At 39.0% G+C, this 56,313-nt stretch overlaps 4 protein-coding genes across 4 annotated transcripts; all 4 read right to left on the reverse strand.

Moving 5' to 3' along the window:
• Positions 1-408: 408 nt before the first annotated feature.
• Positions 409-4,823, reverse strand: dr1 (down-regulator of transcription 1). The gene is made up of 4 exons (XM_072438908.1): positions 4,045-4,823; positions 2,726-2,889; positions 2,156-2,221; positions 409-1,446 (listed from the first exon to the last, which is right to left on the reverse strand). Exons 1-4 carry the CDS (start codon positions 4,262-4,264, stop codon positions 1,366-1,368), a joined length of 531 nt encoding a protein of 176 aa, XP_072295009.1. The 5' UTR covers positions 4,265-4,823; the 3' UTR covers positions 409-1,365.
• Positions 4,824-5,324: 501 nt separating this feature from the next.
• On the reverse strand, positions 5,325-11,398 carry LOC140354463 (retinol dehydrogenase 8). The gene is made up of 6 exons (XM_072439510.1): positions 11,153-11,398; positions 9,968-10,129; positions 9,450-9,629; positions 7,945-8,038; positions 6,864-7,047; positions 5,325-5,935 (listed from the first exon to the last, which is right to left on the reverse strand). Exons 1-6 carry the CDS (start codon positions 11,247-11,249, stop codon positions 5,699-5,701), a joined length of 954 nt encoding a protein of 317 aa, XP_072295611.1. The 5' UTR covers positions 11,250-11,398; the 3' UTR covers positions 5,325-5,698.
• Positions 11,399-11,579: 181 nt separating this feature from the next.
• scinla (scinderin like a) lies at positions 11,580-25,201 on the reverse strand. The gene is made up of 17 exons (XM_072439509.1): positions 25,033-25,201; positions 22,685-22,874; positions 21,651-21,805; positions 21,057-21,218; positions 20,205-20,354; positions 19,609-19,701; positions 18,900-19,032; positions 18,635-18,723; positions 16,285-16,500; positions 15,841-15,974; positions 14,609-14,699; positions 14,112-14,282; positions 13,546-13,720; positions 13,139-13,254; positions 12,964-13,041; positions 12,818-12,878; positions 11,580-12,152 (listed from the first exon to the last, which is right to left on the reverse strand). Exons 2-17 carry the CDS (start codon positions 22,860-22,862, stop codon positions 11,995-11,997), a joined length of 2,160 nt encoding a protein of 719 aa, XP_072295610.1. The 5' UTR covers positions 22,863-22,874; positions 25,033-25,201; the 3' UTR covers positions 11,580-11,994.
• A 14,026-nt stretch (positions 25,202-39,227) lies between these two features.
• LOC140353954 (uncharacterized) lies at positions 39,228-40,361 on the reverse strand. The gene is made up of 2 exons (XM_072438750.1): positions 40,124-40,361; positions 39,228-40,050 (listed from the first exon to the last, which is right to left on the reverse strand). The coding sequence occupies exons 1-2, from the start codon at positions 40,302-40,304 to the stop codon at positions 39,836-39,838; spliced, it is 396 nt and encodes a 131-aa protein (XP_072294851.1). The 5' UTR covers positions 40,305-40,361; the 3' UTR covers positions 39,228-39,835.
• Between the last annotated feature and the right edge of the window lie 15,952 nt (positions 40,362-56,313).

Below are 56,313 nucleotides of genomic sequence, written 5' to 3' on the forward strand. Positions count from 1 at the left end.
AAAACAAAAAAATAACCCAATATAAACAAATACATGATTATAATAAATTAACCCTGATGCTCTGTATTTGTCTGCAAGTTACGAAAACACAAGAGGCTTTCTGTAGACTAGAAAAGTTCTTGCTTGGCATATTGTCTCTAATCATATCTCATCTGATCTAATTAAAATGATGCTTGCTAAAGCATACATTTGTTTACTGCTTGATGAACCCTGGAAGAAGAAAATAGTGTTAAAAGTGAATAAATCTCAAAAATAAATAGCTTAATCCGGTTAATGGTGTCCCTGTGTAAGAAACCTAATTTTTTAAAACATTAAAAAAAAAAAAACACTATTGAAGTGGTACAGACGTGTAACGCGCCGATTCCCACGACATAATGAACAGTATCACATTTAGAACCATAGAAACACTTTCTAATAAAACAGGTGTTCCTTTATTGCTTAAAGAATACATTTCTGTTGCAGAGTGAAGGTTTTCCACAACTAGAGTTACCTGACCACACTCACAATGCCACGATCTGATACTGCACCCAAGAAGAGGAAAATAACAAATTCCATCAGGATATCAAAGCATTTTACAAAGTGAGAAGATTATCCTCATCACGGTCAACACTGTCCTGAAGTTTGAGCCTCTGCTTAGTTTAAATGGGAGTTCTTAAAAAGGTCCTGTCTTTGGTACTGTCTGATTAATGCAATCCTGAACCGTGAAGTTGAATACTGTATGTGGTTTCTAAGCAAAGAAAAGCACAACATAGAAATATTTGAAAAAGGGACAAAATATTGAACAAAAGATTCATTTGTTTTGCTACTTAACAAAAGTATTTGGGTATTCACAAGCCTTCAAAGTGCTCTCCAAAGAAACAAACGATAAGCAACATTGTAAAAAGGAAAAAGAAAAAAAAAGACCTCTAAAGAACAAACGGTATTTGCTCGGATGTTTTTTCAAAAGAGCGATGTCCTACACCCAATACCAAACCTGGACCCACTTGTCCTGAGCGTTACGTGCCACCAATGTGTCCAATTCACAACCACAAATCACTTAGAGCCAAATCAACAAAAGCAATGAGTAAAGAGGTGTTCCAATGTCAAAAACCTTTCCGAATGGTCAATTCATAGTCCCCTCTCCATCGATGAGTCCAAATCACGACCGTAAACCGACAAATTACAAAAGCAGCAGTTTGAAGTTTTGAGAGGAGAGTTGCCTCGCTCTTTCTCCACCAGGTAAATGTCCCACCAAGTCACCTTTGGCTCGAGTTCGTCCCATGTGCGAAGTTCAGCAGCTCGTGTTCTGTCCCTGGATAGCACCGGGAGGACAGACGAGTAACTGGACCGGAGCGGACAAATGCAAAGTGTCTGTTTTGGGGGAAATCACATGTCGTCATCGTCATCTTCGTCCTGGGAGGAGCTGGCCTGTTGTGCGGCGCTGGCGGAGGCTGCGGCCATCTGCGCCTGTGTGAGGGACAAAACGTTCTTCCATAAGGCATTGTGGAGTATTTTCCTTCTAAACCTTTTAAACAAGCTCAGGAGCTTTTAGCACGTTTCTGAATATACTGAATATGCCCCCGCCCTGTAATAAAGTAAAATGTGTTTTGCCGTAGTACAGATATATTACAAGCACAAATGTCACGTGATGGAATGGGCTGTAATAAAAACAAATACACGAGGAGTGAGCTGCTTTTACATGTGCGCTTATTTAAAAGCCAAAAAAGGCAAATCAGACTTAAAATGCTCTTAGTGTACAGACGGATTATGGTCAAAATGAAACCCATGTGTTCTGTCGGCGTCTAATTATTGTGTTTTATTGTCCACAAAGTAGGAAGTGCTCTGCTAGTATGCAAGTTGACGTTAGCTTTACTGTGACGGCAAAACTCACTCCCTCTGAAAGTAGTGAAAAACTCATTGCGGTGAATAATTAGGATGCTGGGAATGCATTATGTAAGTGAGTAACACATGTGGACCGCTGCAGGGTTTAAAAAGAAACTGTTCAGTTTCTTCTCGTTTTAATACAGTAAGAAAAATTATATTAACAATATAATTATAATTTGAGTTGTTTGCTTTTTAACATCTTAACTTGCATTTTTATATTAAAATGTGTCTTTTTTTAATACATGTTCTCTTCTCGTCTTCATCTTGTTCTATGTAAAATGTCACACGTCACCTGTTGCGCTGCCTGCTGCATCTGAAGCCATTCTTGCTGAGCGAGCTCTGCCTGCTGCTGTCGAGCCTGTGGACAAGAGGAAAGACATCAGGTGAGGTGGGAAAGGGGTACGACTGGTTTCTATACTCACATGAAACATTTAGCATGATTGGAAACATTAACATCAACGACAGCTAAAACGTGCTGTGAAAATGCTTCTCTGCTAAGGGCAACATTTGTACAAAGATAATGCAGACAGTTCATACACACTTAAAATGCATCCAAAATTATTACAGCGAACAAAACAGCTGTCTATTGGACCGTTAACATTTTAATTCTGTAAGAAGCACCAGTCAGACAGTATAGGATAGGAACATGCAAATACAACCTGCAATAAGTAAATAACAAGATATTCCTTTATTGTCCACACATGGCGAAATTTTCATATAAATAAGGTGTGCAATCATTAATATGATGCAACACAATGGAACTCGTTGTTTGTTTTTATGGCTTAATTTCGAGATGTCAGCTGAGGTTATCCATGCAGGTGAAGCCTTCCCTTTTTAAATGAACTGTTTTCTTTAGTCTCACCTTGGCAAAAAGCTCCTGCTGCTGTCGGAGCAGCTCCTCCTCTGGGATGCCCAGGTTCTCCAGGCGAGAGCTGGCCTTCCTCCTCTTCAGGGCCACAGTCTTACACTCCTGCAGCACATCTTTCACCTCCGTGATGTAGGAACCGAAACCCAGGCTTTCGAGGGCTGTGGTTTCAAAGAGAAAGTGTCAGTGTCAATGAAGCTTATCAGTTTCCTTGTTATTACTACCAGTACATATTTAGGCTAGAGGAGACTCAACTCTTGTGCAAAGACTGACATTTTGAAATGTTACTTAGAACAATGGCAAGGCAAGTTTATTTGTAGAGCACATTTCATACACAAGGCAATTCAAAGTGCTTCACACAGCAGGAAAAATGCATTCAAATCACAAAGAAATTACAGAAACAGAAATACAATAAAATGAACTAAATTAAAAATTATCAATCCAACTGATTGTCTAAGCTAATAAAATCACAAACAAAAGAGAAGAGTGCAAAGAAAAAATCATTTCAGTCATATGCAGCTAAACAAAACTGTTTTTAGCTTAGATTTGAACATTGTCAGAGTAGAAGCCTGTCTCACATCTTCAGGAAGAATGTTCCAGATTTTAGCTGCATAAAACTGAAACGCAGATTCCCCATGTTTTGTCCTGACTCTGGGCACCTGCAGGAGGCCGGTCCCTGAGGTCCTCAGAGTCCGAGATGGTTCATATGGCACTAACATGCCCAAGATGTACTTTGGTGCTAGGCCATGGAGAGACTTGTACACAAGCAGAGCTGCTTTAAAGTCTATTCTCTGAGCCACAGGGAGCCAGTGCAGAGACCTGAGAACAGGACTAATGTGATGGTACTTCCTGGTTCTAGTCAGGACCCGAGCAGCAGCGTTCTGGATGTACTGCAGCTGTTTTACAGCTCGTTTGGAGAGGCCAGTGAGCAGGCCGTTACAGTAGTCTAATCTACTGGAGACAAACGCATGGATAAGTCTCTCTAAATCTGGTTTTGACACTATATTTTTGATTTTGGCAATGTTTTTTAGATGGTAAAAAGCTGCTGATGTTATTGATTTGACGTGGCTATTAAAGTTCAAGTCTGAGTCCATTATTACCCCCAGATTTCTAATTTGGTTTGTAGGTTTTATATATCAAAACCACATTGTTTGTATAAAATATGTAGGACACATTATCTATTTGAGGTCATCTCTATTGTAGCAATACTTTACGTTTTAAAAAGGTTAGAGGATAAAAGATTCCCAGGGACAAGCACTTGATGTGTCCGTGTGACTGATTCAATAGAAATGGCAAGTGCAGTAGTGCAGTCTCACCATTGATGACATGCTCTGGAGATATGGTCTTCTTGTCGGACTTGTTGCAGATCTCGTTGGCCTCAGAGGAGATGAGGTGGATGAACTCCGTGCAGCAGTTGACCACCAGCTCCCGGGCGTCGTTGGCCACTCGCACATTTGGAAGAGTTTCTTTGATCATTTTGTTGATTGCTGCTCGGGGAATGGTCAGGTCATCGTCGTTACCCGAGGAAGAAGCCATCGTCGGGAATTAAGTCCACAAGACAACACAACAGTCGTCAAGGGCTTGTGATGGCAAGTTGGACAGGATGCAAATAAATAAACAAATGATCCCAGAGTCTTCCTTCACTTCCTTCTGTTGAGGCTCGTTAGCTTAGCAGCGTAGGCGGCTACAGTTACTTCCAATATTTAGCAGAGCTCCTTTTCGTAATTTGGAATGTGACGAATGCACGACCAACCTGCAAAAATAATAATGTTCTCCTTGCTCTCAAACAAAGTCGAACTATTAGACGTCCCAGCCCGAGACGCAAGTGAAAGCGGAGCCGGAGAGCATGGCTAAACTACTGTACGCTTAACAATGAACCGCTCTTTTCTTTTCTGTCTAAATATACTCAGGCCGATGAGACACAAAGGATCACACAAAGGCCGCTAGCTTATGGTTTCACGGCTCAGCTGAAAAAGCAAGTCATGTTGAATCACAATAAACAGATTTGAAGTCATTTATAAATGTGTTGCAGGACCAGGCGGCGTTAGCATTAGACGTTAGCTTAGCTCAGCCGGATGTTGCGTCAACAAAAACGGATGATTTGGCACGGAAAGAAACTCTTCCGCCACCTAGTGTTTATATATTTATACTACAATGTTATCTCCGATTTGTTGGAAAGTTTTGATAAATCCAACAAATTGATGGACTCCAATGGCTTATAAAACAATTGAACTGTACTGCAGCCTGTGGTCTTAAAAAGGCACTGCAATCACACTTGAACCTGTGTGGCCAATGCCCGGGGGCCAATGCCACTGCAGATATATGTGCTTGCAACATGCTTATCTCATTCTCAGAGTCTCATGTTCAGATCAGAAGCTCCAGAATTCACTGTCTGAGCTGCAGAGGCTGCACTAGCACAGACTTATGATTGGCTGTAGATCCTGCAGTTTTGGGTAGGAGAATAGAACCAAAACACCAAATTACACGATCAACAACTTGTCCATCATGTAATTAGGAATAAATCAACATTTCAATTTATTTATTTCATTATTTTATTTGAACACTGCACACAACGTTGTATTTAGGGAGACCTCCCTATGAATTAATTAATTTCACTATAGTTAATTCTATAATCATGGTTACAAAGCTAATATTGAATATTCTTACCCACAATAACAATGTGTAAGGCTTAGATATTGTGTAATAATCTAAGAGGCTTAGTACAGTGCAACTTGGTATTAAAGGAGATCTTGCTGTCAATTCATTCACACGTCAAGTAGCCTACATATTTCAAAAGCTTATTTCATTCATTTTGTTTCAGCAGTTTATTTTTCATAAATATTACAAATGCTTTAATAATGCCATTCCTTGAAATAACACGTGTAGTCTCCTACTCTTAAGTTAACACAGATCTACATTTAAACCTTATGAAAAGACGATATTACAAACAATATGTATGGGGCAGCCCATTTACGAGGCTTTGTCTTTGTCTAGTGTGAAGCTCTTGCGGCTCCTCCAGCGCAGCATCTTGAGGAAGTTGAGGCTGGCATTGAAAACTTTGTCATGTTCAAACACCATTTTGTAGAAGGTGTCTATGGGAAGGTCTCCATTGGGGTCAGCATATTTCAGAGTGGTCATGGGAGTGTACAGCGTGTTTGTCTGGTGACGAAACGGAGGGTTGTCCATCGTGATGATCTTCAGAGTGTGCTGAAAGACAGAGTCTAGAAGCTCTAGCAGGCAATAACAACATCTAACTACATACAATGCAACACTGTAGGCCTACTTTGTTTCAGATTAGTTTTAGTTTAGTACTTTTAGGACAATTTCTAATTTAATTTAGACAAAAATAGAACAATAGTATTATGTATAGTAGGCCGTCTATCCGGCTGAAGTTAAAACCTATTGTCTAACCTTGTTACCAAGTCCACCAACAAATAGAACCACAAAATAAAAAAAAAAACATTCTTATCTTTTAAGGAAACATGTTATGTTTCTTCTCAAGTGAACGATAAGAAACATAAGTAGATCACCATTTTATATTCTGTTCATTGTAAATCACATTATTGATCTCAAACATAATGTGATTACTCAAACATGCAGAAATTAATCAAAATACAACTTTGAGTAAATGAATGATGAGCAAACACTGTAAGGTTAAAAGCTCATTAACATTGATCTGCTTGAAATGTTCACTTTAGCATTTGGTGAAGTATACATTGTATCTATGTAAATATTAGATGTATTGCAATATAAATAATCATTTGGTTTAGTCTTTATTTGAATGGACAATGTACAGAGACATTAAGCTTGTAAAAAAACAAAGATGTTCCACACCAAATTGTAGCTAAATAGCTAATTTCCATCTGCAGTCCCTGATTGACCGAAGTAAATAATACAGTACTCACAAAACCCATTCAACAATAATGCAGAACACTCAAATCCATGACAAAAGTCTGCATTCTTGCCATTATTTGTCTTATACCTTATTATAAGTAGTCTTTTTATGTGACACTTACTACTATACTACTTTTTTTAAATGTGTATTTATAAGTAAAGACCTGCTTCTCCTCTCAAAGTCACATTGGACACTACATTCAGAGAGACTCAAACCCTTATCTCACAAACACAGCATTACCTCTGCGATGTCCTCCGGCGTCTGTCCGAGCGACTCAAAGATCTGGCTGTAGTTCTTCAGGTAGATGTTTGTGAACATATCAGCGGTCACTTTATCTGCTTTACTCAGATCCACCTTCATTCCCTCGTCATAGACTTTACGTTCGAACTCTGTGATGACAGGTCCAGGCTCAATCAGGCTGATACTGATGCACAAGGGACACAAGGAATACTGTTATTATTCAGAGCCAATGGGGAAGTAATAAAAGTCTGTAAAAGAAGTGAAAATACATACTGTAAGTTTTGTTTTGGGAGATTTTACATTGGATGCACTTCCTGACACAAGCCATACACTGGAACTAGATATTTTGATATCTTTGATGTAGTATAATAATTATTTATCAAAGTAAATATTGCTTTCAGAAGCAGAGTTGGCACTAAGTATAAGTACTCCAATACAAATAATATTACTTTATTAGTGCATGCTCCAACTTGCACATAATATTCTTCTATTCTTATTCTTCTTGCATTATTTCAACTTGTTTGATGAAAGAGAATAGACAAATGGATAACAAATTAAAATTTCATTTTATTTTGAATAATATTTAGAAAACATCTGTATCTCAAAAATTGATTGAAACATCAAATAACTTTTATCTGGTTTGAAAAGAATATGAAACTTTTAGTTTACAATTTGCAGGGATAGAGTACTGGAATTTCAGCATTTGGGGAAAATGTATTAAAAAAAAAATAGTTGAAAGTTTTTCATTTTGCATTTCAGTTATTTGAAATATTAAAATAAAAAAAAATATATATATATATATATATATATAAGATAAGTGGTACGAAAAATGACACTACAGTGCTTGTTCTCTTGCAGGTCACAATGTGTGAGTCAGGTAAACTCCTTGAACTTGAGCATTAGTTGCAGGTATCGGAGGAGTTAAGACTTGTTTTGAAACTGGGCGTGCTGTTGACATATTTTGTCTGTGGTGAGAGTTATGTAACTGTGTGTTCTTTAGAACTATCCTCGGGTGAACTGTGTCTCTGCTCTTATACTTTTCAGATTTGGCTGGTGTTGAGTATCGTCTCTGTTGACTTACTTCAGATTAAACCTCAGGGCTTGAACGGCTAAACTTTCACAGAAGCCTTCCACTGCAAACTTAGATGCAGCGTATACGTCGTTGAAAAGGATTCCTGCACACAAACAAACACACACACACACACAAAAACACACACGCACACACACACACACGGTTACTGAGACTGTATTATTTTTTCCTATTTTAAAAAAGACATATTTTGCTAAATCAACTTCAATGAGCTTTAATCCTTGTTACAACAGTGTTTCCTCATTAGTTTACTAAGTTGCATTTTGATTGATTCCTGCATGAGGCTCGAGTGTTTTCACCAAGAGATTATGAGATTATTTTATACTCGTGGCCACATATAAAAAATAAAAAAAAAACATGTAAATGGCAGTCTGCTGTGACTGGAATGTGATATGAAGAGGCGGGGCTTATCAGCTCTGCAGTTTTGAACTGGAAGTCAACATGTTTCATTACTAAGCGATTTTAGATCAGTATTGCGGTTACAAAATGTAACATTATGATCTACTTGTGTTATCATTCAAAACTAAATGCCTGAAAAAAAGTATTCTCAAAGTAGTCTATTTTAATAAGACTCCTTTTTCTCATTTAATCTATATTATAAAAGAATGATAGCACATCAAAATGTGTGCTTTTAATTGATAAATCACAATTTGAGAGCTCATTTTTGTCAACAAACACTGAACTGCTGAACAACTTTTGCACACTCACAATTGTATTTAAGATTTTACTGATTAAAATAGTCGTGTAGTCGTGTTAAGGGAAATAAGTGATTCATGTCTCATTTCAAATTATCCAAAGCATGTCTTCTTCTCATGCACTGAGGACTGAAGATGTTTGATTAAACAATGCTAAATACAGTACAATACAAGTTGAGATACATCACATAACATGGTTGAGAGATAAAAATGTACTTCTGCCATTTCACATTATTGTATTTGGTATAAACTGTATGGGTGAATGGTATTGTTGGAAATTAGTGGAAAAAAGGAAAATTTTGGGCTTATACCATCTTAAAACCACTGTCCACATAAAGCTGCCCAAAATAAAGTTTACTCAATTGAATCGACCCTCAAAATACCACTTAAATATTATAGAATGGAGGCGACTGGTGGCAAGTCGACCATAACATTTTTAATAATTAACTGACATTAGATCTAAATTGTAATAAATATAAGGAGAAAAGCAGCAATTTAAAAAAATGTATGGTAGAAATATCAGTGTTTGATTTTCTGTTACAAAATATGATACTATTTTCACAAAAAATATGATTATGGTAATGTATGTGAATGCATGAAAAGCTATTGTGCGGTCAACATTTTTGTAATGGTTTATCCAATCAAATCTAAAAATCTGGATTTTGGCTTCTTCAAAAATTGTAAATGTCATAATCTCCTGTATAAATAAATTATGCAAAATACTGTTGTGAATTTTTAAACTAGACTTTGAAATCACATTCTGTTCCAAGTGATTTAAAGGGTCTATACAGATGGCCTGACCTTGGATGCCCATGACGCTGCTGATGACCACGATGTGCCCCTTCTTCCTCCTCTTCATGTCGGGCAGCAGCTCCTGCAGCAGACGCACCAGGCCAAAGAAGTTTGTGTCCATCACAGTCTTCATCTCCTCAATGGTTTGGCACTCGATTGGTCCGATCAGACCCATGCCTGCGTTACTTACTGCCAAATACAAATATAATATATCTTAGTATGTTTAAGCATTTGTAAAGTGGGACACTACAAATACCTGCTTGCACTTCACTGGAAACATCCTTTTTCACATTTCAGAAAATCCTCTTATACCCCCAAAGCTTAATCTTTTTTATTCTGCACTTGTCAATGATTATCAAGTGAATTGTGCCACTTTGAGCCAAACGGACACACTGCGGGAATGGGAAAGTACAAAGACATGAGGATTAATGGACAGAAATACCCAGTTTGGGCCTAGAATGAAACCCTGGTCCTGTAAATGAGACTCTAAACCACAATGCCACCTGCTTCTGCCCTCTAAAACTCACTGAGGATGTCCACTCTCCGCTCCGGCAGGCTGTCCACGCAGGCCTTGATAGATTTCTCATCACAGACGTCGAGTTTTTTGATCTCCAGAGTCCGGCCCAGTGTCTTCCCCGCCGCCTCCACCAGGGCCTCGCCTTTGGACACGTTCCTCATGGTCGCATACACTGGCAGAAAAGAATCAAAAATGTAACGTAAACTTCATTGTCCCTGTTTCAAATGTGCAACATGACGTTTGACCCATAAACTGGAGGCTTAAGTGTTGGCCTTTCTGTGTGGATTTTGCATGTTCTCCCAGTGTCTGCGTATGTTTCCTCAGTGTGCCCCGGTTTACCCTACCACTAAAAAGAGTATGAATGAAAGTGAATGAGATCAGTGAATGTGGGACAACGGATGAAAATGAATCCGGCGTGTTTACAGCATGTGTTTCATGTATATTCAACAACATGCACTGTCCCGAACAAATAAATATATGAAACCAATTATTTGGGACTTTAATTTGATTTGTATTTTTGAGTTACCGGTACATGCAGTCTAACTCTGTATTCTACAATAACTAAATTATTATGATATTAAAGGGGACATACTGTATCATGCAAAATTAACTTGTGTTTCCTCATCATAAGTTGACTCAAAGTTGTATTTTGATTGATTCATGCATCTTTGAACATTCCTGTTTTCACCTACCCCCTATCTCCGCCCACATCCCTCTACTTAGTTGTGATTTATTTTTATTTCTATTAACTCTCCAAATGTATGATTGAAATATGTCATGTAGACACTTCTCAAAAATAAAAACTGTCACTATGAAGAGCTCATCAGTTTTGCAGTTTTCAACAGGATGTCAATAAATCTGTTTCTCTTATGAGGTAGTTTTAAATCAACATTGCGGTTTGCAGTGAACAAAATGTAAAATGATGATCTACTTAAGTTATAGTTCAAGCTCCTCATAGTTCAGTCTACTTTCAAATCAATAGACCAACAATACATTCATTATTGAGTTTAGAAATACCACTGATTTACAGACATTTTAAAGAGGAACGTGTCTGCTTAATGGTATACAAAGAGAAATTTAGCTAAACAACACTCATGTTTAACTTATCAAAACCATTTAATATATATTATCAATGAGTAAGCATGTCTATTGATAACCGACATAAACAATAACAACATTAAAGTTGTAGATTTACCCATAAACCTCTTCTTCTCATCTTTGGCAATGTGTACGGCCAAAGCCAGACCGATCCCCGAGGAGCAACCGGTGATCAGGACCACCTTCTGAGCCATAGTTTCAGGGTTGAAAAGATACAGAGAGAACAGATACAGGCAGAAGTAATAATTGTCCTTTAGCTCCGGCGTAGTTTAATAGAGCTATCACCGCGGCGACACATAACCAGCCTCTAATCCGCAGCCCATCGACTCAGCAGTAAAACAGCACATGTCAGATTAACACTACGTGGATCCATTCTAAGCCTCATTTACAAGTCGACCAAGTTGTTTCTTTTGATTTGCATTGATCAAACAACATTATCATTATTACGTTTGGTTTATTAAATATATTTTGTGCACCACAGCAAGTAGATTGAGTAACAGTTGAGTATTACAAACCGACACCAGTTTTAAGTTTGGAAGGTTTATTGGAGTGAGAACTTGTTTAGCGGCTATTACAGGTGTGGTTTGGCAAAGCATTTCAGGTCGTACAGCAATAATATCTGAATATAATACACTGACAGTTAAAGTTACTATCCATAATATAGGTATTTCAACATATTTTTCCATAAATGTATGGTCGTCTTACTATATGATCAACTACAGACTGTAAATTAAAATAGATGACTTTCTTTTAAATTCATGTATAATACAATATTTGCTACTAGACCCGCCCACCCCTAATCTGCAACACAATTTTTGAAGTCCAGTTTAATTTGCAGTCTTTAGAGAAATGCCTGCCTGGGGGTATAATCATGCTTTTTAAACACTTTTTTTAACAGCATTACAGGAGCTAAAAAGCCATTGCTGGTTCCTTTCTTCTTTAACGCTTCTTGAACAGCTCCAATGGATCCTTGTCCCACATGTCGGGGTCCCAGGCGTGGAACCATCCGGTGAAAGAGGGCAGCTCTTCTCCCTGTTTGAAAGTGACTATGGGGGTCCCGCGCCGGCCCGCAGGGTCACTGTCAATGTAGTCTTTGGCTGGAGGAGAGAAACAGTACATTGTTATGGGAGGCTAATGTTGCTAATAAGTATTTATCCAACCGCTTTTCATAACCGCATATTCATTTAATGCATAAATCCTGTTTTTGCTCAGAAAATTGTAATTTTTTAGTTCGTTCGAATATTATTATTATAGACAAATTTATGTGTTCTGGATAATCACGATTATTGATTTACTGAATAATCTTAACATCTCTACTTGCACATATTGTAGGTTTAACATTTTTAAAGTGGAAATAAGTCCGTTGTTCCTCCTCATTAGTTTGCTCTGTTTTGCTTAATTCCTAAAGTAAATCCTGTGTTGTCCTGCAAATGAGGCTAGAGTGATTACAAAAGTCCTGTTTTCCACTGTCCCCTATCCCTGCCCACTTCCTCTTCTTAGTTTAACATTTAAACACATAGTAGAGTTCCAAATTGTCACATAGCCACGTTAAAAAAAAATATATATACAATTGGCTGCTTGTTATGCCTATCAGTTCTGAAGTTACGAAGAAGTCAATGAACCTGTTTCTGTTATCAAGCCTTTTTGGATTTGCATTATATTTCAATACTAAATACCAGTGAACAACGTAATATGACTCCTTTAAAGAATGTGCTTTTTGCATTTAATAGTTGGTTAAAGACAAGAGCCATGTTTCACTTACCAATATTCTCCACACCCGTCTTCTCTTCCTCATTTGCATCTTTTCCAACCCACACATAAATCTGAAGAAGACAAATAAAATGATCAATCGTTACTCAGCCAACCTCAAAATGAATGTGTTTACACAGAACATCTTAAAGCTCTGACCTGATCCCACGCATCCAGGATCATTATGTCATCAGTGGCCAAATCCATCTGAGTGAACTCTCCAGGCACTTCCTCAGCCTAAATATGCAGCGCACATGTTAAGTCAAGACCTCAGTTTTATTAGCAATAGAATTATATGTGAATAAAATCTGTTTGTTCCCCATAAGTCACTCACAATCAGTCTTCCAGTCTTGTTTGAGCACCCGAACAGGCGTGGAGGCTTCATGGCGTTCTGCAAAGTCTTAGAAGTTTGGTACTCTGCCTTTCCTCCCAGTGCTTCCCAGAAATCATCTAAAATCAGGAGCACAAGTGAAGAATTTAGTTATGTGTAAATAAAGCCCAAACAAAGACTTAATTCAGCACCTTTAAAAAGTATTTGCAAGATGGGAGAGTATTTTTCCTTTCTCCAGTTAGTGATTCATAGATTAATCCAGCTCAATCTCAATTAAAAATGGGTTTAATTCTTATTTTGTAGAATCTTCAAAATATTTTGTGACTGATGTTCTATTCTGATGGCATGAGAGTTTTCCCCCACTGTCCAGTTAGTCACATCTACAAAGTAAACCTGCTTTATTCAGTCACCTGGCTCTTCCTTCTCCATAACCTCAGTGGCGTCCCCTCCGAGCAGACTGTCCATGTACTTGGCCGCCTCCATCTCCTCCTCCGTCGCCCCCACGCCTTTCCACAGGTAAGCCGCATTTGGGGTTTTCAACACAAACGCATCATTGGTGTTCAAAGAGGAGGCCGTGGGCTCAACCTGCAACAAAACACACAGCCAAGTTCAAATAGATAAGTTTAATCCTGGTTTTAGTCTTGGTTTTGCCCTGATTTTTACAAAGAATTAGTCCTTTTATACGGATAAAGTTCTGGTTTGGATCAATCTTAGTCAAGTTTATTCTTTATTTTTATTCTTGATCTGCATTACTAAAACAATTGCTCTTCTTATTTAATCCTGATTTGAATAATGTTCTTATTTTGCTGGTTTATTAGTCCTTGTTCTGTCCAAACTTAGTTCTGTTTTAGCCCTGGGCCTTTTTGTGTCCTTGTTTAATCCTCATTAAGACTAATTCACTTGTGGTTTAAAACAGATGGCAACAAATCTAGAGTAAGTCGAAATGCTTCATCCAAACTGAAATAAGATGGCGGACCTCGACAGCTCTGGTGGCCTTGGTGGAGCTCAGGCGGATGTGGAAGAGTCGGGTATTTCCTGATGCAGTTTGTCCCCCATCGCGAGACGTCCCACCCAGGTACACCACCAGGGGCTTCCCTTTGAACAGGCTGACCAGGTGAGCAGGTTCATGGCCCTGAGTCACACGCACCTGAGAAAAAGGAGAGTTTACAGAACAAAATAGTTCACTTAATGAGAAGTGAAAATGCAAAAAAATAAATAATAATACAACGGAAAAGTACTGTACTAAAGTAATATCTTTAGGCATTTTGAGTTAAACAAATTTGACTCAAATACATAAATAAAAATGATTTGCTTAATTTAATCAAAAATAATTACAGTTCTTTATCACTGCTTTAATAGTTTGGGTAGATTTTAGATTTTAGTGGTGTAATATTTTGCATGTGTACTTTTACTTGTGGTGATGGGGTAACAACTTGAATATTTATTCCACAACTTATTCAGTGTCTATTGTACCTGAGTTGCTACTCCTCCCATAGAGTCGTCCAGTTGAACAGTGAGAATTGCAGAGCCTCCCAGCTCATCCTTGGAGCACTCCTTTCCCTGCCTAAACAGCAAAATACAGGGGTCTGTTGCACAAAATGTTTCGAACACATCTGAAGAATAGATAATTAGTCTCACAAGTTTTTATTTACTTTATATTTTTGTAAATTTGTAACTGCTTTATATAATTGTGGCTTCTCAAAACCTAACCAGCATGTTTTTTCTGGTCCAACCCAAATGTAAATACACATCATGAGATCATTGTGTGCGCAATCGTTTGGCAAATTTATGTTTCAAGATCTTGTGGCATGAAATCCAATCCCTTCAAGTTATGATAATATATGCAGCAAGCTCGAATCTAAGACTGGAACAATATAACACACAGTTACAGACGTCACACGTCTTCTCTTGTGTGTTTAATCATTTTTACAGTTATAGTGACATGAAGTCTGCAGGACAGGAGAGAGTACTTCATCTACCAGACACTGACAGGATCAAATACTGTAAACTTTCCTGTGGTTTTATGTACATATATGTTTGTGACCAAGTTCCAGGTAAAGCCATGTTGGCATCAATATTGTTAATAGGGTTAGCTTTAATCAATCAGCTTTAATGCTGATTGATTACAAAAGAAGAAAGCTTCAACTCTAATGCAGCCATAAACGTGCGTCTGCACTTTTACAAATGCCACATTGATTTAGGTAGTTTATCACTTTTGGAAAATTGAGTTGTGAATTTAAATTCAGTCAAGGAAATTATTGCAGTTCCTTATAATATTGAACCATAATACATAGTCCACTGTATCGCAATAAAAATATTTTATTATTTTATTTGAAACTGCCACATTGAATGTGTGCTATAGTCAAAGCTAAAAGCGGTCCTACCAAATATAAGAATATAAGAGCGTGTACCCCTTTTTTCTGTGGACTTTTTTGACAGGCAGTGTATGTGTATTGCAATATACTGAAATACATATTGAATCAGGCCAAAGTATCATGGTCGTAACACCATATTCATCTCGAGTCAGTTCTGAAATCAAATTTGATTATTGCCCACTCAACCAAAACCTGAGGGACATATTTGCCCACCCACATTATTTGTTTACCCATCCACATTCCGCAGGCTGCACTGTAATAACTTACAGTAACAATAACAAGATTCAGAGTTAAATTTCAGATAAATCCATATTAAAAGTCAGTACTCACCAGGTGTAGATGATGTGCTTGGTTCGGCCTCCAGGCTTGTAGGTGTACAGAACTATGTAACAGTCGCCTCCATAAAACTGACCGTAAGTCGAAGCATCTACGGGAACTTTATCACCGCCCTCCATGCGCCAGATCTGTCACATGACAAAATAGATACAATATTGATTAGAAATATGGCTTGGGATAGTTCCACGGGTTTCCAAATGAGTAATTCTTATCTGAATTTGCATCAACCATGCTAGCTTCACTATATAATTTAAACAGACAGAAATGGGTTAAAATGTTATCTGTCAATTGTGGCCTTAGTTTGTCATTTAAGTTAATAATGTTTGCTAAGAAAGTTTACAAGCCATATGCTTATATTGCACTAAAGTCAGTTGACTTTGATGTTTTTCTGCACCAATCTGTGACGCAAATAGGTACTGACTCTAACTCGCTGTATACCTGTACTTGGCCTGAACCGTCGTCCACCATCCCATGCTGGGCCACCATAGCATTGTTGTCATGGAGAGCGGAAGCGTTGAATGGGACTTTAGACACCCGCGCGATTTTCCCGATGGTGTAGGCCTGGGTGGGGCCCGTGGTCTCGTCTTTGTCCAGCCAGTTAAAGAAGAAGTCCTTGAAAAGAGTGCTCTCAGCTCCAGCCGGCATGATCTGGATCTGCACAGCAAAAAGAAAATCTGTCAAAAAAAGGAGCAACACAAAATACCAAAAAAGAAACGACGACAGAGCATTTTAGGTGAAGTGTATTGTATTGTCTTCCAGTATGTTTCTTCAATGCTGCTGTGGAAACCTATCAAGAGCAGAGGGAGACCACAGGGCAGCGTTATGGGACCTTCTCTCTTCTCAGCTCTCTTCTTTTTGGTTGATGGGGGAAAGCGAGTATATCCAAACATACATATCAAACAAACTATATACCCTTTGAAATGCTATGTCATCAGAATGTTCGAAATTGCAGAATAGAGGCAACTAGAGCTCCATAAAAAGCTTTCAACTGGTTCAAAATGCAGCAGCAAGATTACTAACAGGAACAAAAAGAAGAGAGCACATTATGCCAGTGCTGAAGTCTCTTCACTGGCTCCCCGTCGAGTCTAGAATCAAATTCAAAATTCTACTCTTGACCTACAAAGCCATAAATGACATGGCCCCATCCTACCTCAAAGATGCTATAGAACCATATCATCCAAACAGAGCTCTTCGCTCTCAGAATGCCGGCCTTCTGGTGGTGCCAAGAGTCTCTAAAAGTACTGTAGTACGTTTAGCTACCAAGCTCCTGTGTTATGGAATCAGCTCCCGACCCATGTTAAATATGCTGACACAGTCTCTTCATTTAAGTCCAGGCTTAAAACGTTCCTCTTCGAAATCGCTTATGGTCAGACTAGTTAGGAACAGAAACATAAACCCACAGCTTCAGCTACGCTGCCCTAGGAGTAACTATGCTGGGGGAAGTATGACAGCTTGAGCACTATCCTCTTCTTCTTCTGACTACTTATGCTATCAAACAATATTTATTTTTTGATTCCACTTGCAAACTGTTCACCGCCTTCTTTTCTTTCTCTCACTCCTGAGGACCTGTGGACCCAGATGTCCCTCTCCTGGTGAAGTGGTCCCTGCCCTGTGTGGACGGTCCCTCATCTGCCTGAAGAGTGGCTCCAGTTCGCCTCAGTCGGTCCCTCATCTGCCTGAAGAGTGGGTCCAGCTCGCCTCCGACGGTCCCTCTTCTGCCTGAAGAGTGGGTCCAGCTCGACTCAGACGGTCCCTCATCTGCCTGAAGAGTGGGTCCAGCTCGACTCAGACGGTCCCTCATCTGCCTGAAGAGTGGGTCCAGCTCGACTCAGACGGTCCCTCATCTGCCTGAAGAGTGGGTCCAGCTCGACTCAGACGGTCCCTCTTCTGCCTGAAGAGTGGGTCCAGCTCCAGTCTCCTTGTGTCCGTCTGTCCGTCTGTGAGAGTCGGATCTCTCCTTCACTGGAACTCCTCCAGGTTTCTACGCTTTTTTCCCAAAGAGGTTTTTTTTGTAGTTTTTCCTGGCCGAGAAGGAGAGTCTAAGGACAGAGGACCCTGGGACATCGTCCCTCGCCACCACAGACATTGTCTGACTTCATCGCCACCACAGACATTGTCTGACTTCATCGCCACCACAGACATTGTTGATTCATTTCTCCCTGTGGCCCTCAGAGGCAACTGTTGTTGTGATTTTGGGCCTTACAAAAATAAATTGATTTGATTGATGATAGAGGCAAACTGAAGTAGACAAAACACATATTCAAAGATTAACTGACATCACATATAAATGGTCTTATATAACAAAAGAATAAGCAACAAATTAAAGATTCCAGGATCAAGATGTCAGTTAGTTTGCTTTTCTATCTACAAGTTAGAAAAACAAATATATTCAAAGCCTCAAATTTGTATTTGAGCTTCACAAAAGTATAATCTGTGGTTGAGTATGTATGTCAAACCCAAAATTTCTCAGGGGTATTTTGTTATTCATGAACAACCAGGATCAGAATTATATTATAGTCATTCTAATATGATTCATAAACATTTGCGTTGTAGGTGAATGAACAGAAAAGAGCAAAACCAAATAGTTAGAGTCAAAGTATTCATAATTCAAACTACTGTATGAAGAACACATTTGGTTGCAGTTAGAGTACAAGGTCCTTACCTCTGCCATGTACATGCAATATATATATTGAAAATAAGTTGTTGAGTTGACGACTTGATAAACTTTACTTGACCATATGCTTATAAGTTGGCTTTTGGCACACATGTATTTGTATTGACATTGTACCTGGGTGTTGCTTGGGTAATTGTGCTCTTTGATGAACTGTTGTGCGGCTGTCAATGCTGCTTTACGCTCATCAGGATTAGCATTTGGTCCTATGAAGATGCACACAAAACAAATTATGAATAAAAGTGTATTAAAAAGCAATTTACAACCAATAATACAGCAAAACCATAAGGGTATAGAGAATGTTATATTTTACCAACTAGTAACAAAATTTGTAAGTAACACTGGAGCTATTCTTCACACAAACATTAAACTGTAGCTGTACCTTTCCAGACAAAGATCTTGCGGGCTCCTCCGTTGTCCACGATGTAGCACTCGTTCATACTGAGCATGTCCTGTTTGAATGGGTTCCTCTCAGCCACTTGAGTCGCCTTCATGGAACCGGCAGCATCAGAAATCTAAAAACAGTATTTGATCTATGTTAATATGGTAAAAAATAAATAAAAGACTATGTGTGTTAGTTAGCAACCTGTTCATACATAGTGAGTCAATAAGAAGTACTCATTGTGTTACTTGAGTAAAGGTTTTGAAGCATCAGTGTAAAAATATACACATGTTAAAGCATTTCCCACAGATTTTGAGGACAGTTAAAGCGTTCAGTGATTTTGATGAAGATTCGTGCCGTCAACAAGCAATTCAAATCAATTTATGAATTTTTCAAGTCAACTTTAATTGTATGTTTTTGTTTACTCAAATCTGGGGCTTGAAGATACCTGCTCTCACATGTAGTGAAGTAAAAGTAAAACATATTCACTGTGAAAATAAAAATAAGAAAAATAAAAAATGAAAACAACTTATTTTAATTACAGATGGTTCACTTTTTTAACTTATTTTCTTACTTTTCTCCACTGGTTTGAGAGTCTGTTGTAGGTAATATGAGCGATATCCAAAATCCATTTTGTATTTTTCCCTTAAAAAGTTCTACAAAATGTTGGCATTGATGCAGAATTCCCCAACTGCCTAAATCTTGTTACCATGTAGAGCGATGCCTCAGACTTGGCCTTCTTTGACACACGGTCTACTGTGTCCTTAGTTCCTTCTGGAAGTTCTGGCTTGGGCCCAAGTACCTGTCAACAAACAGCACAGACATTTACATTTTTCACCTATTTATTTACAGAAGAACTAGCGCAATTAACTTACCAGTAAAAATGTCACAATATCAGTTTATAGTTGTGATTTGGGGAATACAATGATATTTACAATTGTTGATAGTATGTACAAATACTATCAGTCACTCTAATCTTACTATCAAAATTTCAATTAATCTGACTCATTTACATAACAAAAACAAACGTATATGTATAAATAAAGTACAAAAAGATGGCTTCAGATCTATAAAGTGCACTGCAAAAAGTGAATATCCATCCTAAATGTATTCAATTTAGAACATTAATGAGGATTTATATAGTTTTGATGTCAAGACTATTTAGCAAAATCTGTCAGTGAAACTTTCTTGAATTCTTTGTTTGAATCACAGTTAAAACTACATTCTGTCTTAGTGTAGATCTCCAAATAGTAGCCCAGTTATAGTAATATCACAGCTCTAGTACGCAACACTGGCGACGCTCACACTGATGACTTTGTTTGGTTCGCTCCCCTCGTCGATCATCTCCACCTCCGCTCGGCCTCTGCGCTCGTTGTCGCGGATGTCAATGGCCAAAGCCGTTGTCTTCAGTCGCTCAAAACGGTTACTTTTGCTTCCGGACCAGTGGTAGATGTTCTAGTTTGGAAAAATATAAATATGAGTTGCAAAATCCATGAGTTCACACAGAGTTCTATTCTTTTATAGATCCAGATCTACAAAAGGTGACAAATACATACAATTATGTGAATTAAATGTTAAAATGTACCTAAAATGTACCTTAAATGCACAAAAAGGTACTGGACAATAAATTTAACCAGAGAATTGTCATTTCAACGAGTAATCTAAGCCCTTTTCCATTTTTATACAGTTTAAATTCTTCTCAGAATCAGAAAACGTTTTTTTGGCATTGTCAGTGAACAAAATTTACCAAGTAGGAATTGCTTTGGCGATATTCTTTCTACAATTTTGGTATTATCCATATTTACACGTCTCCCAGGGCCAAGCTTGGTCTAAAAAAAAGGACTATGTGACGCCAGTAGTTAAAATTTAGGACTAACCCAAAAGTATGAACAAAACCATGACTAAAACACGTCAAGAGAGACTTAAAAATAAAAGCATTACCATAGAAAAATATTTTAACATCCAAAACATGTCAAGTAGTACTGGATCCAAAAATATATAAATGTAAAATATTTATAAATCAATTAAAGCTCTCATAGTTATTGCTTGTTTCATTTGCGATCCTTTTCGGCGGGGGCAGGGCAAACACACTGTTTCTACTCTTACAAAACATTACATACATATATATATATTTTCCACAGTAAGACAAAGTAGTACCTTCCCCAGGTCGATGATGAAGCAGTCGCCCGTGTTGAAGGAATCCCAACACATGGGGACCTCAGAGGCTCGGATAAAATGCCGCCCCTTCACATGCAAAAGGCGCTTCACATTGACTTCATTGGAAACAACATGTTTGAAGCCTGAAGCCACCCCTCCTTCCTGGGGATAGAAAAGGAAAAATTAAGACTTACCAAAATACCTGCTGCACATTTTCCGACTTGTCCACTCTGCAACTTCATTACAGTATACTGTAAAATTGAATCTACTGAAGGCCATATCAAAATATTTCACCTTTTTCCAATCATTGTACACAAATATGATCTACTTAATGTCTGTGTGTAGACCCTCACTCGTCCAGGAAGGTTCCATGGAAAAGAACATTGCATTCTGTCAACTGAACAAAATAATGAATATGTTTCGCTGCTCATCCTAGTTTCATCAGCCACATGTCTTATATCTGTCTTATATTAAGTCCTCTTTTCAGATAGATATAAGGATTCAAGACACTCTCAGAGACATGATTCAATGTTCTTACTGTTATCTTAAAGAAATCGAGATAAAAGTCTAATTAAAAAAAACTCTAGAGCTGACCTTATACTTGATGCCTGATCTGAAGTAGCCGGTGAAGGTGACAGACTCCTCGTTCTGAAACTCGGTGAACTGACGAGGCTTCCCATTCAGATAGTCGTCCAGCTGTGTCATCAAGATGGCCGCCGCCCCACGCTCATCCTGGGACGCCTTGCTGCCTGTGGGACACAGCCACAAAGACAGATCAACATAGAGATTGGCAACACATTCCCTACAGGGCGGCTATGTGTGGACGCTTTGATGAGAGGAATGAGACTGAACTTCTTACATTACATATTTGATTGTACGTGTGATAAATTGAATCCAAAATGATTGGAGGAAATAATGGGCGGCCACGAACAATATACTGTATTAGGAAAACAGGCAAATCAATCACATGAAAAGTAAAAGATTAACAGAGAATCTGGTTGAAAGGTAGACCTATAAGCCTACTGTAATTTTTTTGTAAAATCCTTTAAAAAACGATTTCTTAACAAGTAAATGATCATTTATTCACACAAATGCAGTTCTGTTTCAGTTTTACTTTTGCAAACTGTTGGGTGGTTTGCTAAGCTTGTTTTCAACAACAATAGTCTGTATTTTATAATGGCAGTTTCTGACTCTTGTAAGAATAGAACTGCGGGGTACCTCCGGGCAGCTATTTGCCTTTGCTGTTTTCAAATTTCACCAATGAACTGCCTCTTGACTAAGATCATGCTACAGTTGTGATGTACACAGATGACACCACCATACACCTCCTTTCTTCATCTGCTGATGACCCTAACCCATTAATACTGATCTCATGCAATTAAGTAGGTGAATCCAAACAAAAGGTATTGTGAAGTAAAGGATACAAAACTACCTGATGTTGGTTCATCAAGTATATATATCATCTAGTATACAGTATGTTTGGTGTATAAAAAATATATTGTATTATTTATTTGTTTAAAAAATAGGCTGCATGACGGAAGATATATTTTGTAAACATACATCATACACCAGATTTGACTAAACATATTAACTCCGACACATTTATGCATACTATTACTGTCCCATACCTGCCCAGGAATGGACGTTGTAGGACGGGGCAGACGTGGTGAAGAGCACGACGTAGGCGTCTCCGGTGAAGAAGTTCCCATGGAGCTCCTTGGGAACCAGGTTCAGACTCATCTTCTCCACTCTCCACACCTGCAGGCCAGGCTTCTTCCCTGCATCTTGGAACAACTGGTCTGCCATGATGCTTTGGGCCTGAGGGGCAGAAGCAATTAAAACAGCACCACAGGGACATATAACAATATGTGACCTACATTAACAACACAGAGCAAACAGATATACCTGCAATGTTTACAGTATGTCAGTGAAAAATGATATAACCATATATTCCTATAGCGGTATAGCCTTTCTAGCCTTTCCATTCAATCAATTTACTAATAACAACAGTAATTCCGAACAGTAATATTATATATATATATATATATATATATATATATATATATATATATATATATATATATATATATATATATATATATATATATATATATATATATATCTCAAAGTGTATCTATTCTATCTATATCTATCTATACGTATATATATATATATATATATATATATATTTATTTTGATTTTGTGTTCGGCTCAGACAATTATCCAATCAGTACAAACCTAAACTGGTTAAAACCTACTGCATAGGTCCTCTCGCTGATCTGAATGGTAAAACCCAGTGCCTGAGGCCATTAATGTGTCAGTGCTAGTGCAGCCTCTGCAGCTCAGTGAGGGATTTCTGGAGAAACACTTTTATGTATCTCTGTCTACAGGTTAAGACACAGGTTCAGTCGTGAGTCTTTTATAAACCAACAAGAGCAGGTTCCTCTGCATTTATAATGTTGTGGATCAAGTTTGTGTTTAAATGTAACTATTCCTACAAGTTGTTTCAAATTTATAATTCAAAATAGTGTCGTACAAGTTTCTGTGGAGCCCCCTAAAGTCCCCAAATGACAACTGCGCTACATTCTTGGCATCAAACCAAATGACAAATGAGAGAAAACATATATAAACAGGGTTTGGAAGACTGGAAATGCCCCGAAAATATTCAACCATTAGAGGGACATACAAAGACGCGAAGGTCAAAATTTGACTTCGTTCTACTTTAATAGCTCTATATCTTGAACTGCTCTTATGTGTCGCAGCAGAACCTGTAGTACAGGAGTGTTGTTGTACTGGTTACATCATAAAAGGCTCTGGGAGTGTCCTGAACTATACGGTCTAAGAGGAGGTGTGCCGTAAATGTGGCTTTGACACACAAGCAAACAAACTCAGCCTAGAATGCAACTGAAAAGCAACTCGCGTGTTTTATTTCATTTACATCAAATAGCGATTGGATCAAATGCAGTAACTATGCTAATGCGACTTATTGTTAAAACTAGTGCAATTGTGTTGTGATAACAAATCTTTCAATGATCAAAACTCCCAAAGAATAATTTGAAAGTCAAATTAAAAGTTTTGGAAGTGGTCCAAGAAAGTTTTACCCAGCCACACCCAAAATAATTACATTTTAGGCACCAATCAATCCACCCATTCCAAGAAGTCTCAAGAAGCGTGCATGCAGGTGAATTTAGGTAATTTTCAATTCACACAAAATTATATTCAACTTTTAGTGAGGACTTTTTGCATCTCCTACCATTTTCCTATAATCAATCATTGAATAAAAGCTGAAGATGGAATGTTGCTATGAGAAAAGTCTTTGTAAATTACTTTCCATCAATAATATTGAGAAAATAAGTATAGGGCTGCAATATATAACGCAATCAAATCAAAATCACAAATTGAATGGTTGCTATTAGTAAATGATTGAGATCCTTTGAAAACAACTAAAGATCCTGTCTTATGCTGTTTACACAGCTTAACTAAAATATACAAATATGTTCTTGTGATACTTGTGTTAGTTTAGCAGTTCCCATTTCAGTCTTCTCTCAAATGTTTAAAATGTGAACCTTTTTACAGAATTAAAAAATAAAATGCAAATATAAATACCTTTCCAATGTTTGTCATAAAAATAGCTTATGACAAAATCGTTCAGCCCTAACAAGAAGTTATTTTCATTTCAATTAGTTATTTATTCTACTTTGCACAATGCACTTCAGTGACATTCTAGACTAGAAATAACCATAAAAAGAAGTTTTTTTAAATATTGTGGTGTTTTTGGTCAAATGTATAAAGAAGGAAAAAACTATAGACAGAAAGATCTTAAATTGGTCCTGGAATAACATAAAACAGTAAAAACGACAGACTTGTAAATCAATTATTTTGCAAAAGTTTTGACAATCACTGAGTACAGAAAATAAAACTTAAAAGTGCATCCAAACAAACTAATACTAAAACTATCAGTGGTTGCCGTCCTTACCTGTAGAGGACTGTCACAGATGCTGGGAGAGAGAGAAGACTGCTGCTGCTGCTCTTCCACTGTCCGCACAGAGCTGCCTGCGACACCTCCACTTTATACTCTGCAAACATATCCGCATGAGGGCAGGAGGAGGGCCCCGTCCGGCCCCACCCAAATTCTCTAGTATTACTCACCCAAGGCACACACACGCACACTTCCTGGATAAAATCAAGCCTCATAGAAAAGTATTGTGGGCAGCTGCAGGGCGTTATCTACAAAGCTTTAATTTTAAAATATGGCATGAAATCAGAATTTCTCTCCCTTGTTACTTCAGGACATATGTGTACATTTTTAGGTTGAATAGATAGAAAACAAAATCCCTTTGGAAAAGTATTTGAAAGGGGAAATTAGCAGTGTTAGAAAATAACAGTATGTAGCATTAGTGGTAGTAGGAGGAGGATTTATCAGTATAAAAGCATTGTACTTAAAGCTGGGGTGCCTGACTTCATGAGATAATTTAACCTTTTCCCCCTAAAGAGTATATTGTAAAAGCAGCATTCTGTGACAAAGTGAGACCACTGGGCACTGTCTGCAGCTGATAATAAAGTATTTTATTTCTGGTCAACCAGGAAGTAACGATGTGCTCTGATTGGACCAAGAGCGCTAACCGCCTTTGCCATCGTGCACATTTCTAAATAGCCTTTGTTTCAACCATGTGCATTGAATGGTTCAAACAAATGTAACAAATACTTCAATAACTTCTGGTTCAGGTTACAGGTGTTTCTAATGCTAATGTTTTGCAAAGGGCTGGGACAATACACAAGTACTACAAGAGGACACAAGCATGAGAGGTTCACAAAATACAATTTCTCATAAATCTATGACCAAATAAATATTTTGTTGATATATTTTACTTCTATTAAAAATATATACTTTTAGTGAATTATTGTTGATCAAAGCATTGATCAGGTGCTGTGACAGGAAACTGGTTCCCTGGTGCGTTACATGTTCGACTCACACCTTCGGACTAGTGAACCTTCGGAGCCACAGCCATCACATGTTCCACATGTGTCTTTTCATACATGAGAATGAGTCAGCCGTTCAAACAAGACCCAACATGTGCCGGAGGTTTGTGCTGAATAAGAAATGCCTCACACCCGCAAATTTAAAACTAAATTGCAATGTTATGCAATGTGTGGAAGGGAGAAAAAAACTAAATCTATTCAAGTCAGAGCTGGACAGACTGGTTGTTACATTAAAAGCTTTTAAAAGTCTTAAAAATGTACAAACAGAACAATTCGTTTTAAACTCTTTGAAGCAGTCTACATGCACTTACCAAACATTCCGAGCATCTTAATTATTGACCAATATGAGTTTATAAGAAGACAACTGTCAGAGGCCGGAGCAGAGTTTTGCATGTAAAGCTAACATCAAGAAGCAAGTGCTCACTTACACAGCGGTCTCATATTGGCATTAAGAGCTGCTTTATATGTGTATATATATATATATATATATATATATATATATATATATATATATATATATATATATATATATATATATATATATATATATATATATATATATATATATATATATATATATATAGCACTTGGGGCAGTGACTCCCAAACTGGAGGAATGGCTTGAGCAGATCCCAGGAAAAACATCAAACATCTCGGTCCAGAAAAGTGCAGTGCAGGAACAGCAAAGATACTGCGCAGAACCCTCAAGCTGCCAGGACACGAGCTTGAAGGGGGATATTTTTTTTAATTTACGTATTGTGTTTAGTACCATTTCAAATTAATTGTATAATTATATTTGAAAAAACATGTCCATTGTTCCTTTGGCTATAATATTCCATAATCTTGCCAGTAAGATGAATTCTCAAGTTTTTTCTGCTTCTTTTTCTGTTGCAACGTTTTGACCAATCAGCGTGTTTCCCGAAGGCTTTTGGCGAGAGCCTTCTTCGAGTTATGTGACGAACTCCATTCAGAGAGAGACACAAACCAATCTGGCGTGAGCCAGGTTAAATATTCCATAGTATGGCATCAAATGTATCTCCATGAAGAACGTTTCAAAGAATGGTTTCAACTTTCTATTTTCCAGGTACAAGTTAGGTTCAGAGCACGTCTTACTTTGAGTACATTTATCTGAGTGTTTTTGCCGTGTTGTGTTGTCAGGCTGAAGTGATCCACGACACAAAGGGACAGAATGTGCTGATGCAGCCGGTTGTGGGAGCGATGGGGCAGATCTCACTGGAGGTGGCAGGAAGAATTTGGGACCTTCGGTGTCAATGTTGCCACAAGAACGGTCCCTGAACTACACATGCCATATCAGGCAGCAAGATTAACTTTAAAGTTATGCAATAAAACAACCATTGACAAATGCATTGAGAAGTGCTACTTGTGAAATCATCCCCTGATATTGCATAAGGAAGTACTGTATATGATTCATATAAGGTAATTTATGCAGTAGTTATTTAATTGTGACAACTCAAATTTTGCTTGAATTGCAATATATTGAGGAGCCCTTTAAACGTTTGAGAACTTATGATCCTCAAATTTAATTAAGAAAACAAGGCTTTTCAAGAAATATATTGAAAGTTATCAAAAACTGGACAAATGTTAATTTTATCTTTAAATTAGCTTTTGGATTTTTACATCAAAATAGCTGGTTTATTTGCGTGCATTGCAAAATTTCAACCAGCCTTCACATGGTTTAAAAATAATCATCTTTTTTTTACTTCTTTGATGACCAAATGTTAAAGTATATTTAGATTGTGACTTGTTTTTAGTTGTTTTATCTGGCAATACTGGTTATAATCCTTATAGTGTCCCTGCAGGGCCACTGTAGTAGCTGTTCAAATTCTCAGGAGGTTGTGAAGTGTGCAACTCCACTGCACTTTCAACATTAGAGAATGGTAAGAATGTATTTATATCAGCAATGTTTAATGGGAGATACAAAGCAAAGGTGGAAATGAGCATTGCCATATTTTCAGAAAGAAACAAGTGACCAATCTTACGAAAAACAGCCCAAAATAAATGATCCCAGCCCCTCAAAAATAGGCAGCTAGTTCAATGTCAAGTGCTAAAGAGAGTGCACATTTTTAATAGCATATTTCACATTGATTTAACCACTTTAAAACATGAAGAGCTTATGTTTCAGTCAATATCACGTCTATTGAGGTGGCAAAAATTCCATATTTTTGACAAGCCAACAGAAACATAAACCGCGACTCATTCAAACAACTGTTCAAACAACTCAAAAATAGAAATGTTCAAACAACTCAGCAAAAATAGAAGCCCACAGTCAGAAGTTGACTTGGCAACTCTGGTGGCATAGAGCCATACAGCAAGGAGCGGGAGGAGGTGCGTCCATCAGCTGCAGGTGCCGGGCGCAGACTCTGGGGCGCGGCACCATCTGTATCAGAAATCAGGAAAACCTAAGAGCCAATCAGTTTTAAGGCTTTAAAGCAGTCCACAAATGAATGAAGAGGTCTTCCACAGCCAAATTCAAATGCACGAAGATAAAAAGAGTGGTTCTGTGACACTGCTGCTCGTTCCTTCTGAAGCCCATTCGCCATCTTTTTCAGTTTGGCAGGACACTTGCCTTGAATTGGAAGGAACTGACAATAAAGGAACTGACTTCAGAGACAAGTCAAGGCAAGGCTTTGGCAAACAGCCAGAGGGTTGAGTACACAATCAAGACTGTACACAGATCTGGCAAAAGTAAACCTGGGGCTATAACAGATTGTGTCAAATGTTTGGAAGTACAAATACCACCAAACAGAGGAGTAACAAAATACTTATTTGGTCATACATTCATGAAAAAATTGATTCTGTGTACCCAATCTCGTGCTTGTCTTCTGTTGTGGTATTTGTGTTTTGTCCTGGCCCTTTGCAAAACATTAGCATTAGCAGACAAGAAAAGTGGACTCCAGACTACAATTATGCCACAATCATACAGAGGTGAAAGCATAAATTCAACATCAAGCTCAATGTGAACACTTTCTACCAAAGCAGCATCCTTTCCAAAATGGCATTTTAGATGTCAACAACAAGCTAACTTTACACAGCAAACAAACGGCAGTAAGTCAATACTAGAACACGAGTCGAGGACAGGCCATTGTGTGTGTGGCAAACACAACACAATTCAAAAGATCAACAAATAGTGTTGTAACAGATTCCTGTGGTCATCATGTAGGAGGTTGTGTATTTGTAAAGACATTTCTAAAACCACTAGGCTACTTGGACTCTGTTTAGATGTAGTTCGTATTTTGCAACAGACTAGGGAAAAAAGGTAATTGATAATAGATATGAACTTGAATAAAGTTAATTGTTACTAAAGAAAATAATTAATAATCAGAATAAATACCCATGAAACCATAAAGTGGTGTGCAGCGCTTTAGTCTATGATTCAAAATTTGCTAATATTTAAAGTCTATATGACAGGTTCGCCTTTTCTTCTAATTGTGTGTGTTAGTTTGGTGGAATAGAATCTGTAGTAAATATTTACCATGGTTTTATATCTATGAAGTTGCAATTTGTGTGGAAATATTCAAAAATTAGAGTTTAAAATGACAGAAAATAGTGCTGAATGTTGAACGGAATCCCTGTGTGATGTCATCAATATGCGACGTGCCACAGACAATTTACACTAAACTGACACTTTTCTGACAGTTTAAACCATCATTCAACAAAATGAAGGTGTTATATGGTATTATTGTTTGTCAAATCATAATTGCTGTGTTTTGTATTTATAGGGTTTTGGCCCTTGTTTATAGTATGGTTGCTAGGTAACAGCTGTGGAATTACCTCTAAATATGTCAGATTTGCTGTAGTATGTGTGTATAGTTGTGACAGGAAGGGCATCCAGCCTAAAAAATCATCAGAATTACTCAAATGAGGGGCATGAACGGACCAGAGAAGAGGGAAAGTCCTTAAATAGTAACTGATATTAACGCTCCAATACTTTTCTGGGACTCTTTAAAAAATCATTCATTCAACTAAAATGCGATAATGGCCCTGCCGATGTGACCAAAACAAGAAATTATTTGGAAAAACACAATTCAATAAATGAAAGATGGAAACTGTATCAATAAATCATAATTCAAAATGTGTTATCGCTAAACAGATTTCTTCTATAAATACATATTAGATAATTGATAAACTGCAAAATGCCAAACCTACTCGACCACTTGTAGCTCATGATTATCTCCTAAAGTTTTATGGGTCATAGAACACAAGCTGAAATGGACTTGACAGAAGCAATACAGCTAAAGAGTAATATCAGCAGTCCCCATGAACTCAACATTCACCTCAATTCACAAAATGTCACGGCATTATTGTTGGGATACAGAATAAAGACAACATACGAAAGACTTCATTTCCTCAGTGCCACTGTAAACTTGAATTTAAACGTGAAATCTGCTGCAGGATGAAAGCCCAACCTTTCTGTGGCCTCTGCTTGACCGGGGAAGAGCTCTGGGCTACGAGGACCTTGAATCGGGGTGAAGAGAACGCAGCTGCTCATGGGACAAGAAAAAACAAGCTGCAAGAGTTGAGCAATAATAAATTGTTTTATTTATACACACAATTGTCTTTATTGACTAATGTTTGATGGTCTAACTTTTTGTTGGTAAAATCAACAATGTTGTGAAGCCCTGCGAGGCAACTACTGTTGTGATTTTGGGCTCTACAAGAATGAATTTAATTGAATACATGATTGCATTTTGATATTATATAATTTAGAGAATAAAAATGGTGATCATAGAAAATAAAACAAGTCGCTCATTCAGTTTATGGCATATGTGACCAGGCCATCCTACTATACACTTGGGCACTCTCAGTATAACGCTGGGAAGTTGAAGTAAAATGGAGCGGCTGGGGAATGAATAGGTCAATTGGTTTTTCACATTTAACACATTCGGCATGCTCCTTTTGGAAGCTGTGTCCAGACTCGTGATTTCAGAGGAAGGTTATGCTTTCTTCACAACCATTTTTGTTTTTTGTCGCAGGCAATTAACAAAGTATTATGTTAGTTGCTGTAATTTCACAGGAATGTGTTACATTACATCGTTCCCAATAATTTAATATATTACAGAAACTAAGTATTACGGTAGTAACTAAGTTACCTAAAAAAGGGTGATGTCACATGACCTTGATTGGTTAGAGATTCAGCTATACTTAGTGCTGCCTCTATAATGTAAATTTATTTTCAATTCATTGTAGAAAAAGCTTCAGTTGTAGTCATCTGGACTCAGTTAGAAAAAATAGACGTTTCGACTCTCATCCAAGAGTCATTGTCAATAAAAGAATTTAGGTCGATAACTCCGATATTTATACTATTCTGTGGTAAGTCCAGCCCATTGGGAGGAGCCTTCCTGAAGTGGAAAGAGTTGTTTGTTTCAACAGAAACTTACCCTCTTGGTATCTACCAAGCCTATTCAACCCTTTAATGGGCTATTAGTCTCCCCTTTGTCTTTGTGAGACCCTGGCTCACCCACCCTGAGTACCTGATTAGCATCTAAATGTCCTGGTACTGGTCCTCTAACTCTCCAGGGGTTCAGTATACCATTGTAGACTACAGGAAGATTGAACCTTAGCCCTCCATTTCTGTTTAAAGAAGGTTTTTCTTTTTTAACAAAAATAGCTTCCTTGACTCCTCTTTCAAACCATCTTTTCTCCCTGCTTAAAATCTTCACCTCACCGTCTTCAAACGAGTGATTAGAGGCTTCAAGATGGAGATGCACGGCGCTCTGTGGTCTTGAACTTGTATTTCTTCTGTGCTGATAGAGCCTCTTGTGTAGAGGCTGTTTAGTCTCACCTATGTAACGTTCTTTACAACTTTCTTCACTGCATTGGATAGAATAAACTACATTGCTCTGTTTTTGAGTCGGCAATTGTCCTTAGGATGAACCAGTTTTTTGTCTTAAAGTGTTACCTGGTTTAAAATAAACAGGGACTTCGTGTTCTCCCAAATGGGCTAGACTTACCACAGAATAGCATAAATATCGGAGTTCTCGACCAAATTCTTTTATTGACAATGACTCTTGGATGAGGGTCGAAACGTCTATTTTTTCTAACTGTGTCCGGATGACTACAACTGAAGCTTTTTCTACAATGGAACACGCCTGGACGAATGAGGGATTACACCGACATATTTTCAAGTCAGTTATTTTCTTTAAAGTTGAATAAAATGGTCCACTTTAAATCAAAGATGGCACTTTGGCACCGCGGTTTGCACTCATAGAGCAAGAACATCCTGGGCTCAACGCTGGATAACATGGTGCCTCTCTGCTCCGGGCTCTAACACTACAAACATGTAGAATATGGGGTCCACTCTGGGGCCAGGACTCCCCTGTATGTGTTTGCTTTGACTCATCCACTGTATGTTAGCTTGATAAACATTCTCATAGTATGGCTGAAAATAAAATAAAAGTAATGAAATTAAAATAAATAACAATAGCATTCCTATTAAGGTGAGAATAATATCAACAAATAAATATTTTTAAAGGACTGGATACTTGTCCAATGTATTGATTATAATGCAAGCAGTTCCTGTACTGTTTACATATGTCCTGGAACCTACAGTCAAAATATGTCAGTTACTATGGGATGTCCACTTATGAGCAGCTCAGTGGAAGAGTCTGGAGAAGCCTGGCTTCTTTGGTGAATCTGTGGGGGAAATGCCACAGCAGTTTTATTTATTGCAGATGTTTTTGATGCCAATATTCAAACTCCAATAAAGTCCAGAGGAATACAGAGGGCTTGCATCAAACGGCAGAATGAAACATAGGGAAGAGTCGCAGCCAAAGAAAAGAGAATCAGATTTAGAGCAGATGAGACTGAAGGAAATTTTATCCCACAATCCACAAATTTGCACTCTATGTCCAGATTTTTTTAGACAGTGAGTGAACTCAATTTTTCAGTAGTTTAGTGGGCCTTTTGGTAGATATTGAGGAGAAACTATTTTATTATTGAAATCACCTACGTGATTAATCTCCCATTCACTGCAAACTAAAGAATAATTTCATCTACATAATATTGTTAACTATGGAGGCCTCTGAGAGCCACATTAAATGGAATAAAAATAAATGGAACAAATATATATCTTGGAACAAATAAACACTTTGAAAAAGAACCGCTTTTAAAACAGACTTTATTAAAGACCCGCACAGAAGAAAACGTGATTATAAAGGGGCCTTTAGCAGCCTTGCGTCATAGTATTTAATTACAAAATATTCAAGAAAGCATTTTACAATAAGTTTTAAATGATCTTGTCTATACTGAATTACAATATCAATTATCTGAATTATCAAAATCCACCAAACAACAATAAACATTCTTTAAAAGCACTCTTAAATACATTTCCACTACCAGAATACGTATTCACTTAAGAATTAATGTGCATTTTTACATGTAAACATAGCTTCTTCAATAGTCTATAACATTACAGTTTTACAATAACTAGCAAAATGTAAAATAACACAAATATGTGGTCTACCTTAACAAACCCACTCTAAAGTTGGTGACAAACAAGCAAAATAATATACAGTTCTCCTGTATGTATGTTTATATGTGTTTTACATTATATTATAGGATTTAAGAGGAAAAATAAAGAGACGACAGGTAGTGAGCTTCAGTCAGGGGCGTGCCGGGGCCCCTATTTCAGCCCAGGAAATGCAGGTTGTGGGCCCACTATCAGAAAGAAAGTACGTGGCTTGTTTTTATCAATGGTCCCTTCTCCTTCACTTACATTTTCACTCATTGTGAATCCAAGTAAAAAACAGTCCCACCTTTAGCAGATACACAGACCTCAGAAGGAATGAGCAGCTGTTAGTTCTGTAGTCCTGTAGTTGTTCTGTTTTAGCTCTTACAGATGAATAAAACCTCTTTTCTGAGCCACTGCTACACTGCCAACCACAGAATACAGACGTTTTATTCACAGCATTAAGCTTTTAATTAATGTTAACATTTAGATGGGGCTGTTGTTATCATGTCTTTATCCATAACTTACAGCACATGCACATGCATGCACATGTCCCAAATGCCTCTGCTCCAGTCTGTCTGCTCCATGATTGTGCCTTATACATTGTGAAACACCCATAAGAGTCAGATAGATGATAAAGAACTATATAAATACACTGTAATAATAATAAATGGTGTTGGAAAAGCCTTATTGTTATATCCATGAGCAGACCAGACTGTAACTGTCATGGATCAGTGGCCAATCATACAAAAATAACCAATGACACAGCTGGGAAAAAGAGCCAACCAGCAGGAAATCAGAGATAGAGAAGAACCAACAGACAGCCAGAGCAGCTAATCAGGCCTCAGAGAATGGCACAGGGCAGAGGACTGTCAGTGCTGGGGCCACAGCAACCACTGGCCCAAGAGTCATGCGGCCCACCGGGAAAGGTCCCGAGTTAGTTAATTCAATAATTAAACTTTCCCATGACCTTTTCAATTTAAGATAATGTGTGTACACATCAATGTGTGTCACAAGAACACTTAAAACACAAAAAACAGTGTGGCGGTAATACCAACTGTACAATAAGGGGGAAAACTTACCTTATACTGCCATCCTCTGGACATTGTGTGACCTGCAATGGTGAACAACAAAAAAGCTCAATACAGTAGACCCAAATAGTAGGGATCCTATAGGCCATGTGACAAGCCTTCCTTCCCATTGGCCCCAGAACTCAAACATTAAATTGCCCATGTGATCCATAGCCAAAAGGAGGACAGATTAGAAAAGAAGATCAAAAAGACGAAACGAAAGAAGACAAAAAAGAGGATATAAAGGATGACAAAAAGAGGGAGGGAAAGGATGACAAAAAGATTAAAAGAAAGATTAGAAAAGACGATAAAAAAGAGGACAAAAAGAAAGAAGAACCTTCATACGTTTCATGTTTGTCAGTGGATTTGGATGTTTGGATGAAATCTGATCATGGACCCAGCTGATGAACATGTACTACAGATGGCTGACTGTCATCGCTGCACCAGTATATACAGTCTTGCCGTGATTGTAACAAGGTAAAATGTTGTCTTATTTTTTGAATGGCTTTAGATGCAAACATTTAACACTTAATATGTCCAATTTGTGCTTTTTATTTTAGGTGTGGATTGAGTAAAGGTGATGCAGATTTAGCCTGTACTCAGATTTGTGTATATATATCACAACCTCCCATCAAATACTGCAGTCAGACCAGGGGCGCTGTCAGGAGACAAAGATTAGGATGCCTCCAGGGGCCCATAACTTACATAAGAACAAGAGTTAATTTATAGAAGTGTGAGTCAGACTACACTCATAGAATTATTCTGTTCTCTGTAAAGAAACTAACTAACTAAAATAAGTGGTTTATAAATGGCTTTTTAAAATGACATAGTCTGAATAAATAATAACTTAACTGATTGCATGTTGGCTTGCTTACTTATCATGAAATTAAATGATTCAGAACAGTCAAGGCATAAACAGAAGAAAATCCAGAATAGCTGTGAAACAAACTTTCAAAGGCTGTGGTGACAATCTAAGTACGGTATGTACTCGTGAATTGGGATAAGACATGAAGTTGGACACATTGAAGATCATAATTATACTTAAACTTGAACTTAAGAGTACCCAGGCACAAGGTACAGAAGAATACTACAAAAGAGGGCATATGTATAATGATGTGGTGGACATGAAGTTTGGTGGTTTGAGAAAATAAGATAAGATAAGATAAGATAAGATATTCCTTTATTGTCCCACATGGGGAAATTTCATTGGTGCAACGCAGGTAGATACAGAGGTAGATACAGAAGAACAGATCACTTATAGGAAGTCTGAAAAACACTTTCAGTAGAAGATCTCCTATAAATAAATAAAAACTCCCATAGACAAATAAATAAATAAATACCATTGCATGTGATCCCGACAGTAATTGCACATGAATATGTGTCACGACAGCACATAGATTGCACATGAATTTCACAGTAATTGCACATGAATTCCAACAGCAATTGCACATACGACAGAATTGCACATCAGTATTAGGTTAGGTCAGTATTGCGACGGGATAACGTGACGATCTCCGGGTAAGACGACTGTTCTCCGCAGTTTCATGAGTTCCTCCTTTGTGGAAACGCCGGCCGGGGGGCGGGGCCGGAGCCGGGGGACTCAGAGCCAAGACACATCGCAACGACACGACGAAAACACTCAATCCAGCCGAATAAAGTCAAAACAAGTTAATTTAAAGCGATTCCAGTGCGTGTCCCGATCGTTCGTGAAGTTCCTCTTTCATATAAACGTGTATATAAACGTGTACCGACGACACGCCGTACTTTGGCGCGGCCGGAGGGCGCGGGGGGGAGGGGCTGGTGGGCTCGCTCGGAGCTAGCTCACGTCACAACAACACAACGAACGCAACGAAAAACGCTCAAATCCAGCCGAAAAAAGTCAAAAACAGTTGAATTAAAAAACTATTCCAGCGCGTGTCCCTATCGTACAGTAAAATAGAAAAAATATACTAACAATATTTACAAAATATAGGAGATAAAGCACAATAAGTGTGAGAAAGAAGAGAGAGCGTTTACACCGGGCTGCCAGCTGTACCAGCGCCTTATGACGTATGATATAAGATGAATAAGGTGCAGAGAAGAAGGAGAAGATGGCGGCAGGTCATTTAGCTTAGTGCCCCCATCAAAGGGGACAAATGACAGAAAAAGAAGTGGACTTTGTTGACTGTATCTGTTGGGTGTCTATTCTTACCTAATCTTCCCTGCAGGATATCCGGGCCAGGAACCACGCTTCCGGACCACGCTTTTGGACGGCGCTTCCGGACCACGCTGCCGGTCCTCACTGTCGGACCATGCTGCTGGACCATGTGCAAAACACAAAAGGGTTTCAGTGTGTTTCAAAACACAACGCAATGGTATTTATATTGGATCAGTATTGCAATACTTACCATGGTATAACGAAGAGTCAAAAATCACTGGAATGGCCCTTTGGTGTCGCACTTTTTAAATTTATGCCAAAAAAGCTGCAGAATCTTACATGTATCGCAGTTTGGAAAAGAAATAAAGAATGAAAATTGTAGCATTGTGTAAGCAAAGATCAGTGGGTGTGTATCCACCGTGTCAAATTTTCGTAGCAATGGCGTCGTGATTACAGGAGAATACAAGGTTAAAAACTCATTACAGTTGATCTTGCATCATATTTTCCCTTTAAAATATATGTAACTTTTCTGGTGGACAGTCCGCCACCTGCTTGTTTCTGCTATTGCTTTTCCTGGGATGTTCTGGAGTGTGGTATTAAACTCAATGAGGACAAGAAGATGGAGGCCATGTTACAGGTCACCTGACCTGTGATGTGGCCTCCATCTTCTTGTGGAGAGACGACCCAGCTACAGTGAGAATGCATGTTTTTCAAAGTATTTCTGGCAACAACAAACACTTTCAATTGAATAAATGTAGGCTAATAATTTTTATGATGATTAATGACATACTAAGGAGCCTTTCAGTCATAACCCTTCATCAAAAAAGTTACATTGTAAGACTTTGATAGATTTAGTCTGGCAGGTAAAGCATACACGGAGCGCCATAACCAAGGAGCTGGCATAGTGTACAGGAACATCTGTGCGGAGTATGGGCTGGAAACCCCAAGGTCAAAATCGAAACCAGTGCGGTACTAAAGGAGGTAGAGAACGACCAAGCCAAGGTTCTGTGGGACTTCCAGATATAAACTGACAGAATGGTAATGGAAAACCAACCAGACATTAAGGCGGTGCATAAACAGAAAAGGAAAGTCGTTAGGGTTGACGTGGCAACACCCCACCCTCCCACCCAGTCTTTCTATCATCTTCACCTTAACACATCACCATCTACGGAGGGGGGTTCTGAATCGGCTGGGCTGATTACCCGAGACAGAGCCCCCATCCTTAGTATCTACCCAACCAACTCTCATTGATCCATCATCAATCCATTATCGCTCCATTATCGCTTCATCATCGCTCCATCATCGCTCCATCATCGCTCCAACATCCATCCATCATCCATCCATCACCACTATTATCAATAAACATTTTTTCGTATTGCATTGTTGTGGCTTGGTCCTTGCTAGTGAAGTGATGGCAACATCAGGAAAAAGAAACATGAGAAACATGAGAAATACCAAGGCCTCAGAGAGGAGCTGGAGAATGCATGGAAGGCGATGCCTTTGGTCATCGGAGCACTCTGGGCAGTGACCCCCAAACTATGAAAGTGGAGCGGAGGGTGAAAAGGGAATTTTTAAAAATACATATTCACACGCTCTAATATTTGGTTGGACCGCCTTTAGCTTTGATTACAACACACAATCACACTGGCAGATTCAATAAGCTTCTGCAATATTAAAAGATTTATTTCCATCCAGTGTTGCATTAATTTTCACCAGTTGATGATGAGAGAGTGACCACAGCACAAAGCCTTCTCCAGCTCGTCCCAAACACTCTCACTGGGGCTCAGATCTGTTGTACATGTGAGTGTAGTATAACATAATCTCATTACAATTGAAATGGTCAAGTACATATTGTCTTGCTTGTAATCACTTTGACTTGTTAGCGTTACAATTGAAATGGTCAAGTACATATTGTCTTGCTTGTAATCACTTTGACTTGTTAGCGTTTGAACAGAGAGCTCTTTGTACAAATAATAAGTACATCCGATGTGCATTTGATGCATTTGAATCAGTGAGAGAGCAAAACTGTCCCACACCTCCTTGGAATAGTGTTATTTATATTTTAGGTCAGTGTCTGTGAATGTATGGCCTGTTCCTGGCAGCATGTGACACGGCGTGGAGCTAAATTAAACCATATCACAGCCACAGGCCTGGTTCAAATAGAGCTTTCTTCAAATGACTCACCACAGACAGCAGATTATTGATCCCTGAGGGGCAGAGACAAGCTGCTCCACAGTGTACCGCATATCTGTAACTGTTTAATTAAAGACTCAAGAGCTCATTAATACTGCTATTGACAACAAAAGGGAATACACAACAGCTGTAGCCAAGACGCTCAAGCCAAAATATGAAAAATAAGAACAGACTATTTGAATTATCTTGTTGATGTTTTGTTCTATACGTTTTTTATGTCTGATGAAGTTTATTTCACCCCAAGATGCTACAAAACACAAAATACTGAAAAAATGTTTTAGTTTATTAAACGTTTATTAAAGGGATTTCATAAAAATGGGCTTTACACTTTACAGATCATCAAAAATAGCTTACACATTGTGCATAACAGTGTTTTTCTTTATCATTATGTATTGGTTGATTGGTCAAAATTTAGGTCAAGGCTTGCAGCTTTGGGTCACAACATAAAGAACATTTAAAAAATATGGTTCTGAAGAGTTCATTTGCAAAAACAGAAAAATGTCATTTGAAAAAAGGCTTATATTTTACTTTTCGTCTAGCAGTGTTTTCAAAAGCCGATTCCATAATGACTCCCCTTCTTGAGCAAATCTTCTTAACTAGAATGTTAATTAATGTGAAGATTTGAAGATGGTATCAAAAAGAAAGAAAAACGTTGGGACAAAATTTTAAATAGATTTATATGTTTGTTGCAAATTAACTCGACTGTTATTTCATTTATTGGCAAGACAGAGACTTGTAGAGTGTGTGTAAAAACCATGCAAATGTAGACCCTAAATACTGTATCACAAATTCAAGAAAACCTTTACCTTTACCTTTCTATTTTTTTCATATTTCCTTGAAATGTGGCACAACACTTCCAGATCTATCTGTTTGAGTCCCTCGCACAAGGAAACATTCAGGCTGCGACTTTTCCCAAGCGGACAGTCTGTGGCTCACCTACGCCCGGCTGCCAGTTTCTCCATGGTAGCCTTCCTCTCCTCGGCTTTCTGCTGCGAGCGCCTCAGCACGCTCCTCAGCTCCTGCAGGTGGTCCAGGGTGCCCACCAGTTCACCCTTCACCGTTTTCATCTGACTCTCCAACATCTGTGTGTGGTGCAGTGAGCTTCTCCTGTGCCTGCGGCTGGAGCGCACTCTCTCCTCTAGATCCTCTATGGACGACAGACACGGCATCAAACTGAGGACTTTAGAACACAAACCTTTAACGCAGTTCATGATACTGACCCATGTTCTCCTCGATGTCTTTGTTCTCAGCCCCAGATTCATTCTTCTTTTCAAAAAGACCCCTTGTTTGTTCCAGCATCTTCTCCATCTTGACCAGCTCTGCAGCTTTTGTGTCGCTGTCGCGGCGTATCTTCAGAAGCTCCTGCTCCCTCTGCGTTAGATCGCCACTATATTTGCTCATGATGATTCCAGATTAAACAGGACAAACTTCTGACTGAACTCCAAAGTGACCACTGCTCACAAAAGGCCAAACCTCAACAGGTGTGAAGCCTTCTTCGATCAAATATCTGTAATCTCTAATCCTGAGTCCTCTGCCTCTTATTTGAATGACGCCGGCTGCTGCTGGCATTTGCCTTTTATAAGCCTCATGTCTGTGAGCGCTTTGAAAACAACACTTCCTCAGAACACACCATAACAAATGTGCAGTCATAAGACTCTCCACAAAGCCACGAGCCAAAAGAACATGTTCATTTTATACAATTTGACCAAAGACCGTACATCCTGAAACAGGCCTGGGATTGTGGCCTTCAGAGGCAACTGTTGTTGTGATTTTGGGCCTTACAAAAATAAATTGATTTGATTTGATGATTTGATTACACTATACATATGATTACACTATACGTATGACATATTTGCAACAATTTACTCATACGAACAGCATGCGAAATAGCTCACATACTGTTTTATAAGAATGATTTACAGATACTTATTAAGTTCTCAGTAACAGACACATTATGCAGGACTGCTGTCAGTAGACTGAAAGATATAGACTACAAGATAGGGCTGCACGATTTGGGGAAAAAATCTCAATCAAATATGAATGAATGTTTTCCTTTTTTATATATTATTAGGCCCGAGCGCCACAAGCTGGCGAGAGGCCTATTAATCTCGTAAGGCCGTGCGAAGCACGGCTGCGAAAGTGCGCACGTAGTGCGCACGAAATCGAGCGCGAAGCGCTCGCCCACTTCCAAACACTCACTAACGCACTCCTCCACTCATGCACGCCCCGTGCATACTAATTAGTTGTAGGAAAATGGAACATTACCGTTGTAAACGGGCGAAGCCCGTGCAAAAGTTCGCACTAAACGAGCACTTTACATTGGGATGACGACCGCTTCGCGGTCGTCATCCCCATATAAAGCACTCATTTGCGCTAAGTAGCTCACGAATACGTTCCCCATCTCTTGCATGTTCCGTGCATATAAGCATGTAATGCAAAAATTGAACATTATTACTGTATAGAGGGCCAAAAACACAAAGTGGGCGGAGCCCACTCAAAATTATCGAAAGTACCCGTCAGTGACCAGGGACCCACACCATGAGGTAGGAAAGCGCGAGCGCTTTCCGAAAATGTATAGTTTATGATATTTGAAAAATGGGAAACATTGTTTTCGCATCGGAATATTATTCTTTCTTTCTTTCTTTCTTTCTTTCTTTCTTTCTTCTTCTCGGGACCAACCCCCCTATTTTTCACCCAGTGAACATTGACGAAAAGTCACAAAAATTTGCACACCTCTAAAAATCGTGCCTCTCTACATTCTGGCTATTTCCCTTTTCTAAAATAAAAAAAATTGGCGCGTCAGCGCCACCAAATGTACCAAAAATGCATTGAGAGATGGGAAATGACCCAAAAAAAATCTGATCGTAGAATCATGAAATTTGGCGCAGAGGTAGATGGTGACAAGAGAAGTAAAAAATATTATTACGGCAACGCCGTCCCCCGAACCAAATGTCGGCCATATTACTTCAAAAATGGCTAAACATGACTTCGGAGTTTTTCCAAACGTCGTACTTTTACGAACTCCTCCCAGGGCGTTGGCCCTAAAAAGCTGAAATTTGGTGAAAATGCTACTGAGGAGTGGGACATCAAAAGTTATCCAAATTACATTGATACCTCTCACGGTCTCTGTGCGGCGAAGCCGCAAACTGTAACTAAAATTTCAGAAATCTCCCATATTTAAAATTTCTGCCGTTTGCGCAGATAAAGTCCGAATTGCGTCAAATTAGAATCAGTTGTTAAACTCTTTGCCCTAAACCTACTTGAAGTGAAATAAATTCATTTGGCGCCACAGCGCCCCCTACAGATTTTATATGGAGGTTAAATGTTTAGTTTTGCGAAATTATATGAAATTTGACACACAACTCAATTTTAGCATCCCCATCAAAAAAGTCAATGAGACCCATGTCATAATTGTTATGGCGTTGCCGTAACGATGACCGAAACCTCCCATGTTATTCCAATGGGGCCAGAACATGTTTACACTTTAGACTTTCACAAACTCCTCCCAGGGCGTCAGCCCTATTAACCTGAAATTTGGTGAGACTCATCTTCAGGACCATCAAAAGTTATCCACATTTTCATTCAAAGAGTCACGGTGTCTGTGCGGCAAAGCCGCACATTTTGCCAAGAATTCAAAATAAAATTGCTTTTTGATGGTAAAACAAAGGGGAGAACATGTGACAGCGTCACAGATTCAGCAGTAGGCGTGATAAAAGGACAATTGGGGCGCGTTAGCGCCCCCTCCTCTTGCGGCGTGGCGGCGGTGTGGCGGCGGCGTGGCGAGGGCCGATCATTGCCGCTTGCGGCTATATTTATTATTATTGTTATTATTATTATTTTTCTTGTTCTTCTTCAGCGCTTTGATCTCTAATTTGACCCCCTGAACATGCTCAAAAACTCACCAAACTTTGCCCAAAATTCAGAATCGGCGAAAAATTTTGTTTTTTCTGGGCCATTTTTTTTTGCGTTAAAAAATGGCGCGACAGCGCCACCGACAAAAGTCAAAATACATTGCGCCTATGGGAGACGCCCCGAGGTCAACTTTGGCGTAAAGCTACGAAATTCGGGACACGCATTCCTCTCGTGAGGACGAACAAAAAAAATCATTGTGGCCACGCCCCCAGACTTACCCTATGGCCGCCATCTTCCTTTGAAAGTGAAAATACGCTGTGTTAGTCATTTTGTTCACGTCAAACTTTGACGAACTCCTCCTAGGGCGTTTTGCCCACCGACTTCAAAATCGGCGTACGTCCTCTGGGCAAGTGGGGCATCTAAAGTTATTAAATTTTTTGAGATACCTTTTACGGTCTGTGTGCGGCGCAGCCGCAAAGTTGGACAACTTATTTTGGAATATTGCAGATCTAAAAATTGCTCCCATTTGATCAAAACCAGTCCGATTAGGACCAAATTTGAATCAGTTGTTAAACTTTCTAGTTTGGACCAGTTTAGGCTGACAAAATTGAAATGGCCGCGATAGCGCCCCCTACAGAGTGACCTTTAAATTAACATTGAAGGTCAAAAATTAGTTTTACCAAAATTGTCTAAACTTTACCCAAAATTCTATTTTGCCGTCCCGATCACAAAAGCCAATCACAAAAATGCCTAAATATTTACGGCGTAGTCGTAGCGATGACAGAAACCTCCCATGTTATCCCTATGGGAAAACCGCAAAATCTCTCAAATTACCACATTTTTATGTTTTACACTTCAACGAACTCCTCCTAGTGCGTTTTGCCCACCAACCTCAAAATCGGTGTACGTCCTCTAGACAAGTGGGGCATCTAAAGTTATCCAAATTTTAAGGATAGCTTTTACGGTCTCTGTGCGACGGAGCCGCAAACGTTTCCCAGAATTCTGACTATTTGGCCTTCAGAGTGGCCTATAAACAATAGAGTTTTTCCAAATGACATGACATTTTGCACTAAATTCTAATTTGCCATCCTGATCATACAAGTATGAGAGCCAAAGTCATATTTTGTACGGCGTAACCGTAGCGATGACAGAAACATCCCATGTTATCCTTATGGGAAAATCGCAACATCGCTCAAATCACCACATTTTTACGCTTCACACTTTAACAAACTCCTCCCAGGGCGATTGCCCGATCAAGCTCATATTTGGGGAAATCATCTACACAAATGGGGCATCAAAAGTTATCCATATTTTGATTTTAAGTGCTACGGTCTCTGTGCCGTGGAGCTGCAAATATACTGTCACAAATGGGAAAAACGCCAAATCCTTGAAATGTTCACATTTATGCTTCACACTTTAATGAACTCCTCTGTGGGCAATAGCTCGATCAAGCTCATATTTGGGGAAAATAATCTACACAAGCGGAGCATCAAAAGTTATCCATATTTTTATTCCAAGTGTCACGGTCTCTGTGCGCTGGAGCTGCACATTTGACCGACATTTGTGTTCATTTGCACTGGTTAAGCACAGCATTGTACATGTCCAATGTGTCACTGTCTTAGTTCTTAGACAATTGCGTTAGCGCCAACTCTGTAAAATGCAGAGAGCAGAGTCGGAAGACCGGCGGCCCGCGAGGGCCGTTGGATGCCGCTTGCGGCTTTAATTCTTTCTTCTTCTTCTCGGGACCAACCCCCCTATTTTTCACCCAGTGAACATTGACGAAAAGTCACAAAAATTTGCACACCTCTAAAAATCGTGCCTCTCTACATTCTGGCTATTTCCCTTTTCTAAAATAAAAAAAATTGGCGCGTCAGCGCCCCCAAATGTACCAAAAATGCATTGAGAGATGGGAAATGATCCCAAAAAAATCTGATCGTAGAATCATGAAATTTGGCGCAGAGGTAGATGGTGACAAGAGAAGTAAAAAATATTATTACGGCAACGCCGTCCGCCCAACCAAATGTCGGCCATATTGCTTCAAAAATGGCTAAACATGACTTCGGAGTTTTTCCAAAACGTCGTACTCCTCCCAGGGCGTTGGCCCTAAAAAGCTGAAATTTGGTGAAAATGCTACTGAGGAGTGGGACATCAAAAGTTATCCAAATTACATTGATACCTGTCACGGTCTCTGTGCGGCAAAGCCGCAAACTGTAGCAAGAATTTCAGAAATCTCCCAAATTTAACATTTCTGCCGTTTGCGCAGATAAAGTCCGAATTGTGTCAAATTAGAATCAGTTGTTAAACTCTTTGCCCTAAACCTACTTGAAGTGAAATAAATTAATTTGGAGCCACAGCGCCCCCTACAGATTTTATATGGAGGTTAAATATTTAGTTTTGCGAAATTATATGAAATTTGACACACAACTCAATTTTGGCATCCCCATCAAAAAAGTCAATGAGACCCATGTCATAATTGTTATGGCTTTGCCAACAATGACCGAAACCTCCCATGTTATTCCAATGGGGAAATCGCCAGAACATGTTTACACTTTAGACTTTCACAAACTCCTCTTAGGGCGTTAGACATATTAACCTGAAATTTGGTGAGACTCATCTTCAGGGGTGGACCATCAAAAGTTATCCACATTTTTATTCAAAGAGTCACGGTGTCTGTGCGGCAAAGCCGCACATTTTGCCAAGAATTCAAAATAAAATTGCTTTTTGATGGTAAAACAAAGGGGAGAAGATGTGACAGCGTCACAGATTCAGCAGTAGGCGTAATAAAAGGACAATTGGGGCGCGTTAGCGCCCCCTCCTCTTGCGGCGTGGCGGCGGCGTAGCGAGGGCCGATCATTGCCGCTTGCGGCTATATTTATTGTTAGTATTATTATTATTATTATTTTCTGTTATTTTATTTCTTTCTAAATTTAAACAAATACAACACAAAGAATCACAACCAGCGGGCAAGACAAAAGAATAAATAATAGAAAGACAAAAAAAAAAGACTAATAAACTGCAACATAACTGTTACAGTATGACAAAACATAAATAAAATGACGGCACAACATGTCCTACATATAAGTTCTATTTAGACCAAAAGCTATCAAATATGTCTGTTACTGATGCTTGTTACTATGTCAGCCATTTCTTTGTGATGGCCTTATTTCCTGCCACCAAATGTACATTCTAAAAGTGTATTATTGTGTCCATGGCAGGAAATTTGAGGCCCAAGTACATATTTCTCAAATTGAGAGGGATGGCAATGTCTAAAACTGTCTGCAATGCTTTGTTAGTTTCAGTTCAATATTTTTGAGCAGAAGGACAGTCCCAATAGTGGTTTGCTTCCTAGCTGCCACAGTTTCTCCAACAGTTAGCATTTCCTTGTGAATATTGAGCACTTTGACATGGTATTAGGAAAAAATGTGACCCATTTTCCCTGTGATTTGTGAATGTGATTTTGTGGTCCTTCACGGGATGTACACACATTTTCCCACTTTTCATCTGTCAGAGCAACCTTCTCTTTCACATTTGTTTGTAATATATTCATTAGATGTTACCAATACTTTGATATAATGTAGAGATTATTCCGTTTGAAAATTCTGATGTATAAGCCTTGATGAAAGCTCTGTACAGAGAGTTATAATGGTCATTACTTTCTTCAATTTCTTGGTTATAATAACTCTTTTTTGGAAATACCTATAAATTTATTTGATTGTGTAATATATTAGGCCAATGGTTCAAAGTCAGGTGACTGATCGTAAAGTGCACTAATATTTTTTTATAATTAAGTTGTCTATTTGAAATTAGCACTTTCAATAAGGCCAATAAATCAAATGAAAAGCTTCCGCAACTAAAAGTTGGGAGGACCGAGAAGTTCTCATTTAATTGTGGAGAGGGATATAAAAGGCAGCTGTATCGCATGTCCGCGTTCTATGTGTAACTTTGAATTTAGACACATCTAAATTCAGTTCCTTAATAGACTATTTTCTCAGTGAAAATGAGTCGGATTGTGTTAAAATAATATTTCTGATGTAGTTTTGACATACTGCAAGCCAAGAGTCTGTTCCCTCACCAAGTATCTGTTTTCAACCACGATCCTCAAGAGCCAGTGAATAATGAATAAGTAATGAATGAGCTAATTATTAATTACATTTTACTTTCAAAAGAAATATCTAAAACGTACATTCATGAATGTTTAATCTGGCCAGTTCTGTCAGTGATTCTTAGACCCAAGAACTCACTATATTACAATAATAATCTGCATATTAACAATAATTGTTTTCTAAAGAATGTTCTGATGTCGCCTAAAACCAAACTAAACAACTTGTGCGTTACCGCCACACAACCACACGAGGGAGGCAAACAACTGATTTTTCATTGGATTAGAATAAAGACTGAAAAGACACAAGTATATTCTGATTCTATCAAACCCTGACAAATTATATATAATAAAAATAAAATAAATACAGAGATACAGTTTTACATGAATCATTTCAATTTAATTAAAAAGGTCATAGGCTTCTTTTAATTGCATTCTGCCTTCAATAGCCTGGCACATTGTGGGCTGCATGTTCTGGTGAGCTAAATGCAATAACTCAAGAACAAAATGAGTAATCTGATTGTAAATGGAGAGTCAGGATCATTAGGTGAAGAGGTGATTGCAGATTTGATTGATGGTTGTTGAATGCAATGCTTAGTTTCAAAAATAAGAAAATGAAATATAAAGTAGGCCTGATTTGAATGAAGACAACCATAAACATATACAATAAAAATAAAGTCTTAAAAATTAATTCTGTGTTTGCAATGCATGTTCTCCCTGCTAGTTTTCTCTGGGTGTTCTATAGTTTTTCTACCATTAAAAAAGGATCCTGTATAAAAGATGTGCGTTAATTTTGGCAGTCTTTATACAAAACTAGTCAGCCGATATTACACTTTCACAATACAGGCAATTTAGAAATCACCAAGCATTATTAAGGCCCTAACTATCAATAATGATTATTAAAAATTCATCAACAACTCCCTCCTTTTAAATAATTTGTCTTTTACCTGTAAGATATGCTATTCAGAAAGGATTTTGACATTATCTGGATATTTTAATATATTTTTTTCAAAAGGCCGATCCATGGATTTCAGAATGAATAGGACAGTTGCCATAGCAATGAACCATTTAAAACCACTTCTCTTTTGAACAGAAAAAAGTCCTCAAGATGTCACCTATAACAGTAAACCCATGAACATATCTGGTTTACCCTCTTATAACGTTTAGTTGATAACAATAAAAAAAAAAAAAATTAACCTTTAATTAATATGCCTCCAAATTTGTATAGTTATTTGGTATTTGTGTTGTTGTGCGGTTCTAGTTTTGAATGTTATACGCAGCAAATATGAACAATCTAAATGATTACATAATATAGTTTATTTTACAATTGTTTTCTATTGGTGATGAGGTTAGTATCCTCTTTTTCAATACAATTATAAATGCTCCTTCTCTTGCGCTTGCACTCTCAGTGTCACGTCCCCCTCTCTACATCTGAAGGCTGCTGCTTGTCTCTTCTCATATGGAAATAGATGTTTTATCGACCCACTCACAATGCTTCAAGGTAATGTGGCTTACATAATCACTGAATTTACCTTATCTGCAGCCAGGTTTTTGACTGATCATTTTCCAACACACGTTTGACACTAATGGATGAAATGTTTAAATATATGTTTGCATTTGTAGCAATATGAGTTAGTTCTTGTCAAATGCATTTATTGACTCTATTCACCATGATAAAAGCCTATACACAGTATCTGTTTAGCATCACAAACATTATTACCGGTACTGTGTCTTGACCTTATTCCGCCCGGCCACTTTTGCCACTTTTTGCATTGGATCAGCAGTTCTGTTACGGTCACACGGGAACTCCATTGGCTAAAATGGCGTACAAGGGAAAAGTCTTGCTACTAAAATATACTAAAGTAGACGGATTTGTGTAAAATGTCCAATGTTCATGTGACCAACAAGTCAATAATGCACCGATTCCCTTGGCGGCCCAAAAACTAAATTTTAGTGTGTTTAGAACTTATTTTCTCTTGAGGTTCGGCAGCCCTATGTTAAGTAATAGAACCGAAAGGAGGATTACGTTGGATGGCGGTGCCCGGACAGGCTTCAGGACCTTATTCCACCTGCCCACGTTTTCCTCTTTTTTCAACGTATCAGCACTTCCATTGTAATGGTAACTCCGTTGGTTAAAATGGAGAATGAGGGAAAAGTCTCGCTGCTAGGTAACCAAGGTGAGATGTGGATTCAGAGAGTGAGGAAGGGAGCGAAATTCAAAAAGATGGAAAAGGACAGATTATTAAAAGAAAGGAAGCTCCAGTTGTGCAAGCAATCTGGAGGATGATGAAGGTTTTGTGGTTGGGATGATCGCAAATACTCAGGAAAAAGGATTGTTGATTGTGTAGTGTTTTTGACTGGAGCCCAATAGGCGAAAGGCAAAGGGAGTTATTAGTGGAGTACCATTGTCACTGAATGTGGATAGATATGTGCATGTTGTGTTTGGTGTGTGTGGAGTTAAGAGGTTGTTGCGTTTTGTGAATATGGGGGAGCAGGAGAGTCTTTGTCGGAGAGCTGCCAGAAAGAGTGTATTTAGATCATTTGAGAAATGGCCTTTGGGGTGTTATTGCTGCCAAGAGTCTGGTGCCATGTTGCTGCGGTTTGTAGAGGGAGTAAGACATGTGGACATTCTGGAGACATCATACAGCTGGATCTACTCTCTGTCCAAGGAGGAATCTGGAGAACGAAGTGATGAAATTAAGAAAGGAAAAAGGTATATCTTATGCAGAGGAAGTTAGATCTGTTAAGTATATCTGTTATGTAGGACAACCAACCAAACAAAACCCTATTAGGAAAGGAATGTGCGGTTACATCAAGGGGACACGTTTTCATTGCATTTATTGCAATGATTGTAAATTACGGTGCGAGACGTTTTTGTGTCTTAAAGGTGGTATGGACGATTTTTTTCAGCAAATTTTTTATCATATTTCCTCGTGGCGTGGATAAATCATTTGTCCTGCCACGTATCAATCATAAAACGCACCTATCGCTCACGTGCAGCCGTGTCAGGCTCGTCCCCACGTTTCCGCGTGCCTAAGCGCATGGATCTATCATAATATAGTTCCCTCAGTGTACGGGGCAAAATGAAGACGGAGAAAGACAGTTCGAGCTGACGCAGAAGTGGACAGAAATCTACGGGAGACGAGAGATGCGATGCGCTCCGGTGCGCTAATAAACAAACGCACGTGTGTGTTGTATCGGTCCGCACGGGGGAGTGCGCATGCGCACTTCCGCCTGCGTTATCAAATCGACGAAAATTCGTCCATACCGCCTTTAACATCTGTATCTCTTCCTTTAGCCACCTTATCGTTCCTAATCGGGTGCGTCAGAAAAGGTTTGAGAAGTTCTGTATTATATTAACTAAACCATACAAGCAATCGCGATGATGTCACGTCTAGCTGTGGCAGCCCCCCGATAGACAGAAAACACAATACCGCGAACTATCTAATGTTTTCTTGACTGTGGTTGTGGGCAAAGACATTGGGGGCTTGGGTGAAAGTTTTAGAAAGTTTCAAGGGGTTTTAATACTCAAATCCACTTTAGTGTCAGAGGAATAAGAGAAGCCACAGCACAGCCTCACATTAGCCTCTCTATCAGACTGTACAGTCAACAATGCCCCTAAAACTGAACTATTAAAACATACAAAGCACTTACAAATATAACAGCGTTACAAACAGGAAATCAGGCGTAATAAACGCTTCTCTCATCTAATGGTGGTGGCAGCAGGCTCTGCTCCCTTCACAAAAGGTTATGTCCGAGTCTTGACTGTTTTTAAACAGATCATATCCTCACAGTGGATCTGGTGATAGATAAGGATAATGTGGTGCTGCATTTAACATTAGAGTCATAAATGGCCCGTTTTTTTTCCTAGCTTTTTTTTGGCACAGTTCCAGAGATAAAGTGTTGGTGACATGCTCTCTTATATAAAACAAAATCAACAGCCTTAAAAAAACGGCCATAAAATTGCAAATAACATCCAAAGCAAACCTTGCTCTCGCCTGCTGCACTCTAATTTGTGTAAAATATCCAATGCACCGATTTCCTGGACGGCCCGAAAACGGCTTCTTAGTCTGTGTAGAACTTATTTTCTCTCGAGGTCAGTAACTCTATGTTACAACCAGAAGAAAGATTACGTGGCCCAGACGGGCCTCCGGAAAAAGGTGCATATGTATTTTTTTAAATGGCCCTTCTCACCCTCGGCGGGCCGTCTCTTTTTTTCTAAGCTCTGGTCCTCATGAGGCATGATATTTGGCAAAAGATCGCAGGCTGGAATCAAACTCACAACATCTCAGTTGCAGGAACCACACAAGTGCAATGCCCTTATCCCACTGGCCAGCACAAAACACAATACTTTGAAGATGCACTAAATTACTTTTATGTGTGTGAGTCTGCCACTGCCACCTGTTTGTCTCCATGGAGAACATGTTATTGTTCTGCCCAGAATGTTCCACAGTATAGCATTAAACATATCTTGTTCCATGGTGACAAGCAGGTGACGTCGCCAGGCCTAGTTACAGGTCAGCTCTGTAGAGAGGTGACTTGCACTTAAGAATGTGTGTTTTTCAATGGATTTTGGAGTAACAAAAACATGCAAAACTGAATTAATGCCATACTGTGTAACTTTCAAATAATAACAAATCTATGGTATGGTAGAGGACCCTGGTCCAAACCATATGTCCACATCAAACGGTTCAAGACTACAATCAGTCTAAACAAGGACACGTGTCTATGCAAACTAGCTGACTGATGCTCATTTTCAGTTGACATGTGCTTTTTGTAGAATGCAGTGCAGAGGCAAAGATGGAACCAAACAAGGATGAAGATCTCTGTCAAGGCACTGCCATTGCACCAAGATGAATTTAATTTAAAGTTGGTGCCAAACTAACAAAGAAGTTGGTGGCTTGCAATCATACAGTTCAAACAAAAGGCTACATGCTTATAGGGCTGGTAATCACAGATTCCCTGATCATTAAATAGGATACATGGTTCACAATAAGATATATGTTATAACAGATGTTCTGTGATATATTACTATTCTTTAAAGACAAATATTTCAAGTATAGTATTACTTTGTTAAACCACTACCTGCACAAACATAATTTGAAATATAGCCGCAAGCGGCAATGATCGGCCCTCGCCACGCCGCCGCCACGCCGCCGCCACACCGCAAGAGGAGGGGGCGCTAACGCGCCCCAATTGTCCTTTTATTACGCCTACTGCTGAATCTGTGATGCTGTCACATCTTCTCCCCTTTGTTTTACCATCAAAAAGCTATTTTATTTTGAATTCTTGGCAAAATGTGCGGCTTTGCCGCACAGACACCGTGACTCTTTGAATGAAAATGTGGATAACTTTTGATGGTCCTGAAGATGAGTCTCACCAAATTTCAGGTTAATAGAGCTGACGCCCTGGGAGGAGTTTGTGAAAGTCTAAAGTGTAAACATGTTCTGGCGATTTCCCCATTGGAATAACATGAAAGGTTTCGGTCATCGTTACGGCAACGCCATAACAATTATGACATGGGTCTCATTGACTTTTTTGATGGGGATGCTAAAATTGAGTTGTGTGTCAAATTTCATATAATTTCGCAAAACTAAACATTTAACCTCCATATAAAATCTGTAGGGGGCGCTGTGGCGCCAAATGAATTTATTTCACTTCAAGTAGGTTTAGGGCAAAGAGTTTAACAACTGATTCTAATTTGACGCAATTCGGACTTTATCCGCGCAAACGGCAGAAATTTTAAATATGGGAGATTTCTGAAATTCTAGCTACAGTTTGCGGCTTCGCCGCACAGAGACCGTGAGAGGTATCAATGTAATTTGGATAACTTTTGATGTCCCACTCCTCAGTAGCATTTTTACCAAATTTCAGCTTTTTAGGGCTAACGCCCTGGGAGGAGTTCGTAAAAGTACGACGTTTGGAAAAACTCCGAAGTCATGTTTAGCCATTTTTGAAGCAATATGGCCGACATTTGGTTGGGCGGACGGCGTTGCCGTAATAATATTTTTTACTTCTCTTGTCACCATCTACCTCTGCGCCAAATTTCATGATTCTACGATCAGATTTTTTTTGGGTCATTTCCCATCTCTCAATGCATTTTTGGTACATTTGGGGGCGCTGACGCGCCTATTTTTTTTATTTTAGAAAAGGGAAATAGCCAGAATGTAGAGAGGCACGATTTTTAGAGGTGTGAACATTTTTGTGACTTTTCGTCAATGTTCACTGGGTGAAAAATAGGGGGGTTGGTCCCGAGAAGAAGAAGAAGAAGAAGAAGAATATTCCGATGCGAAAACAATGTTTCCCATTTTTCAAATATCATAAACTATACATTTTCGGAAAGCGCTCGCGCTTTCCTACCTCATGGTGTGGGTCCCTGGTCACAGACGGGTACTTTCGTTAATTTTGAGTGGGCTCCGCCCACTTTGTGTTTTTGGCCCTCTATACAGTAATAATGTTCAATTTTTGCATTACATGCTTATATGCACGGAACATGCACGAGATGGGGAACATATTCGTGAGCTACTTAGCGCAAATGAGTGCTTTATATGGGGATGACGACCGCTTCGCGGTCGTCATCTCAATGTAAAGTGCTCGTTTAGTGCGCACTTTTGCACGGGCTTCGCCCGTTTACAACGGTAATGTTCCATTTTCCTACTACTAATTAGTATGCACGGGGCGTGAAGGAGTGCGTTAGTGAGTGTTTGGAAGTGGGCGAGCGCTTCGCGCTCGATTTCGTGCGCACTACGTGCGCACTTTCGCAGCCGTGCTTCGCACGGCCTTACAAGATTAATAGGCCTCTCGCCAGCTTGTGGCGCTCGGGCCTAAAAATGCCCATTCTAATCATCAAAAAGTAATATATAAAGTGAATATGAACAAAATCAAAGCGCTGTGATGAAAATATAGGATCAAGTAATAGTGGTAATATATTGATACACAGTTTATGATCGATACAGAAGCCCTTCATATTGATAATGTATCACTCATTTTGTATCACAATAAAGATATATTTTACCACACTTTTATTTTTGGGAACACACTGCACTTTTTTTATCGTAAGAATAATGTGACTGGTTGGTAATAACCGTGCACTATGGAAAAAAATATGGATACAAACAAACAAACAAACAAACAAACAAATAAACAAACAAACAAACAACTCTAACTGAATTCCACTTTCTAACACGAGAAGGCATATTTTTGTGCACTTTTCTACATCACAACACGGGTTGCTCTAATCTTCTTTGAACGGCGTGTCCAGATGTCTCCCTGTATAATAAGGAACCCACCCATACCACGTGGGACCCTCCTGAAGTCATGATGCCCAGGGCCGGCCCAGCCTATAAGCGAACTAAGCAGCCGCGTAGGGCCCCGAGGCGTTAGTAGGGCCCCCAATCTGGCAACCCGTCTTATGCGAAGTGCAAGCGCAGCGTGCGCCACTAGTGTAGTAGCGCTGCTGGCGCGGCAGCGCACACAGCGGTAACATATAACGCACAAACCGCATTTATTTGTAATAACAATCTGGCAACCGAGACACCAAACCTGCGCTGATTGGGCAACTTCATTGTGCGCGAGCAGAACGAGAGCAAAACATAAACACAACACAACGTGGTCCTCATGTCCAGAGGAATATATCTCCTGGTGCCGAAAAACGAAAGAAGAAACAACTTGACGATGTAAAGAAACTGCAAACTCAACAACACTCTCCAGGTATTGAACTTATCTTACAAAGAGACGGTTAATGCTGCTGTTTGAAACAACACGATTCTGTCACGTTAGTTCGCTCAGGCTGGAGGCGACGAGAGCTCTGCCCCGCGCACAATAATGTGTCTGAATGAAAGATAATAAGCTTAACATTTACACCAGCCCGGTAGTGTTAGCTGCAGGTGAGGCCGGTGAGGGGCGTCTATGCCCCAGGTCACTATGAGGCGGAGATCCGGTCCGGACGAGCGCCGTCTCGTCCAGAACCTCTGACTTGAGACTTTGGAGTGAACAGTGTGCAGCCCCTGTCCCGGGCCCCTGTCCCGGGCCCCTGTGCAGCCTCAGTCAGAGATGAGCGGTTTGAGTTTGCGTCCCTCTCGTGATGTCTGTTTTACTTTGACTTCTTAAAGTGGAATGAGAGGAACGTAAAGGTTTATGCGTGTAAGGTCCATCAGCCAATCACATCGCAGCATTGTTTCACGCAGGAGTCCAGTGTGTGATGTTCAGATCAGAACAAACATGTATATTGTAATTAACTTTTAATAGAGCAATAAAACATTTCAATTTATTTAAAAAGCATCATTAGACTATTTGTTATAAATTGATAGTGAAAAATAACCAGACATATTATAATTACGTCTGTTATAGAATAATACTATATATTTTTATACAAAAGTGGCAAAGCTGCAGAAACGCAGTCTCTTCACTATAGCGAGGTTTGGACCTTCACTTCTAGTTCTGTTCATTCTCTGGGAATAACATGTTTGCACTGTTTTATCAGTGTTAATTGTTAATCAAGCGATGCTTATGCCATTTGTTTAATTTAATATAACTTGTTTTGTCACTTTAGCAAGAAGGAACAGTTGGGAGCTGTAAAAGATAAATTAGTAAGGATAACTATTACTTTTACATTTTCAGTTAAAATGAATCAATTTGACCATAATTATTTTTCATAGCCAATATTGTATTGAGTAATTAAGTACCATAATGTATTAATAACTGGCTTTAGTCATTTTCTCCTGGCACAGTATTATCACATCATCATTTTATAGCATTACAACCTCAACATTTTACTCTTACTTTAGCCGGCTGGACACATTAAAATGCAGCAGAAGACCCCCCCTGTTCATTAATTTAAACTAATATGCTTATGTGGCTGTAGACCCTTAACGGCCCCAAATACGCCCAAAAACATATCTGGGATGTGTGTTATTTGTACAGGGAGTAGAGGTGATGTCAGCGGAATACCAAGTTGCATTGTGGGATTTAAGTTAGCAATTTTTGAGCTTGTGAGGTGTTGAGAATAAACTAACTGGCAAACAGATGCCCTGGAGTTTTGGTGCGCTTTGTTTGCGTTGAAGAAAGTTCCCATATGTGAATTGTTTACTGACAATGGCAATAAAACTGATTCTGATGACGTGGTGAGGGGCCCCCAAAAATGTTTTCGCTTAGGGCCCCCTGAAGGCTTGGGCCGGCCCTGATGATGCCTCCGTGTGAACTGTGCCAGGAGCTTGTACTGCCTTGTGTGTTGCTGCAAATATTTTCTGGGTCAGTACAAGTCAGATGCAGCAGGTGGGGGAGGGGCAGGGGTGTGAAAGCACTCACAAGTGGGTTCAATTAGAGCAGATGAGTATCAGAGGTAATGAATGCAGCAATAGCAGCAAGCTCTAAGGCCCTGAATAACCTCGTCAAACGTGTATTTCTGTAGACGCTCCTAGAAAACTAGGAGTGTCTCTTCCAGAACTAAAAAAAAAAATA

The sequence above is a fragment of the Eucyclogobius newberryi genome, unplaced genomic scaffold, assembly GCF_026437365.1.
Source record: "Eucyclogobius newberryi isolate DKJ021-1_F unplaced genomic scaffold, fEucNew1.0.hap1 SCAF_9, whole genome shotgun sequence".
Classification (NCBI taxonomy): Eukaryota; Metazoa; Chordata; class Actinopteri; order Gobiiformes; family Gobiidae; genus Eucyclogobius; species Eucyclogobius newberryi.

Bases quoted from the DNA above. Each gene is read 5' to 3' on its own strand.
- LOC140353954 (XM_072438750.1), bottom strand. From the start codon at position 40,304: ATGAGCAAATATAGTGGCGATCTAACGCAGAGGGAGCAGGAGCTTCTG. The intron at 40,051-40,123 runs GTCAGTATCATG...TGTCGTCCATAG, and splicing joins AGACATCGAGGAGAACATGG to AGGATCTAGAGGAGAGAGTG.
- LOC140354463 (XM_072439510.1), bottom strand. From the start codon at position 11,249: ATGGCTCAGAAGGTGGTCCTGATCACCGGTTGCTCCTCGGGGATCGGT. The intron at 10,130-11,152 runs GTAAATCTACAA...CTTTTCTGCCAG, and splicing joins TGAGAAGAAGAGGTTTATGG to TGTATGCGACCATGAGGAAC. The intron at 9,630-9,967 runs GTGAGTTTTAGA...TGTATTTGGCAG, and splicing joins GCGGAGAGTGGACATCCTCA to TAAGTAACGCAGGCATGGGT.
- scinla (XM_072439509.1), bottom strand. From the start codon at position 22,862: ATGGCAGACCAGTTGTTCCAAGATGCAGGGAAGAAGCCTGGCCTGCAG. The intron at 20,355-21,056 runs GTACTACTTTGT...TTTCCAAACTAG, and splicing joins TCATCATCGACCTGGGGAAG to AACATCTACCACTGGTCCGG. The intron at 19,033-19,608 runs GTAACAAGATTT...TACTGTTTTTAG, and splicing joins CTGAGGCATCGCTCTACATG to ATTTCTGATGCTGCCGGTTC.
- dr1 (XM_072438908.1), bottom strand. From the start codon at position 4,264: ATGGCTTCTTCCTCGGGTAACGACGATGACCTGACCATTCCCCGAGCA. The intron at 2,890-4,044 runs GTGAGACTGCAC...TTGAAACCACAG, and splicing joins TCCAGAGCATGTCATCAATG to CCCTCGAAAGCCTGGGTTTC. The intron at 1,447-2,155 runs GTGACGTGTGAC...TCCCTCACACAG, and splicing joins TGCAGCAGGCAGCGCAACAG to GCGCAGATGGCCGCAGCCTC.